This window comes from Sceloporus occidentalis, unplaced genomic scaffold, assembly GCF_023333645.1.
Source record: "Sceloporus occidentalis isolate IW3139 unplaced genomic scaffold, rSceOcc1.0.p SCAF_19, whole genome shotgun sequence".
Lineage (NCBI taxonomy): Eukaryota > Metazoa > Chordata > Lepidosauria > Squamata > Phrynosomatidae > Sceloporus > Sceloporus occidentalis.
The window spans coordinates 13,298,417-13,370,505 of NW_028316999.1; the positions used below are offsets into that span (position 1 = coordinate 13,298,417).

Genomic DNA, 72,089 nt, shown 5'->3' on the forward strand with positions numbered 1-72,089 from the left:
TCTGTCTCACCTCAGTGGAATCTTTCTGAGAAGGAAATTCTATACTGCATTCAATTATAGTCAGGACTGTAAAACAATATTGTTTAAGCTGTTGACACAAAGATCTGATGAGAGTAAACATATGAAAGGGCAGGGAAATGACAATGACTAGACGTACAAAAATGATACAGCAGGAACCTCTAATGAAGGGAACAGGAGGCAAGCTGCAATTATCTGGTTAGAGCTTGCCTGCCATAGAGCTGACAGCTATAAATAGATAGGAAGCGTCCATCCAGATCAATTTCTTTTGCTCAGACTTTAGTAGTTGGATTTTTTCTTAAATTTCTGTGATTCAGACCAAAAGGACCTCATGACTGGAAATGTCATATATACTGTGACTCAGATGTATCCGTCTGACTGGAACAAGCAAATACTGTGTAAAAATAAACCTAGCCAAATGTCATTTTATGGCAACTAATCAAAAATATTTGGAAGACGGTGAGATCAAGGAAGCAGTAGGAGCTACAGTTCATGGGGCGTACGAACCCCTAAAAATCTGGGGGGGACAGCATTTTCCCCCATCAGATCCCCACTTTCTCCCCATCTCTCACACTATCTACCCCCTCTCCCCCTTCTCACACTATCTACCCCCTCCCTACCCTCCCTTCTCACACTATCTACCCTCTCCCTACCCCCTTCTCACTAGCTACCCTCTCCCTACCCTCCCTTCTTACTAGCTACCCTCTCCCTACCGCCCCTTCACACTAGCTACACCCTCCCTACCCCCCTTCTCACTAGCTACCCCAGGGGTGTCCAAGTTTTTTCAGCAGTGGGCCACTTCATCAGAATTGTATACGTGCGCGGGCCGCACTCATTTTTCACTGTGAGAAAATATGGCCTTTAATAAAATATGCAGATTAAAATAAATGACACAAAACGTTTACTTTTCCTCTCACTGATTTCTGGGCCTAGAAAGTGTTGTGACTACAAATTCAGGATAATTAAAAATGACATAGTTCTATTTATTCTAGGGAATGCACCAAAATGAAAATTCTGGACCAAAACATTCACGGTTCAAAACCGAAAATGACCCCCCACCTTTAAAAATAATAATTATTATTAATCACATTTTTAATAAAAGTAGGTAACACACCACAATTGGACAAAAAAAATTAGCAATATGACTTGGCATGATAGGAGTGTGATTGCTAACAGCGATGTGCAGACCCCATACTGCTGGCAGCATCAATACACAAGGGGGGCAGCTAGCAAGGTTTCAGCATGTACTGGCTGACTTGGCATGATAGGAGTGTGATTGCTAACAGCAATCACAGTCCCATCATGCCTAGGTTCAAGCACTTACACATCCATGCTATCACACACACTCATTCATTCATATACTCATTCATTAACAGATTCATTCCCTCAATCACACATACTGATTCAAACACCCTCCCCACCCCCTTACCTGCACTGCAGCTCCTCGATGCTGCTCACAGACTTCAGCAGGGGGCGCGGCCTCCCTCTGTGTTCTCTGGTACTGCACAGAGGAAGCAGGATGTGATGTCATGTGAACTCTGCTGGGTTCCGCTTCCTCTGTGCAGTACAGAAGACCCTCCCACAGGTAAGTAGCAGGGCTCGAGGTGCGGACCGCATAAGATCAGTTGCCCTGGCTGTTTCTATTGGGGGGGGTCTTCATTATCTGTCCCCCCCGGTTCCTATGCCCATTCTACAGTCTATTATATTAAACATATGTGTAGCTGTCAGTTTTCAGGGTAACAAAAGGAAATTAAATAGAGATCTTTGCATGCTAGGAGCAGATTATACCTAACAGTTGTTAGACCAGTTTGACAGCATGCATGAACAGTTGTCTAATCCCTGGTTATATGCTGGTTGCAGACATTGTAAAATGATACACACATTTGTTTAAAATATCTTTACTTTTATTTGTTTAGGGGGGAGCTATAACTATCGTCCTCAACCAGGACCATTGTGTTATTACCCAAAAAAAAAAAATGGGAAATCTACATGTACTGTATGTACAACTACTTATTTGATAACCCACTAGTTAGGTCTGAAGTGGCAGAATAAAAGACTTCATCCCGGTGAGTGTTACTAGTTAGATTTCCTGTAACATATTTAATGTAACCCAACTGCTGTCATTATCACCTCACCTGGAGGTTCCACCTAGATACAAGAGAGATCCTTTGGTCTCTGCAACGACTCCAAGGTGATTTCTAATAGCATTGTTTGGCTTTTTAGTAAAGAAAAGAAAAGTGAAAATATAACATAAAAATAATGTTGTATTACATTAAAAATCAGAAGGTAAAAAATTTAAATTACTTACTCAAGCTTGTTGGAGTATATTCCAACAGATGTAAAAAAAATAATATCTGTGCATGTGGGGTACTGTTTCCAGGGAATGCTGCTGAATATACACTATCTGGCCAAAAGTATGTGGACACCCCTCCTAATTATTGAGTTTAGGTGTTTCAGTCACAGCGATTGCTAACAGGTGTATACATTATACAATGCCAGGATGCAAGGAGAACACTGCACACCAGAATGCAGAGTGACCAGTGGTGGGATTCAGCCGGTTCTTGCCAGTTTGCGTGAACCGTTTCTTTACAAATGTAAAGTTTGACGAAACCGTTTCTTAATTACCAAATTATAGGCTGCACCCCCCCCCCCCACACACACACACTTTAAGTCTTTATAGTATCGCCTTTCGGAAATAGCTTAGGTTGCCTGCTTTTTATGCGGGCCAGTTTTGGACGGTGTAAGCACTAATCAGCCTAGAGTCTCCACATAACAAAGTACCGCTTACATTACTTTGTACATGCTAATATTTGCATGTAAGTGCATAAAAAGATATGACAAGACAAGTCATCATTTAAATCATTTGAATCATTTAAAAATAAAGCCTTATTTGTCCTTAAAAAAACAACATATAATATAGGTGAGAATACAGAGTGAAAATCCTTAAAATACTTTTGTCATCACATGCAAAAAAAAAAATAAAAAAATGTTCTTAAGAGATTAATTGCCAAATTCCATTTAGTATCGTTGATATCCATTTATATCAAAAGACATTTAAATACCAGCCTTGACTATTTAATTCAGTGAATTAAAGTGATACTTTATAAATTGTGAATGATATCTGCTTATTTAACCTGATATATTGAATTAAGTAAACAACTAATTTGGTTCCCTAGTATTCAAATCTATAATGAATAATGTTCTTAGTTGACCCTGTCAGATCATATTTCCCTTAGCTGTCATGTTAACTTTAGTGCTCATCTCTAGTTTACACAGTAAGATTTAGCATACAGTCTTATGGGGCTGACATTTCAATGTAATAATAACATTTGTTTTCTTTATGTAAGTTTTAATTAATTCCCACTTATATACTTTAATGGAAAAAGGCACTTCATATCGTTTTAATTTGCAGTGTCAATTCCTGAACCCAGCAACAAGGGGAGATCAACTGTGACAGAATACTCCCACGGCCTAGCCACAAAGGAGCTCATGAAGGTGCATTGACCCAGCATTTATGGGATCCAAGCTACCAGAAGCCTACCACCATGTGAATAATGTGCAGCATGTATTGAATAAAGACACAAACTTAGATTGCTTCTCTGATCCCTAAAAATATGGACATGACTGTTCTTTAACCCACATATTTTTTCTTACCATACAAGCTGCCTTGTCTAAATATTCCATAAAATGGCCATGACTGAAAAGCAGTCCATGGGAGTCATACTTACTCTTGAAAGGGCTCATACTGCCTTTGTGTTGGGCTCACTCAGGTGAACCTATTTAGTTTAATCAAACTTCCTTCCCAAAGATGAAAAGGTTTAAGTTGTGAACATAATAATAATAATGTTCTATGTATACTGCGAGACTTCTCTATTGCCTTCTAATTTGCTATCCCTGGACCTCTCCCTATATATATTTTGTATAATGGTAGCATTACAGACACATATAGGTTAAGGCTCTTTCCTAACTTCCTTGTTTATAGAATTAGTCACTGCTCCAATTATCCTCTTCACTGGGTTATTAAGGGTTTGTCTGTTTTGATTTTATCTTTCTTCCTTGTGAGAAATTTAACACGGCTCACAGCTTATCCGGTACTGAACTCAGGCTCTTATGTAAACTCCTACTGTTTAGAAGCATACATTTTTTTGTTACCCTGTAAAGTTAGCAGGAAGCTCACCTTTAAACTGCATGTCATAAAGAAAATAAAGACATTATTTCATCCCTAACGTGACTGAAGCTTTCCATCTTGATGGTCCTGGATCCAGCCACTTCTCTAACCACACTCCACTTTGGGTAACTGAAATCTTTGGGGTATGAATCAAGCTAAGAGAAGTACTGTCACGTTCTACCCAGGCTGCGGAGCGGCATATCTATCTTGCTTCAGTTTTTCTGTTTTGCTTTAATCCATTCCTGGATTTCCGTATGCTCAGTTCTTGTATGTAGGTAGTGTGTATCGTGCATTGTAAACCCAAAACCAGTTTAACCCACCAAATAACGACACGGAGACCGAAATTGGATAAAGCAGGCCACAGCACAATTTTATTATAAAACCATAAAACACTGTGTTGGCCCAAAACACCATAAACCAATAAGAATAATATACAATAACCGATAAATAATAAATACAAATATACAAATATACATAACACATTACCGTAACATATTCAAAACATAACCAACACAGGAACCGAATTAACCCCGTCCTTGCCGGCCTCTCACACTGCACAATCCAGACCACAGGTACTCACCTCCCCCCTCGTCCAAACAAAATTGACAGCTACCTTTCGCTGCCCCACCACCAATGCTAACCACCAGCCGTCCAACAAGCTCGGTGGGCACGTCCAATAAAACACCAGAGGTTAGGGGAGGATTGAGCCTTCCATTACACCAGCATCCAAACTCCATCACTTACCAAAACCAGACCGGCAAGGACACACAAACCGCCAGCTGTGACAAAAGAAAGAAAGGTAGTACACAAGAAATAGGGAGGGAGGGTGGGAAGCAGGTAAGACTGTTGGCCGTGCCTGTAAAAAAGGACAGTGACCGGGGTCACCCAGAGGGCACCTTATATCACCTAGGGTCTCCCACCCCTCAATTAACATACCCCAATCAAAACACGGACATGCCCTGAGCATGCACTAACCCACACACATACATGCTCCCTGTCCATTTAGCTACGCTGATTCCCAGGGGCCTTGTATGTAGGTAGTGTGTATCGTGCATTGTAAACCCAAAACCAGTTTAACCCACCAAATAACGACACGGAGACCGAAATTGGATAAAGCAGGCCACAGCACAATTTTATTATAAAACCATAAAACACTGTGTTGGCCCAAAACACCATAAACCAATAAGAATAATATACAATAACCGATAAATAATAAATACAAATATACAAATATACATAACACATTACCGTAACATATTCAAAACATAACCAACACAGGAACCGAATTAACCCCGTCCTTGCCGGCCTCTCACACTGCACAATCCAGACCACAGGTACTCACCTCCCCCCTCGTCCAAACAAAATTGACAGCTACCTTTCGCTGCCCCACCACCAATGCTAACCACCAGCCGTCCAACAAGCTCGGTGGGCACGTCCAATAAAACACCAGAGGTTAGGGGAGGATTGAGCCTTCCATTACACCAGCATCCAAACTCCATCACTTACCAAAACCAGACCGGCAAGGACACACAAACCGCCACTAACCCCGCTGTTTAACCCCTTAAATCAGCGGGGGCCCCCACCAACACACGCCATGGCCTGACTGATAGCCTCCTGCAGAGCCAAATTGAAAAGATCCAAACCGATGTCATTCAAATGAACGCCATCACTCCGAAACAAATTAGCCGCGTCCCTCTCAAACACCCTATGCCGAACCGTCACGCCATTAACGCTAGCCACAAACTTGGAAATCCAACGATTAAACTTAACCCGCGACCGCTCCAGGGCCCGCTGGTTAGTCGCCACCCGCCAAAAATTCCGAGACACCACCTCGGACCATACCAAGCGGACATCAGGAAACAAAACAAGAACCCTAGCAAGGTCCCGAAGAACCGTGTCACCCAGAGACCTGACCGGGACTACCCCAAGATCATTCCCCCCGAGGTGAATCACCAGGACAGAGGGAGGACCCAATAACCGAGACAACCGGACCAGCTCAGGGAGGAGATGAACCCACCGCATCCCCCGCTTCCCGAACCACCGCACCTCAACCGCAAGAGGAGAGAACCCCAACTGCTCCCCGTTCGGGCGGACTGCCGCCCGCCTCCTGGCCCAGAAGATGAAGGAATGTCCAACGAGCCAGACTTGAGGGAGAACCACACCTACAAAAAACAGAGAACATTAAACAGGCATATCCAAACGAACATACGACCTAAAACGACCCGATCGCCAGCGCCCAATACGTTGCACAGAGGAATCAGGCAAACCAACCCGGGTAGCCTCCGTGGCTGCACCAATCCGAAAGGAATGACCCCCAAAAGACCCGGCAGGAACACCCAAGACCGACAGCGACTTCCGAAAAACGCTGACAAACTGGAAATGGGATAAAAACGACCCGTCCTGATGCACCAACAGCGGACCCCCCACCGCCGGGCGAACCAAGAGAAACTCGTGAACTGACGACACCGGGCAAATAGGTGAGCCCGCAATGGCACCCAAACGAACACAAGACCCCCGACCCAGGACATCCGTTTTGGAGCGCCGAATGCGAAAGCACAGACCACCATCCCCCAAATCCACATCCTCCGCCAAAACACCGCCAGGCACACGCTTACTAGGGCTAACCAACTCCCCTATCCGCATAGCCCCGAAAAAGGCTAAGCTAAAAGCCGCCCTAAACAACCGAACCTCGAAGTCTGAAACACAAACAGAACCCAACACCCCACACAACCGAACCAGCAACGCAGCCGAAACCGGCCGCCGAGTATCCCTCGCAACAACCCCCTTGCGCCATCCCCTCAAGGCCTGGCGAACAAGGAAATCCTTGGTAAAATCGACGATGCCCATCAACTTACACAAAAAACTAAGACCCGACAGGCGAGCAGAAGCCGCGGACGGGGACACCCCGGTCGAGTCCCACTGACACAGGAGGGAAAGCAAGCCACGAACCCGAGCAGCGTGAGTCGGGAAACCCCCACAGCCATCCTCAAAGGCCGCCCACTCGTCCCACACTTTACCATACCTCCCCCAGGTGGACCTGGAAACCGAATTGCGAATCCACTCCGTCACTCGTCCAACCCAAGGGACCACAGGTCCACTGGACACGGGACCCCGTCTTCGTCCGCGAACGGTGCCGTAGCTCGAAACTCCGCCCACTGAAAGCGAGAAAGAGCATCAGCCGTCACGTTGTTGACACTGGGTATATGCACTGCCCTACAGGTCACATTCAGACCCAAACACCGCAACACCAGCCGACGCAAAAGGCGAACCACCGGAGGAGAGGAAGCCGTCAAAGTATTGATAGCCTGAACAACCCCCAAGTTGTCGCAATGAAACAGAACCCGCCGATCACGGAGAACATCACCCCATACCTCTACCGCCACCAAAATGGGAAAAAGCTCCAGGAACGCCAAGTTCCGGGTGAGCCCCGACTCCCTCCAGGAGACCGGCCATCTCTCAGCACACCAGTGCACCCCCAGGATAGCCCCGAAACCCACCGACCCAGCCGCATCCGTGTAAAGATGCAACTGGGAATTAGAAACCTGGGGTGTCTGCCAATACGACCGACCATTGTAGGTATCCAAAAAGGAACCCCAGACAGCCAAGTCGTCCCGCAGCGGACGAGTGAGCCGAATAAAATGGCGGGGCCGGACAACACCCGCCGTCGCCGCAGCCAGCCGCCGGCTAAAAACCCGACCCATCGGCAAAATGCGACAAGCGAAGTTCAACTTCCCCAACAGCGATTGCAACTGACAAAGCTGAATCTTCCTCATCCCCCGCACCCTGGCAACAAACCCCTTCAGGTCAACCAGCTTATCAACAGGCAAGCGGCACTCCAGCGCCACAGAATCGATCTCGATTCCAAGGAAACTCAGACAGGTCGAGGGACCCTCCGTCTTGTCGGCCGCAAGAGGAACTCCAAAACGACACATCACGGCCTGCACGGTGTGAAGGAGACGAAGACAATCCCCCGAATCCCCCGCCCCGATACACAAAAAATCGTCCAGATAATGCAGGATAGAAGCCAAACCCGCCTCCTCCCGAACAACCCACTCCAAAAACGTGCTAAAACATTCAAAATAGGAGCAAGATATAGAACAACCCATCGGGAGGCACATATCAACGTAAAAACAACCCTCAAACTGACAACCCAACAAATGATGGCAGGCCGGGTGAACCGGGAGAAGGCGAAACGCCGCCTCAATATCTGTCTTTGCCAACAGGGCCCCACGACCCGCCGACCGCACCATGTCAACCGCCTTATCAAATGACGCGTAAACAACCCGAACCATGTCAGCCGAAATGCCGTCATTAACCGAACTACCACGGGGGTACGATAAGTGATGAATCAAACGAAACTTACCAGGATCCTTCTTAGGAACCACCCCGAGCGGGGACACCCGCAAATTTGCCAAAGGCTGCACGGCGAAAGGGCCCGCCATGCGCCCTAACTCAACCTCCTTACGCAACTTGTCCCTAACAACATCAGGAAATTCCGCAACAGAGCGCAAATTCCGAAAATTAACCGAACCAGGGGCATCCACAAAGGGAATCCAAAACCCCTCCGAAAACCCCCGCAACAAAATGTCAGCAGCCCGCCGGTCCCTATATTGGCTTAGCCACGGGCGCATCGCGGCGACGTCCACTGGTGTCGTCGCCCTTCGATCCCACATCTGTGCGCTCACCCCCCTTTGCCCGCTTGAAGCAGCGGGAATGGGGATGGGCTCCGCCACAGCCGGAGCACTCATGCTTGAACCGACAGGACGCACCAAACTTGCACTGCCCGTCGTTGAACTGGTAACAGCACCCCGGCCGCCGCTGACCGGCCGGAGAGGGCGTGGCACCAGATACCCCCCCGGCCCCCCCAAGAAACGACGAGAAACCACCCTGGTGCGTGGCCGGCCGAGTCATAATGGCCAGCCACAGACCAATGTCCATCTGATCCCAACCGATAGACGGCCGGACCGCCAAGCGTTGGCGGAACTGCTCATCGTACCGCCACCAGCCCAGACCCCCATAAGTCCGACACGCACTCCAGATGAGATCTTGATACGCAAAAAGTGCCGAACATTTCTCAGGGCACTTTTCGCCTATCACACTAGCCAAAATAGAAAAAGCGCGAATCCAATTCCCAAAGGTCTTTGGAATCCGCCGATACCGATACTTCTCTTTTTCCTTCTCCTTTTCCTTATCCTTCTCCTCCGCCGCAGGGGGAGGTGCCTCCTCCAGCGGCAGAAGGGAGAAAATCTCCAAAAACTCCCCTTTCCAGATCTTGTCTTTAACCTCCAGTTTCAAATGCAGGCCAAGCGGGCCAGACCAACACATGTAGGCCGCCCCGCGAGCCACGTCCGCCACCCCTAAAGCTGCATCCACAACTGGCACCGAGCCAATCACCGCAGCAGCCCCGCCAGCCGGCGGGGCCACCGCCACCCCGGGTGCCACCGGGCCAGACGTCCCGGCATCAGCAGACCCCGCCACAGCAGGCACAGAAAAGGAAACCGAACCTAAAGACCCCGCGCCACCACCAGGTTGCTCCCACACGGACCTAACCTGACTATCCAGCCCCGACCCCGATGGACCAGCACCCCTGTCGCGCTCCCACGCATCCAAAAAACCCCGCAGACCTGACAGAAAAGCACCCATAGAAGAGCCCGAGCGACCCTCCACCCCGGCTCCCAAGAGGCCCACAGAATGAGAAGGCAACTCACCACCAAGCGACCGGCAGACCTCCTGCGGCGCCGTAGCCGAAGCCGTATTGCTAGAAGGTCCCTGAAGTCCCGGTCCCAGCAGCGGCGAAGCATCCTGCAGCAGCCCACCAGACACAGCCTGTGAAGAGGAAGGGGGTGAGAGCATAGGTCCTGGAACAGTACCTGCAGTACCAGAAACCGCCACCAGGGGGCCGAAACTTGGCAAGCCACCAGCAGGCGCCGTAATGAAAGGGGGGAGGGGGGTAGCGAAAGCCTCCTCATCAGAGGAGCCGTACTGCAGCCTGGAAGACCCCACCATCCCCCCACCCTGAGGAGGTAAGCGGGCCGAGGGCCCTGGAGAGAGGGCCGGGTCGTCCCCGGAGGACCCCCCTGCCTCCTCCGAGACATCCCCCCCAGCAGGTCCCCCAGCCGCCCCCCGTGCAGCCCCGCCGGGCCTACTCACCCCCCCCGCGGCTTGCCTGACCCCTGATGGGGCTGCCGCAACCGCCCGCGACGTCCTCTTCGGGCGGGCAGCGGAAACGCCGCCCGCCGCTTCCCGCGCTCCCGCGCGGCCTCCAGCCGGCTCCACCGATCGGCCGCGGCCACCGGAGCGGCCGCGGCGAAGTGCCGCATCCGGCGGCACCTGTGCAGGCGCCGGGGCCTCCGTTGCCGGCCCCGGCAAGGGAGCAGCAGGCCTCGCGAGCCGTGAGGCAGCCTCGCGAGACCGCCGCGAGGACGCACGCCGCCGCCATCGCGGGGACGACGGCGGCGAAGACGGCCGCCCGCCCCGAGGAGACGCCTCCCGGGGCGCGCGCGGCCCGGGATCCGGACTCCTGCTCCGGTACCGAGCCCCCCCACCCGACACGGGGCTCAGCCGAGCAGGAGGGCGGGCGCGCCGGCGACCCGAAACGCGCCCGCGAGACGGTGCCTCCGCGGCCCCACCAGACCCGGCAGGCACCACAGGCACCGCAGCCTGGGGAAGCAGGTGAGCAAACTGCTCACGCAGCGCCCTACCACCGTCCTGGTCCGCACCAGCCCTGAGAGCAGCGAGGATCGCCTCCACGTCCATACTCCAGGCCGTCACACCGAAGCTCAAGCAGGTAAGACTGTTGGCCGTGCCTGTAAAAAAGGACAGTGACCGGGGTCACCCAGAGGGCACCTTATATCACCTAGGGTCTCCCACCCCTCAATTAACATACCCCAATCAAAACACGGACATGCCCTGAGCATGCACTAACCCACACACATACATGCTCCCTGTCCATTTAGCTACGCTGATTCCCAGGGGCCTGATCTTTCATTCCTGGCTTCTAGTTCTGCTCTTTGCTTCAGCTCTTTTTCCCTTATAAGTTGTGCCCCACCTGTGTGTTCTGTTTGTCTCAGTCTGCAGTCAAAGGTATGTCTCAGTGCTATGTGTTTGGATTTCATGTTTGGTTTGTTTCGTACCTTTGTCAGCAGGGATTAGCGTTAGGACCCACCGTCATTGGAGTACTTTGGCGTAGTGGTGGGCTAAGCATACTATGGCTATAAGATGTGACGGAATCTCCAATAGTTATCAAGTAGTCCTAGGCTAGTTTCTGTATTTATGTGTGTGTTAGCCTGTCTTGCATCCCCGGCAGCGGGGTGTCCTGTCTTGCATCCCCGGCAGCGGGGTGTCCTGTCTTGCATCCCCGGCAGCGGGGTGTCCTGTCTTGCATCCCCGGCAGCGGGGTGTCCTGTCTTGTATCCCCAGCAGCGGGGTGTTCCTTGCCTTGTTCCCTGTTCTTTGTTTTGTGCCCTGTATATGTCTTGTCTGGTTCTGTTTCTTGCTTGGTCTCTCTGTTCCTTGCTATGTCCCCCTTGTGCTCCCTGTCCCCCTTGCTTGTTATGTTTCTGCTATATCCTTTGCTTAGCTTCCATACTCCCAGCCTGCAGCATCCTGCATGTGATTCTAGTGATATGTTTCATTCCTGCTCCAGGGTGCCTGCAGGATATCACTTTGTTTCCTTTTGGATTACATCTGCTGCTATGTCGGGGCTCTGGTATGTGGCTGCACAACCCTAGGTCCTCATCACCTGGGTGAGTGTGGTCGCCCTGCAACCAGGCCCTGTCCAACTCCGCTACTGCACCGTAACGCCTGCACACAGTCTTTGGGCGTGCTGGGTCCTTTCAGTTATCCGTATGGACCCGGTTTCGTGACAAGTAGCCCCTGGTCACTTCTAGGGGCGACCTCCCTAATCCTCCTAAACTCTTAAGGAACTGGTTAGAGAGATCAGCTATCTTCTGTGGAGCCATCTCAATTATACTCACTGTCAGACTTCCATAGTGTTTTTTGCCATTATTTTTTTTGCCACATTACCTACACAACGGGACATGACATCATATCCCAGGGTTCAACATGAACATGGTCCCTGTAGCATTGTAGGTGTGGATAGTGGCTAGGGGCATTCCACCAGATGAGGCCTAGGTCAGCGACCCCCATAAATAACTCAACAGAAATAGTATTTCACACAAATTAAAATGATGAATTGCGTTAAATTCATTTTATGAAAACTAGCTACACCACAATTTTAGAATGTAATAAGACACAATCTAATGTTGCTGGGTAGCAAAGATTATTAGTTAACATGCTCAATCATAACTTCCAAGACTAGGGAAAGTACACCATGTACTGAAGAAAAAAACCTGTTTGGGACATTGAGGTGACACTGAAAAATGTGTTCATAGAGCAGAATAACAACATAAACCTCTTTACAATGTGTGTGCTTTCCATTGTGGTTTCTAACTATCATGTTGAGTAGACTTTCCATTTCTGTGAGCATAGTATATCCAGATATACCCACATGAACTGAAATAGCCTCCTATTAATAATAAATAAGCCAGAGAATACAAAGGACAAAAGGAACGCAAGTATGACAACGGTAGAGAATTTCTCCAAGGGTCATACATTACGATTATGCATTGGTATTTATAAAAGAGGCATTGTGTTTGCTAAAGGTAGGGTGTATTATTTTGTCTTCTTTTAAATCCCAGGCTTCACTTTAGCCTGAACATAAAACAAATGAACACCTTCTAGAATGAGAAATGTATCTTATTGCGGACTACTTCCCAGTCTGACTTTGATTTGTGAATATAACAAAATATATGAAATCGCTTATACAAGTATTGTTGCATTTGTTTGTTTTTAACATACATTCCTCCAAAACAATCAGAAAATATTGAATGGCTCTCTTTCAGACATAGATTGTTTCCAGTAATGTGATAAACACATTTTTTTTTAACAAATATTCAAAATGATTCATTCTGGCAAAGTAACAAACACACCGGTATGGAGACACAGATGGTGGCCGAGCAAAAATATTGCAGTTAGCATATTGGGGAAATAAATTAGGATATATGCAACTCGCTTGGAATTATTTAAATGTATCAGTGCCATGTCCAACCTCTTCCAACCACAATGTCTCATTGTCATATTGTCTTTGTTTATTTTTGGATTCAAATATTATGAATATTTCTGTGAGCTATTATGGCTGTTTTGGTGACCATTTTACAAGGAGTGAGATCACACTATGGAATTATAATAACCCCTAGATTTCCCAGTTTCACTTTACTGAAAACTGCCGCTGTCACTATTTTAGCTATGCTAACATTTAAGGGATACTCCAATCATCATATGCGCTTTAAAGCATATGCTAGATGCATGGCCCTTTTTATTTTTTCCCCCCTTATCTCTCTCCTCGGCTATTTGCAGCGCAGGACATGTGTTCAGCATGTGATTTACTTACCTCCAGTCACACCCAACGCAGGCAAATACGCGGAAAGGGCTCACATTGGTTTCAATGGAAGTGCTTCATCAGACCATAGAGGAGGAGGGCAGTGCCAAACAATCAGTAGGAAGGATAAATCCATTAATAGATGTCAAGGATTCAGAGCTTGAAGAAATTGTGATAAAGCTAAACATAATACAAAGTAAACTAAACCGGTAAAGAAAATGGTATTTTATAGCCATTGAATAGCTTGTGATTGAGCCAAGATAGCCAAAATAATTTTCTTATGAAAGAAGTCAATAAAACCCGTTAATATTCTTCGTACTGTACATGGGATGACATGCATTGATTGAAACAGTGCATAATTGCAGAAAATATACTCCCTTTTACATCATACTAAGGAATTAAATTATTTTTATAAAGTCTCAAGATGACTTGGGAAATATGTATTTATTATACATATTTCCCAAATCATCTTGATATTTATTTTAAATTAAATTAGTTATTTTTTTATACCAGGCTTTTTAAGAAATATGATATTTCCTTATGGGTATGTGATTTCCTTGTGTATGGCTTTTTATGTTGACCACTTATGCTTTCTTCTATAACATTTGTTCTATAGTTTGGAGTCCTGATTATACACAACATCAATACTGACCATAAGTACTAAGAAACCAAATCAAAAATAGCTGTGGGAAACCAGCAACGTTAAGCCTATGGTGAAACTAAACATATCTCAATGCATGTTACTTAAATGATGGTTATTGTGGCTTCCAAAACGTTATTTTGTTTTAGGTTGAACTGCAGGGTATCAGAAAACTCTGTCATTTTCCTTTGTATGGTTTGAGTTATATGCAAAATACTGAAGTCACTTGAATTTCAATTGCTTGCCTTCTAGTAAACGGCAAGCACAAACAGCCAGTGACCTTGATAAACTGTCAGGCGGCAGCTGCTAGGTCAATAACTAAGCAAAAAAACATTTTCAGAAACATTGCTTGGCTATCACTGGCACAAGCTCAATAAAACAGTTTTTGTCTCAGGTCCCTAATAAAATGTCTACCATTTAAGATATTTTAATAATCCTTTGATTATTATAAGAGAAGATATCTCCAAATAAGTACCTGATCTCATCCTCGTGATTGCCAATTTTATTTGTAACATGTTCTACAAGTTGTGCTATTTTTTTGTTTTCTTGTGCATGTCTTGGGAGCAAGATTAGCTACTCCTACCTTTTACACATGGAATAACAAAAAAAATCAGATGTAGAAATTCCCCAAATCCTCTTGGTGTAATAACAAAGAATCAAAAGAACAGAGGCAAATGAACAATATATTTTAACAAGATAGGGTAAGCAAAATTGCTGAGAAATATAAAAGGAAACAAAGCACTGTTGGGCAGTTCAGTCTCTACAGTATTGCGGAAGTGTGTTTACTAGACACTAAACATGCTTTAAAATAATTTGGGCATAAAGGAGATTATTTACCAACGGTAATCTAGCAGTCATGCTTATTTTGAAAAATCCAGCAATTGATGGAGTTTATAGAAACTTTCAGATGTTTCCTAAATCATGAAATATGCCTGCATCTGCCCAATGCGTTAAATATTTCTTCCTCTTATCAATAACAGGAACAAGACAAAAACGGAGGTAGTACAATTTGCTGATCAACAGGAAATGTTGACTCAAGAACAAATTGAAGTTAAATATTTGTGGGTAACATTAGAATCGGTTAGTCCTCCTTCAGACAAGGTCCCCTTACAATTCATAATATAGCAACAAGGGAAACTATGTTTAAGGTGATATAATGGAGGGCAGATTTCCTCAGATGCTTATGGGTCATTTGAACCAAAATTAATATGGGCATCATCCAGGCTTCAGCCAGAAGACAGCATCAATTCTAGGGGTTGTCAACGGAAAGCCTTTCTAATGGCTGAATACCCTACCAACAACATGTTTTCTGGGTTTTTTTACTTACATGATCTCTACCATTAAAGATAATAAATCATTCAACTTCTATATGCTTAATTTCAGGCGGTAAGTGCTATGGCTTTGATTTGACCATTGACAGTACTTTGACCAGGCAAAGACTAGTGATCGTATTTTTGCTCAGTGGGGAAGCTTCTGTAAGTAAGAGTGTATAGGACCGAAACCTTGTTGGTCAATCTGTAGCAATGATATTAATAACAAGCACTGTGTCTTGTATTCATTATACTGCTACAGCAGAAGAATGGCAGTAAAATGAGAGGTTGGGTTGAAAACCCGATCCAAGCTGCAAAAGTTAGAAAAGGCCAGAAAATGTCACTAAACATGACCTATTTATAAGGAAGATGGGGTTGGTATGGTTAATGGAGGACCCTCCACATACCTTCCCATATGTATACATTTATTATTTATTATATAAGTTAAACTATAGTGGAAAAACATCAGATCCTATCAAGGTCTTTTTCAGACATGTAGCTCCTCTAAAAAAACATTTTTCTCAAGAGCCATGATGTTACCTGTCCATATCCTAGAGTATCTCCAGCCTTACTAAACTCATACTCCTTATGTACTGTTCAGATACAGGTACTCAGTTCCGAGTACAATTCAGTAAAAATGTCTGCCGTTAACTCTGATACATATTTTAATATTAATCATAATGTATTTTTAGTTTCTAATACTATTATCAAATGTACAGTGAAAACAGAAGCATTGATCAGATAAGTTCCTTACCAAAAACTGTCACTTTTAACGGTTTAGATATGGAAATAGATTAAATGATAAAGGTAATGCAATTATTACAAGGGTTTCAACTACTGGAAGAAGAGCTTTAAACTTTTTTTTTAATAAATAATTGTTAAAAGTGTTTTTCCATCTGCTGAATTTAAATATGGTGACTGAACACGGCATGCGAAAGACCATTCCAAGTACTGTTAAATACCAAAAAATCCAGTAGGTAAAATGTTGCCTTATTGCTAATTTCTTCTGGGAACACTTTGTAATATAAAAGCAGGTATTCATAGTTTTTTTTGCTAAAGAAGCTAAAACAGCGTTCTAAAAAAAATTCTGTAATACTAATCTACACTGCTACTGACATGTATAATTAAAAAAATAATACATGTGTCAGATTTGTGCTTCCACAATTTGGTTTTAGGTTTCAGGAACGTGCAGGGATAGACAGCAACATTCCTTGTGAAGGCCATTTGACTAGCATGCTGTCCTGCGTATGTTTTCAGTAAGTGCTCTCACTAGATGTCAAAGCATATACAGTGGTAAAAAGTTCAGCAAACAGACCCTTCTGTAACAATGTGATAGAAAAAATTACTTTTTATGTACTTTTGATCTGTTTTAATCCTTTGCAATGTGTCATGCAATTGTAAAAAGGACAGTTTTAACCGCTTTGTGACAATGGCTGGTTTTAATAATATTTCAGCCGTGCTCGTGTATAGCTGTAATTTTCTTCTCATTTAGTGTATTCACACAAGTTATATATTGTTCTTTTCAAGAAGGGCTTTCTTTAGATACCATTACTTTGATCATATCATCTAAATTACCTTATAAAATGTATAAAATATGGTGGTTTTCTTACTTTTATGTAAAAATATTTTACTCATCTACAAAAGCTAATGAAAAAATGTGCTAAATAGATTCTACTATTTGTCCTGAGTTTAGAAATAACCAATGTTTTTTTTGGGGTTTTTTTTTGCAACTTCTAGGGCAAGATGTGTTATGTTTGGGACCTTTGAAGCCAGTCAGTTCAATTTATCCTCATCAAACCATACATTAAAAAAAATAAAAAAAAACTAGACACCCCAGGGTATTTCAAATGCTAGTATTTTCCTTATTTCCATGTATTAATTCTACTACCAGCCTTCATCAAACTTTGTGGTAGTATTTGTTTTGCACCCCCCCCCCCCCACACACACACACACATTGTACATTTGGTATAAATTTACAGCTCCTGGTATATGTTACTGCCAAACACCCCAACCTGCGTTCATCAACATCTTAGCTGAATACGGTTATCAGGGTTGGTAGCCCTGTACTCTACACATAGGAGAGTCCATGCAAATAATATAGCTTTATTCCCAATAGGTTAATTCTGGCTTATCTATATAACTATTATTCCTTTTAGTGGTGTTTTTTTAGTGTAGCAGTAGCCATTGCTATAGAAGTGAGCATACAGAGTTCTATTGACTTTGTGATGTAACTATTCAAAACTTAACTGTCCACAGGACAGTGAATTGTCTCAGTCTTACAGGACATTTCATTACGCTAGTTTTGTTGGTGAACGTGGAGATTTTAAGGATCTCTAACTAATGGATAACCTTTTAAAATTGCTCTGTACAACAAACATTGGCCCTGATGGAGACACTCTTAAACGTTTTAAACCTTTAACAGCGCTCGTAGAAGGTGGTGGTGCATTCAAACAACCAGGCACAGAAGCCACTAGATTTATTATTGCCGCCAGAAGGTCCAAGATGCTCAGAGACTGTGACAGGGCATTCGTCAGACCAGGCATTGAAGCCACTACATTTATAATCGCTGCAAAACAATCAAAACAACTTGGAGCTCTTCACCTAAAGGACACTAAACCTGGCTTGAAGGCAACTATATTCAAAGAAGTTCCAAGGAAACACCGCAGCGTTGTCAAACCAGTTGTACATGGTGCTTTCAAGAGGAAGCGTGACATGGAAGACCAAGACAACTCAAAGAAACCTTTTTAAGGTGCATGGAGGAAGCTTCCTCAGAACATCCACCCTGATATGACTCTTACAGGGTTTATATTTTTTGGCTTGCATGTAGCTTAGTTTTATAGAATAAAGCTTTCAAAAAAAAACTTACTCACATTGTCTGTCTTATATTAAAATTAGTTGGATGGAACATTTAAAATTGGGAAGGGGCAAATATTTATTCACAGCACTCTACGTAAAACATATACAAAGGTGCGAGTCACTTGCTAGCTGACATGCTTATAAGGCGAGTAATGAACTCGGATAAAAAAGAAATTCTTACAATTCTCTAAACTCCGTTTAAACAAATGCTCCGTTTGAACTTCAGTAAGTTGTCTTGACATCTACATGCCTAAATGCATTGAGTTCCGGTCATGTGATTGGCTGATAAGCTATTTGTGCTAACAAGCAATTTAACAGGTATACCTATTAAAGTGGCCAGTGAGTGTATGTATACCGGAAGGTGAATTCATGATTTTTGAATAATCTACATACCTCTACATGCTCATGCATTCTAAGTAGCAATCCTACATGTTATAGGAGTGGAGCGTGTACTGGTACATAGCATCATGTGGCCAGAGGATTAGAGGTTTTCTGCTCCTGCAAAGAAACTACACTTGATCTAAGCCAAAAAGCTGACATGATGCCACTCCCACTAAGCTGCCGTCAAGGTTGGCTCTCTGGCCAGCTCGTCATGTAGGAGCTGACATCATCTGGTGCAGACTTTACTACAGCCATGTCTCAGATACTCATAATTACCTGAGGAACCTAAGTAGCTGTAGCTATGCCCCCTTTGGCTCTTTCTTATCTCGTCTTTGGAATCTATTATTTGTGACTCAACACCAGCGTCCTACACCCTGCTCCTGACCAACCATGGATGAATCCACATTACATTGCCTGAGATCTTATCCTAAATGGCAGTAGACAAAGGAAAGATACACAGAGCTGCTACTTCTTATTCAGTCACTATTCTGATATTCCTAACACTGACTGAATGTATGGATTGACCATGACACATAATTACCGTGAAGTATAGTTGATAAACTTGAATCAATAACGCCTACACCCACACAGAATACTCCAGGATTCCCACAAGACGGCCACAAATCATAGCAAATAAAGAAGCTAGTAAAGTTTTACTATTTGAAGACAAAATTAGATGAACATAACAGAGGAGATTCTCTTAAGTGAATTTCTTTGGGAGCTAGAGACTTAGAAATGCAATGTTTTGCTTGAACATAATAATAATAGGTATTCAATGTATAAAGGATCAGGAAAGTGTAAAAAAATTGTCACTGAACAATCGTGAGCGTAATACAAGCAACCAAAAAAAAAAAGTTTGTGCTAGACTTCAAATGGATCATTTCACACCTCAGCCGCTATCAAACCCATACCCAGAAGAATTCATTACATTTTCTCTCCATTGCCCATGATCCCAGCTCACTACCAAACATTATAAATTGCTTAGAACCTTGTGGCTCATCTGTAAAATTGAACAGCAGTTTAAAATGTTATGTGGCATCAAGATATTGATATTGATAGTACTGGTGTTTTAATTCAGGGTTTCAAGAATACGCCATATAGAGGCAATTAATTAAACATGGAAAAGAACAATGTAATGTAGGGAAGCTTTACACCACTGAGAGGGGGGTAGATAAGTAATGCAGCAAGGGACTTTAAACATGTATGGGCATATGGTGATCTGGAAATTATAACAAGGAATGATTAACGTTTGAGTTTTTACAGAGGGAAAAACGGGCAGGCTAAATGAGCCGTATGGTTCTTATCTACTCACAAATTCATGTTTTTGTGTTTCGAAGTTACTACTACAAGAATGTATTATAAGCAATGCACCCACGTCTTCCTGTAAACCTGAAACATCTTACAGTATTGTGGATCTCTGAACTCTTGTACAAATACTTATTCCTATAGCCACTTTGCAAATTTTTGTCTTGGCATAAAACCACACCATGAAAAAGGTACTTGATTCTTACATACATACAGATAGGCGTTACTGCAAATAACTAGGTGTTACTCATTATCTCTCTGAACTATAAATTGCAAATGAGAGGCTCTAAAAGTCTTGCTTCACTTGGTGATTTAGGAGACACCCTTCAAACCATGCAAATGACTGCTTGGTTTTCTTGACGTGACATTTTTACCATAGCAAATTATAGCTTTTTCTTATTCTGCCTGTATTTAGTTAGGTGAAAGTAGTTTAGAAATCTAGAAAGAGAATGTTATTTTACAGTTAAATCACAAGGATGTTATATAGACATCCCCTTACTCTTTGCAAATTTTACCTTTAATGCAGAGTACTCCAAACTATACATCTTATTATTGGACTCTAAAAGCCCAGTGAACGTTAGGCCTATTCATGAACACATACTCCACACAAAATAAAAAAAAAATAAAAAACTTTGAAAGAGGTGCTTCTGCTTCCATCCCACCAGGGAACATCTCCACCTGGAATCCTTTCTAACTCCCTCCTCAGCAAGGCAAAAGACAGGACAGGAGCTCACCCAGGTCCATGGTTCTAGGAATTCCATGCCATCAGTGACGCAGGTGTATTTCATTGTGCTCTTGTACGTAGTTTCTCTTCAGACTAATTACTGGCGGGATTTATACACGAGATTATGTGCCTCTACATATAGGACATCGCTGTAGAAGACTCATGAGATGGCATTGAATGCCTTGTGCTTGGGTACCAAAGGAATATCAATAGGTTTAAATACACAAGAAAATGAGTGAAGCTTTATTTGAGAATATTTACAAGGCATGCCAATGTGATTGGTATATGTCCTGATTGCAGAGCTTGGTCAAACATCAGCGTTACAGACTCAAATCCTGGCAGGGTCAACTCAGCCATTTATCCTTCCGAGGTCGATAAAGGAGTACAATTGGTTGGGTAATAACATCTATAACTCACCAGCGGATTCGGTTCATTCCAAGAGCATGCACTGAGCAAGTACTTTGAGTCCCACTATGAGAAAGGCGCTATATATAAATTCTAGTTGTTGTATCAAAGTTAACATGTAACGGAAATTCAACTTTTACATCAAGAGCAAAATTCCGAGCTAGGGATGACTTTTTGTTGCATGCATGTATGAATATAATAAAGGTTTGTCACAAAAAATCTTTAGGTGCCAATTATGTTCATATCATAGAGTGTATGGAGACTGAACTAAAGTTAATTTTAAGATAAATAGTTCAACATTCAAATTGGTAGGGCAACACTGACACCACCAGTGGAGATAAATTACCATTCAATAATGTATTAATCCCAGGTGCAAATAATAGAGATGTCTCCATCACCTCATCAACACACAAAAAAAAAGACGTCTGTCTCAAAATTTCTCACCCTCACCAAAATTACTAACAATCTCCTTGCCGCTAAAACAAAAGGTCACTTCTCCCTGCTTATACTCATGGCATCTGACATGTCTTTTTCTGGTTCAAATCATACCTCTGTGAATGTACCTTTAGTGTCTCTTACTCTGGAACTTGTCACTCTCTCCTACTGGTAACTGTTGGTGTTCATCAGGGCTCTTTTCTGGGTCCTTCTAATCTTATCCATCTACACCTCCCCCTTCCTTTGGACAACTAACTTCTTCCTTTGGTTTCCAGAACCACCTATGCATAGACGACACCCTACATTTCCTCTCATGACTTTTAGCCATCTCTTCTAACAAATCTCACCAACTGTCTTTCAGGAATTGCATCGCAAATGGCTTCCCATTAACTGAAGCTCAACATCTCCAAGACTGAGCTTCTGGTTATTCTGCCATTCCTTCTGTTGGGTGGCGCAGAGGGTTAGGAGTGCATTAAATACAATGGGCTATTTACGTTGTTAAAAACATATTTTGTGTATTTATTAGGAATTTGTGATTGCTATTGTTTTCCATTAGATGGATATTTTAGTAAGGTGTTTTAGTTAGAGATTCCCTTAGACACCTGTCTACAAAAATTTTCTTGGACAATATGATCAGTTTTTACAGGCAGTTCGTTTGGTCTCATGTAAAGTTTAGAAGACACAAAAAAGTTATCAGTACAAACTTTTTTTTTTTACATGAGACCAAAGGTAATATAACAAACTGCTCACTAATCCAGACATAGGACTTCACATTGCTGGTGTTTTTGGTTTTATGCCCCTGGGGCAAGTTTTTAAAGGGGAACTATCGGACCAGCCATAAAACCATAATTAAATCCAGCACAGAATACTACCTATTGCTTTTATTTAAGAAAGAAAAAAAAAAAGTCTTGTTGTTCGGCTTTTTAAATTTATAGGTTCTCGAAATGCATTAAATTGTTTAACGCTTTTACTAGATATCCCTTTGCCCACCTATGCAACGAATATATATATTTTTAATAAAATGCACTTAAAACAATAATAGAACAGAGTCTAACATGATTAACTCACACTTTTATTTGCAAATATTTCTTTGCATTTCAGAATATGCTTCAAAAATTGTCCAATTATATAATTACTTAGCTGACAAGGATGCAGACCTTACCCAATCAACATAAAAATAGAAGATGGAAAAAAACAAAAAAAACACAAATCAGAAAAGACTTGTGCTCAAAGGGAAATTAAGCCATTTCCTATTACCACCTTTATAGTCTAGCAGACTACAGATGTAAGCTTGCGAATAACCATGCATTTATCTTATTAAGATAGCATTACTCACAAACTGACATTTAATATCTGGAATCTTTTAGTTTACAGCTGTATCCCTTTGCTTGACAGCTGTTTGTTGCAATGGCAAAGTATCTCCTGCTGGCTAGCAACACTGCATCACAGGGACCACCGAAAAAGTTCAATGCTAATTCCTGCTTATTTCGAGGGCATTATTCCCATTTAAGTAATTTGGACTATGATCTGTTTTTAATGTGACTATGATTTGAAAAACAAAACAACTTACTTCAGAAGAAAATACCTTTTACAAAAAAAAAACCCCAAAAAAACCCCACCCCCCAAAAGATTCCCACGAAGACCATGAGTTCCGATCAGTGTTTGTTCCACATTGGTGTTGCAATAGGACCTTGAGCTGCTCTCTCAACAGTTATATACTCATCAGGATTGCCCAATGCTTGATAAAAAATTAACAAATCTTGAATGGCTCTTTCTTCAATCTAGGGAGACAAATATATAAAGATTACATCATGATTAATTTAAAAAGTAAGCCCTTGCATAAAAGAATGGCAGACAATTTATTCACAATTCATATTACAGCTTGCATCTGCTGTTCAAAGTGTGAATCTTGCCTGGCAACCGCTTCCAGAACTTGAGACTGAGGAGAACACCGCATTTTTCTCATGAATTAAATCATCTTTATGTTTCCAATTACTTTCATGTTTTATAATTAGGTATTTTATATTCACAGGAATGTGGCATATTAACAAGTCCTCTGAAAAATATCCCTCGTCTTCTAATCAGACCTCAAATAGATGTCTAATTACAAAACAAAGATCCAGATCCCCTGCAGCGCTGCAGGGGACTGGGATCCTCCTCTCCGGCAGCCTGCTGCACATCCTCTGGGGGCTTCTATGACAGAAAGCCGGCATCACATAACCTTCCGGTGCTCCACCACAGACACTCCAGCGGAAGTGCCGGCAGCAGCGGAGGTTGTCTGTGCCCATCCCGCAGTACTCTGTATTTCATTTATTAAGTAATATTAAAGTACTCTGTATTTAATTCTTAAAAAAACTCAGAATCCCAGATTTCTTGCCACTGATTGGTTGCTTAAGATGTCAATCAGTCCCATTACAGTACTTCCAATAAAATTGTATTGAGTATAACTGTCACTGATTGACGATTAACTCACATGGTACTCTAAAATGCATTACTCTAGAGTAGGGGTGTCAAGGACATTAAACCATGCCTTTAACCCAAAGTTGCATTTTAGCTCCGGCTCGGACTGGAGGCGAGTTCATCAAGGGTATTCGCGCAAATGCATCTGCTGCAGGGAATTTAGCTTGTGGGTGGGGAAAAGAGCAAATGCAGAATCCCCACATATTTTCAAAACGGACCATGCACCTATCATATGCATAAAAGTGCCTAAGATAGCTGTAGCGACTCCTAAGTAACAAGGTGTAAATAGGGTGAAACTAGTATCATCGCAAGGATGTTGCGGATAATATTGTTTGTTTTTTCCACATGCAGGCTAATTCATCCTTTAAAGTGTTATTATAATTACACCAAACAAACTATTATTCTGTCTGATGTGTTTTTGTATATTGTGATGCACTGAAAAGTTGTTCTGTTTAAACATTACTCTAATTACAGATATGGTGACCCAATCAATCTCTGTCCAAGCCAAGAAGCCATATGTGTAAAATATATGTGGCCTATGGACACTCAAGTAAAGTTGTTGCGATCATATCTACCTGGATCAATGCCAGAGGCTTCTCCCTGCTTCTGATCAGAGCAGCCTCTTGCTTTTTTGTTTCTTCTACAATTGTCGTAAACGTCACTGGAGCCGCGGATGCAGTATTTTTACTGAATGTTGAAAGCCAAGGGCTGCAATACAGTAAAAACATAATTTCATTTTCATTTTATCCTAACTAATATGGTTTTTGTATCTGTACATTTCCACATAATCCACTTTAAATAAAAGTTGAGGCCTGTGGACGCTGGCAAATGTTATAGTCGGGGGATCACTTGAAAGCAAACAGACTCCGTCTAAATTTAGAACCTGAGCCTGGCTGAAAATACTTGTGAAAGCAGAAACTTGCCCTGCTATAACTACTGATGGATAATTAATATCGGGGCTTTCATTTGTCCAACACTTGCCAGTTTCCATGGGTGTTCTCATAAGTACTGCTGTAGGAATTTTAGCAACATCTCATAAAAATGCATTACTTGGAGCCGTCATGTTGTGGTGCTTCACTTCTCGATTTAGCTTCATGAGTCAAAGTTCCAGCAGGTTTTCTGTGAGGAAACAAGACAATGATAAATGAAAAGGGAAGTAGTTCTGTAGAAGAAATGACCTCTGATGTAGAAATGTTATCATGGAACAATGCAATTTCATTTAGAGTTTGATAAAAAGCCACAGCCAACAGAAAGACTGCACATGTAAACAAGATAATGAAGTGACATTTTACAATATAAGCTTAATGCTTGTATTTTTTTTTTTTACAGCTCAAGTCCGAGGGCTGAATCACATATGCGTTTAAAATAAATTCCAAGCTTTTCACAAAGTATATGTTGAATGACTAATGGCTGCTGGCAAATGCCCAACTGGAAAAAGAAAATAAAAAATCCTCTGAATGCAAAAAAAGGGCTCCATTAAGCAATGACAAACGCAAAAGGAGGTAAATGATCCAAATTAACCTATATTAAATAATTACTAATGGCTAGACACACCTAATGCCAACTACTGCAATTTTATTAAGTAAACTTGATCCAATCAATCAACAATGGTACATTGTACTAAAAAAGGTGAGACAGTGTGCCAGTGATTACATTCACATACATCTGTGAACTTTGTAAGTTCCATCCACAAAATAAAAAAGGTATAAACTTCAGCTAATGACTACATACAAAAAAGCCAACTCACACAACCCATAATAGCAGCACAACACCTGTCTACTGATGTAGTGCAACATTTACAAGTCTTTGGCTTATGTATACAGACCAACAGGGGGAAAACAAATACATTCTTCTAGTCCAAGCAGTGACTGAAATGACAAATGATATTTTGAATACTATTCCTGAACACCCTTCTTTCACTTTAGTTCACTCTAGTGAGTAACCCATTTCTGTTCAATAAATAGATTACATAGCTATGTGTTTAAATGTATCTGATTTAAGATTAGTTTAGATATGCGTTTTGCGGGGTCAGCTGAAACTACTGTAAACTCCCAGGTTAGTGAATGTGCCATCTTCGTCATCGGTAGTGAGATCACCTGCACTAGATCCCAAGAAGCTAACCTCGTACATACTAAAGATAGATGATCCCCAATTCCCTTTCAGAACTAAACGGTATGTGAAGCCTGTACTCAAAACAACTTTAGTTTTTTATTTTTTATTTTCAAATTCCCCCCTCCCAGTTTGAACTGAAAATTGTACTTTATACTCAAGACAAATGCCAGGTATTTACATTATAACCTTGTGTATTTTTTCTTTTTAAATTTTTTTTTTTTTTTTTTAAACCTAAGCATGCTTTACTTAAACACTTATTTTATTTTTACAAGATTACTGAAAATGGAGAACTTTAACAAAATACATTTTTAATTTACCAAGTAATCAAGCCAAATGTATTCGCCATGTATACCTAAGAACAACATAACTACACTTCCATGCGGCTGGTATAAACAAACAAAAAAACATTGATTATAAAATCTCACCTTTAGGGTTCACAAATTAATTGGAAAGATGAAGTATACTAAGTATATAAAATATACTTCAAACGCAAAGATTTATTTTCTTTCCAATACATGTATTTGTAGCGTGTTCTCGTGTATCAAAAAATTCCTAAATACTAGTAAATGATTTCATGCAGAGTTACCTTCCAAATGTCTGCGGGTCAAGTTCCTCGATTTGTGTGTTCTTTTTGCCATTAGTGCTCAGCGGATGAAATGAGATGACAGAATTTTGTTCTTCCTGTAAGAGGTCACGGAAACACTTCTGATCCCCTGATGATAAAGAAGCGGCCCTATTAAAGAAATGAAACACAAATAATATTCACTGAGTTACAGTGATGAACTGTGATTATGGTAGCTATATAGAGCTAGTGATTTTGTAGCATTGCCACCCAGAATGACTTATTAGTAAGTCCTTAGAACAAATAGCATCTAACCTGGGTTCACCGTTACAGCAATGCGCCCGTTTTAGAATTTGCAGTATCACTAAACACGGAAACATTTTTAACACAAATCACCAGTTTATAGCTGAAACTCGGAAATAAAATCGGGCTAAAAAGGGACGGCCTTACTAAGTAAATAAAGCGACTTTTCTCAGTTTCCAAAATACATAATTTACAGTTCATAACACAGCAAGTGACAATTTTACATGCCTCATTTTATTAACGATTGGTGGTGTATTTATGGTTGGACACACAAACTGTTGCGAAGAATTGGTTTATTCATTAAAAATGAAAGCTTTAAGAAGGGCCAACCATCATGAACGTAGCTTGTTATAAGAGTTAGGTTGTCCCTGCATCATGGATAATTACCGTATTTGCTCGATTATAAGACGACCCCCCAAAATCTGAATATTAATTTAGGAAAAAAAGAAAAAGCCTGAATATAAGATGACCCTATAGGAAAGACTATTTTTTCATATTTAATAAAAGCTATGATTGAGAAATTTTTTTTTCCCTTTTATTTGCCAACCTGCCCCCCAGTTATGCACATCTGCCCCCAGAAATGCCTTATACCCCCCTATATGCCACTCTGCCTCCAGAAATGCCTTATACCCTCCTATATGCCACTGTGCTCCATGATATGCCTTTTAACCCCCCTATATGTCACTCTGCCCCATGATATGCCTTATACCCCTATATGCCACTCTGGAATATAAGGGGTTAAATGAATATCATGGGGAAGAGTGGCATATAGGGGGTTAAAGGCATTTCTGGAGGCATATATACATATGATTGCTAACAGCAATCACACTCCTATCATGCCCAGGCAGCCAGTACATGCTGGAACCTGGGCATGATAGGAGTGTGATTAAAGCCTCCCTATGCCATGCTACCCCCCCTTACACATCCATGCTATCACACACACACACTCATTCACAAATATTTAAATACTCATCCATTCCCTCAATCACACATACTTGCTCATAAACCCTCCCCCACCCCTTACCTGAACTTCAGATCTCTCACTCGCAGACTTCTGCAGGGGCCCGGCTTCTTCCCTCTGCTACTTCTCTTGTCCCGCCCCCAGAGGAAGGAGGAGGGGAGCAGAGGCACGTGACGTGCATTGACTCTGCTGGGTTCCTGTTCTCCTGGCCGGTACAAGAGACGCTGCTTGCACACTGTGCAACCAAAGCACCGCTAAGATTAGAAGATGAACTTGATTTTAAGACGAGGGGTATTTTTCCAGAGCATTTGCTCTGAAAAAAACCTTGTCTTATAATAGAGCAAATATGGTATATCAAGGAGATCATGTATGTCTCAACCCAAATACTGAACTATACATATTATGTAGGGTCAGCTCATCCTTCCTTTGAATGTACTTATTTGACCCTTTATAGTGAGTACTGTCAGTGAGTTGAAACTGCTAATGTCGTGTAATGAGAACACCCATCTTAGTGAATAAGCAGTACCAATTCAATGTCTTTCATCCTAATTTTCCAGCCAGATCATGCTCCACTCCTATTGCAGCTGTATTAAAAGCTAGGCAGTAGTCTCCCGCTTTTATTGAAGGTGGAACTTTAGTAAATACCGTATTTGCTCGATTATAAGACGAGGTTTTTTCCAGAGCAAATGCTCTGAAAAATACCCCTCGTCTTATAATCAGGGTCGTCTTATAATCAGACCTCAAATAGGTCTGATTATGAGACTAAGATCCAGATCCCCCGCAGCGATGCAGAGGACCTGGATCCTCCTGTGTTAATCCCCCCCCCCCAATTTACCGGTGCTTCTGAGTCCCCGGTGCTTAGTCCGGGCTGCGTGTAGAGCTCTACGCGATACAATCGCGTAGAGCTCTACACGCTTCCCGGACTAAGCACTGGGGACCCAGATGCAGGGGACCTGGATCCTCCTGTGTTAACCCCCGACCCAACTTACCGGTGCATCTGAGTCCCCGGTGCTTAGTCCGGGCTGCGTGTAGAGCTCTACGCGATTGTATCGTGTAGAGCTCTACGCTCTACACGATACAATCGCGTAGAGCTCTAAACGCTGCCCGGACTAAGCACCGGGGACTCAGAAGCACCGGTAAGTTGGAGGGGGGGCATAACACAGGAGGATGCAGGGGACCTGCATCCTCCTGTGTTATGCCCCCTCCAACGTACCGGTGCTTCTGAGTCCCCGGTGCTTAGAGCTCTACGCGATTCGCGTGGAGCTCTACATGCTGCCCGGACTAAGCACCTGGGGCTCAGATGCAGGGGACCTGGACCCTCCTGTGTTATGCGCCCCCCCCCAACTCAGAAGCACCGGTAAGTTTGGAGGAGGGAGGGGGAGTGTTAAATGTGGGTTTGAGGCATTTCTGGAGGCAGAGTGCTCTGTGAAATGCCTTTTAACCCCTTTAATGCCACTCTGCCTCCTGAAATGCCTTAAACCTCCCTATATGCCACTCTTCCCCATAATATGCCTTTTAACCCTCTAAGTGCCAGAGTGGCATATAGGGTTAAAAGGCATATCATGGGGCACAGTGGCATATAGGGTTAAAAGGCATATTATGGGGCACTGTGGCATTTAGAGGGTTAAAAGGCATATCATGGGGCACAGTGGCATATAGGGGGTATAAGGTACTTCTGGGGCAGATGTGCATAACTGGGGGACAGGTTGGAAAATAGAAGGAAATAAAACCAAAATATTTTTCTCAAGCATAGCTTTTATTAAAAAAAGTGTTTAAATGAATTAACATTTACTGGTAAAACTTTTTTCCTATAGGGTCGTCTTATATTCAGGCTTTTTCTTTTTTTCCTAAATTAATATTAAGATTTGGGGGGTCGTCTTATAATCAGGGTCGTCTTATAATCGAGCAAATACGGTAAAACTTGTTACTATGGTAACATCTATGAAAGGATCACTTCCAATATAACCCCATGGTCTCTTTACAAATAGTATGACTATAAAATATTTTGAAATGGGCAGCAATAATGGCTCATTTGCAGATCCTAGTACTTCACCTTCTGAAGAATACTTTAGTAATATTTAGAGGAGAGGAAACACATTCAGATTACCGAAGATTTTTTTTTTTGTGGATAAGTCATTTTAGGTGAATTGCAACCGGTTTTAGTTTCATAGAAGGAAAGAAAACAGGTTTTCTTCAGGAATGGGAAGTCTGAGGTAGTCTTTGTCCAAAACAGTTCCCACCCTTCTGGCACAAGACAATGCCAGTAACGCTGCCGCATTTCCATAGCAAGAATCTCATTTCAATGGATTTCACGAGTTGTGCGGCTTTCAAAGTTATGAATGGAAAGCAAGGCTCATTGCCAAAACGATTCATTGATTGCTAATAAACGGCCCTCAAACACGCTGATTCAACAAAAAAAGGACCCTATACACTTTGTTCTATATCCCTGTTAACCAGTGACAGCAATGCAAAAATGCCATCTAAAATCAAACTGAACAGTTGTTTTTACACAAAAGCGCGTTTTCTTGGATTTTACAAGCTGTGCTTCACACTCTATATTTAGTAATTGAAGTCTGCACAGGGCCAAGATTTTATCCAAAACAGGTGCACATTTTCTCAGGCACTGTGACTTTGCCAAGTACTCGAAGTCTTCTGCAGGAGGAAGGTTTGCGAGCCTCAGAATCATTCTTTGTCTGCACTGAACCCGAACAAATATAAGATAACAGATATAACTGCAAATGGATCAATATTTCACAATTAAAAAATATGTTCTGTACACGTTTTAAAACTCAGAAAATTATCCTGAAGATTAAACAGGTACGACAGTCATCACATTCTATGGCTTGGTTAAATTACCATGTTTTTGGGGTGCTTTTTGCATTGGCGGATGAGGGAGCTGCCGTTTTAGTTGGCGTGTTCTCACTACTGGTGCTCGAGTCCTTAGAAGACATTGCCATCATTTTCCTCTGCTTCTGGGAAAGTTTTGCCCCTTGTACGCCAGCTTTGGATCCCCTGCGGAAAAACAAAGGAAGTCTGTAAGGAAAATGTCTGTTAATACCCACATACAAACCGATAAAGGTATTTAAAAGATACCGCACTATTTGCCATCAACAATCTTTTGGAGACCATCCAAGAGATCCATTGATCTAAAAGATACATGCCAACATGCACACAAGCCACTGTGGCAGCAAAACACAGTCTTTACTTTCTTTCCACTTTAACTATAAAACTAAAATAGTCAACTTAAAATAGTCAACTTAATAAGTGTGAACTTATTAAAAATAAAGTATACATGAGCATATCAACAAACTTATCGTAATATTATGAAACGTTCTGAAAGTTTATTTTCTCTAAGAGAACTTTCATGTCTTTTTAAAGCAACCCCTCATTGCCTTTCAGGGACTGATTTATCACACATGCATTTATGGATAGGGCAATGTTAGGATATAAATTAAATAGCTGGGTTGAAACAATATTTGGCGGCAGCTAGAATTCAAAGACAAAAGATATATTGGCCTTTAGGTCACTTTTTATTACTGATCAACTTACCCAGTCGTCAGCTTTGGTGTAGCTCCACACTTTTGCATGTTTTCTTCAATTTCCATTATTTTTCTGAGGTCCACAGCTGGTGGACTAGGTGGGCTAAAAATAGCAAAGAATTTAACCGAAATTGTTTTTTGTTAACTATATTACACTATATTGTGTTTTTTTCCCCTGTTTTGTACATACACATTAATATGGAGTTGCACATTTGGAATTTGTGAGGTGCCATTTATTTTAATTTTTTTTTAACACTTGGGTGTAAGAAGCGCTCTATCCTAAATTGATTTTATTTGTCTATAAGTTCTGGTTGAGACAACTAGAGGGAGGGTGCAGCTGGTGTGGAGAGAGGCACAGTGCACACAACAAGTTTTTCCCCCAAAATAACATAACCTGTGTAAAACAGCACAACCAGAATGTATGTGTCTAAACAATATTAGTATGTGGCTTGCATTGCTCATATATGTGTGTATTATATATATATATATATATATCTAAAAAATTATAACTGTGTTTTGAATTGCTAAAAACAATTAAGGGTACCTGAAGGCCACTGAAACCCAATTTGGAGAGCTGGCAGACGAGACCCTCGTAGATGGAATAGCTTCTGGAATAGAAGCTTTGTTTTTTGGCATCTTTATGCTTGTAGGGCTACTTTCTACAGGTGAGGGGGCGCTGGTACTCACAGTGAAAAATTTACTTTTTGCCTATTATAGAAGAAAAAAAAAAGCAATTTTTAATTTTAAGTACAACCACATGATAAAAGTACAATAATCAAAAATGTATTTAATGTTAATTGATTAAACTGCTATATGCGTATGACAAGTGTCTATTGTGCGTGTGACAAACAAACCCAAGACAAATGAATAAGGAGAGAAGCACGACAGCCGCAGGAAGTTAAAGGATAGCGTAGCAAGCCTCCGACAATAAGTGCATGCTGGCCTATGCTGCTAAGAAGACAGAAAGGGGACAACAGCTTCATCAGTTTATACAAAAATACAGAAAAGATGCCTCAAAAGTACAGAATCTGCCATTACCAAAATGAATATTTATATTCATATTATATTATGGTAATTTCCAACTAGAATTATACATGGATATTTTGTGCACATTTAAAGTGTGACTGTCACCATACAGGGCAGAATGTCACTTTGAGCTACCGTGCTAGCAAAAGCTTAAGTGGACGTTTTAATTTAATTTTAATTTTGCTTCCTGCTTTTATCTGTATGCCTGTACAGTAAGCACACACAGAACTGCAAACATCTCTGCCACGTGGACTGTTACCTCCACAATGTGAGTTCACACAAAAAAATACTGCGAGCACATTCACACACACAAGCTTCCTGGCAGCAAACCCTGCACTCCACAGCCTCAGAGTTCAGGCCGTCATGTATATCTTTATTTTGCTAGCATGCGGTATATACAAAGTGCCAAAATGATCTGCACATTGGTATGCAGTAGACTCTGTCACCCACGTTAGCGGATGGCAAGTTAACGTTAAGCAACTTTTCCACAGACGCTCTAATATAAAAGTGGCCTTGAACATTGGACCCTCGGCAAGCGACCATCCTCAACAATTATTATTTTTTTTTTTAACGTGTCTCTTCCCCCTTCTCTCATTATGTTTCTCCTTTCTCTTTATCTCTCTCCTTTCTCATTATCATTCCTCCTTTTCTCCATCTTTCATCTTTATCATCTCCCCCTTTCATCTCATCTTTTGTTTCTCATTATCTGTTTCTCTCTATCCCTCCCAGTTTGTCTCCTCCTAATTATATCTCCCCTATATCTCTTTATTTCTCCATTTTCTTAATATCTCTACTCTCTCACTCATCAATCTCTCTTTTTTAACCCCATCATTTACCTTTCTTAAGACCTGTGGCAAGGGGTTGTTCCTACAGACCTCTGTTTCAGTGCTCCATCAGTGTGCGTGCGGCTTTAGTGCTGGGCATCAATGTCACCGCTTTGTGTGGGAGGAGCAAAACAGAGGACCCCAAAACTTACCTTGTGTCCCCTTAATTTTGGGCTGGTTAGAGAGATCCATGATCTTCACAAACAGACCTGCACCTCCCATGGGGGGCAGTCTGGTCCACCTCTGGAGAAATGTGACATGGTGGCAAACACCACCAATGACTGGACCCAGGGCAGCTGCCCCTTTTGCCTATTTTTTTAAATAGTACACTTTTTGACTATTTCAAAGAGTTATAACCTGAATCAGCAGTTAAAAAAAAAATGCGTAACTAACCTCATTTTTATCAGGAGTGAAGACTACAGAGAGGTCCGGTGACTGCAAATCTCTAGGGCTACTTGCTCCAGCAAAACTCCCTTCAGAATCAGACGTCAACAACTCTTGAAGGGACTCTACAGAATTGGCCCTTTCACACTTCATAAGACCTGAGTAATAACAATGATGTAACAAAGTTATAATTAAATAGTGGCAGAGGACAAACAAATTCTATTGAATTCAACTTAAAATTCTATTAAAAAGATAATTTATAGCTGTTGGATACTATAGCAACATATTAAGGTGAGCATTTTTTTTTTCTTACACAGGCATTTTTTCCATGTTTTAATTCCCAATTATATGTTGTCGTTGCTTCTATACTATTTGATGAGATTTAGTGCTCCTAGTAAATATTACTACTAACACATTGAGCTGGATGGGGCCGCATGCCAACATTTTGGCAGTTATCAACAAATACACCTGACTGAGTGGAAGGCTCATTAGTACTGTTCAAACCCACAGAAGAAAGGAAGAAAAAAGTATTTAAAAAGAAATGTTTCTGCTCACAGAAATAGAAGACATTAATGAATATTTCTCCTGATAAGGTAAGAAAAAAAGAAAAAAAAAAAAAAAGGCTCACAGCGACCTGTTGAAGGTGGGCTCTGAATAATGTCAGAAAGGTTATAACCCCCAGAGCTGTCTGAACGTTTTCTTGGCTTTTTTTTCGCTTTTGCTTTAGCTTTCTTGAACACCGATTCCCTGCAAAGACAGATGCTTGTTGGGTTATTCATACATACAGTACAAATAGGATGTATTAACATCCATTTTCAAATGGTATTGATAAACATGGCTAAAATTAGTTTTATTTTACCCGACATAGATATATACCTCTCAATTAATTCAGTCCATTACAGACAAAAACAATGACCCCTTACCATGCCTCCTCTCTCTATTTAAGGATGCCAAAACAGGTCCACACTATCAAAGTTACTGCATTATTCCTGTTAAGGGGGGGCACTTTTGGACATATTTTTTCCCAGAAGGGGGAATACATTTCTTTATCGGTACAAAAGCAGAAGAACCTCTAGATCAACACCTTCTAACATTTAGATGTACACTAATGAACTCAAAATAATTCTGTTTATTCTTCAACAGTATATATATATATATATATATATATATATATATATATAGTCACCACCTCAAAGGTTATATATAAAAAGATATCATTTTGTAGAGTGCATTTTTCTTTCCCGTCTTACAAATGGGGAGAGGACACACTTTCAAGACATACTTCCTTACAGCCCGGTCGTGTTATTTTCTACAGCTGTGTTCCTCAATCAGATGCTCATTTATTAAATATGCATGTTTGTAATTGTACATGTAATCAATACCACATGCTGTGACTATTACTTCCATACCAGTTTCTCGCACAGCCACCTGAATTTTACACATCTGGTCAGCTGGAGACCTGGATAGCAACTGAGTTAAAGTCAATGTGCCTGTCTACTGGCTTAACATAGATCCAACTGTGATGAGACCATAGGGAAAGGTTAACCCTGACAAAGCAATCAAATGACCCCATAAGAACACAAATTTCCAGCAGGGTTGAAAGTGGTCCCATATAACAAGATTAGTCACTTTCCCAACCCTTAAATATTGCTTTGCATATCAATTAAAATAAGCATTGTGTGTCTATGAGTAGGAGCTGTAATGTTACGTTTTCATTCTTACAATGTGCATGATTATCCACTCTCCATTGCTTTGCTTTGGTGGAAAGTCTTTAGAGGCAGCCTTTTTTTTTTTTTTTTTTATAAAAATGTTGAATTTATTAAGTGTGATATGTGATTATCATCTATTGCACAGTTACCACACAAGTCGGCACTATTACCAAATGTTGCTTCAAGACTGTTAGAAAATGTCTTTTTCTTCTGACAGCATTTAGCTGTATAGTTCTAAACTTGCTCACATTATGAGTTACCCAGCAAAACAGACGTTATAGAAAAGTTATAGAAAAACTTTGTCTGTTTTTTTCTTGGGGGGGGGGGCAGCGTTCATTGTTTTACTTCCCTGTGGATGTCAGAGGATGGATTCAGTGGAAAGTCAAATTGACAAAAAGACGACGACTAAGGTAAGAATACATTATAGAAAGTATAGAGAGCCATGCCAACTGGGTAAATAAAGGCCACAGCCCATCTAGCGTGAATGGAATGCATACAACGGAAAAAAAAAAAAACTAAAGAAAGCCATATGCTGCTTGGATGTCTGCGTATGTATGTATGTATTTATCGTATATATTACACACACACACACACACACACAATTGTGCTAAAAAAATTGCATATCCTTGGAGAATTGGTAATATACGTACCATTTTTAAAGAAAACATGAGTGAGCAGGCAAAACAAATTCTTGCAGGTCATATAGCTGCCCATTCGTCATGGCAAAATGCCTCCCGGTCATGCAAAGTCTTTGGTCGTCTTGCATGAACCACACGTTTGAGATCTCCCTAGAGTGGCTTGATGATATTAGGGTCAGGAGACTGCGATGGCCATTCCAGAACCTTCACCTTTTTACACGGTAACCACTGGAGGGTCAACTTGGCCTTGTGCTTAGGGTCATCGTCGTGCTGAAAAGTCCAAGAGCGTCCCAGGCGCAGCTATTGTGCGGAAGAATGCATATTGTCTGCCTGTATGTTCTGATAACATACTGCATTCATCTTGCCATCAATTTTCACAAGATTCCCTGTGCCTTTAGATCTCATACACCCCCAAAATATCAGTGAGCCACCACCATGCTTCACTGTGGGGATGGTATACTTTTCACTATAGGCCTTGTTGACCTCTCTCCAGACATAACGCTTATGGTTGTCACCATAAAGCTCTATCTTGGTCTCATCACTCCAAAATACAGTGTGCCTGAAGCTGTAACCTGGCATATTGTAACCGGGCTTTTTTGTGGCATTGGCGCAGCAAAGGCTCATTTTTGTTCCAAATGTTGTCGTATTGTGCTCCTTAAAACAGCCACATCATCTTTTTCTAGAGCAGCCTGTATTTCTCCTGGGGTTACCTGTAGCATTTTTCTTTGTATCACGAACAAATCTTCTGGCAGTCATGGCTGAAATCTTTTTTGGTCTACCTAACCTTGGGTTGATAACAAGAGATCCCCGAATTTTCCACTTCTTAATAGGTGTTTGAGTAGTACGACTGGCTTTTTCAAGGCTTTGGATTTTCTTATAGCCTTGTAAAGTTCCATTACGTTGTTACACAGGTCTTTTGACAGTTCTTTTCTGCTCCGCATGTTCTGTGCATCCACATGAGAGCTAACAGATTCATTGACTATTTATACACAGATACTAATGGCAATTTTAAAAGCCACAGGTGCAGGAAATGAAATTGTAATTGTCTGTAACAAGGCCAAACATTCAGGCCATTGGGGTGATATCGGTAATCAGTATGATTTAAAAAGCCAAGCAACTACGTGATAATAAATTCATATGATCTCCAGCCTTAAATAAAAGACTGTTTTTTGCATGATCAGTCATATTTTTGAAACCAATGGCAACATTTCACAATTTATGCCAGGGAATACAAACTTTTGAGCACAACTGTGTATATATATGCATATCAAAAAGAACCTATTTGAAAAAGAAACTGATGCAGAATGTTTTTGGAACACTGGACAGTTATTTTTACTTTTAACAGAAATGACCAACAACTGATATGCAAAACATAATACTTACTGAGTAGCTTGGTCAGCAAACACATCATCTTTAACTGATATAAAGCTTTCACCATCTTCTGATTCTAAAGTGCTGATGTCTGGCCCATCCAGGTATGGGGTGATCATTCTCCTATCCATTGCTGGAATCTGTATTTTAATTGATAAAAGCCTTCAAAACTCTCCAATTGAAGAGCGCTTTAGGAAACACTTGTACCCAGTTTGGGCACATACAAATGTAAACCCCTTGTACACGTAGAGTAAATTTTTAAATGTTTAATCCAACTTTTACAAATAAAGAGCTGATAGGACAGTTGTAGTTTCAACTCCTTCACTTTATTATACATTATAAAGATCAATTCCCAGTGAGCTTTTGTTGCAGCAAGAGCACCGTTGGCCCTCTATGCTGCGAAACGTCCTCCCCGACCACTGAATTATGCATCATACAGAGCCAGCACAGCCCTTTACACTGGAGAAACTTGCAAGTGTTGACCCTTCATAATGAATAGTGAAGTGAAAGTGTTAAAACCCCAACTCTCCTGCCAACTCACCCTTAAGTGAATATATGCCTTTGTGTTTCGGACCAAATAAGGGGGGGGGGGTAGCCAAAAGCAGGAAAACATTTCAAGAAAGTGTTCTGTAAATAGTTACCATTTTTCTATAAGCATCTGCCAGGTCCTTCAGAACATCATCACTCAGCACATCCAAAGACCTATATATGACAGTAATAAAGAAATAATGGTGGGACTGTTCCAGCTGAATGAGAATTACATTGTAGTTTTGATCTTTGATGTAATCATAAATGCAATTCTCCTGCCGATCACTAAAGGGAACTGGGAGGTTTTTCAAAAGAGTATGAGTTCCAAGGCAAAGTGCTAATATGTCAATATTTTACTTATGGTCCATATAGTCATAGTGCAGATTTTTTTAAAAATCAATATCTGCAACAGTTTAATTTACCCAGATCCAACATAGATGACATATGGCTCTTTTGCTTAATAAACTCAAAATGCAAGTGAAAGTCCTTTTTTTGTCCAATATTGCAAATTTGAAGAGGTCGGTAAAATGTATGCTTAAAATGGATGGAGATCGATGAGCCTAATGAAAAGTATTTAATAAAACTGATTGCTGCGCCCATTAAAACACTGCTCATACCTTGCTTCTAGTAAAGCTGCCATGTTGAGTCCGATGTATTGGAAGCAAGAAAGCTTCAGCTGTTCGGCATTGTACAAAGAGGCAAATTCCAAGAGCTCAGCCGCATTCTTTAGAGTAACTATAAGTAAACAAAAGCATAGATAAACAGGGTGTGCAGAGAACCGTGCCATAAACAGCACTGTCAATTTTAACGTTTGGGAGCAGCACTGCTAAACGGTGGTTAGAAAGAATTTATGTCACCATCAGAACTGGCAAAGAACTGTAGGGTGACTTGTAAATCGCAGGAGCTTGAAAATGTATATTTTAAATGTACAGCAGAAAATCTGCGGGCTAGAACATATTTTGTGTCCATTCGTTAGAACCAAAGACCGCTTCTCAAATTACCGTATTGGCTCGAATATAGGCCGCACCGGATTAAAGGCCACATCCTTATGCTATTTTATATATATATATATATATATATATATATATATATATATATATATATATATATATATATATATATATATATATATATATATATATATATATATATATATATTTTATTTTATTTTTTATTTATTTTTATTATTATTTATTAATTTTCTTTACATTTAATGTATGGTAGGAGGCTCCCACCCTCCTTACCTAAACTTTAGTTTTGCAGCGTTGATGTAGATGCGTGACCTCCACTTCCTGCATCAGTCTGCCTCATCTACATCAACGTTGAGAATCAAGAATCAGGGCGGAACTAAAGTTTTTGCCGGGGGACTGCATTTTCACCGGACCACACTACAGAAAATGCTCTGCAGTCTTCTGATCCTGTCTTCCAGACATCCTGGAGAAGGCAAGTATGCTAAACCCCGATTATAGGCCACACCCCCACTTTAAAGATTTACATTATGGGGAAAAAGTGTGGCCTATAAATCGGGCCAATACGGTACTTTAAATAATGAAGATTTTGGTGAAAAACTATTGGTCAGTGTGAGCGGAGTCTGACTTTTTTAATGCAATCCTAGGAAATGTAGTGGTCTATATAGAATTAATGTAATTACAATAATGAGAAAACACAAAAAAAGGCATTAAACTGACTATATATCCAAGTTAAAATGGTAAACCATGAATTTTGTAAGAAATAGTATGAATAATAAGATACAAAGTAAAGAATACCTCAGCAATTCACACAAATAAATTATTTGTATACCAAGACCCCAGGGGCTCCATCTGCCTCTGTAAATACCTGGGCTAAACTATAAAGTGTGGAGAAAGGTTGTCTAATGAATTCCTGCAACTTTATCTTGTTGCTGTAATTTGCCAAAAAAGACAAAAGAACGCTGGGTTGTACAAAACATTCTATTAATCCTTAAAAGCAGTCCTCGACAGGGAACAAGGATTTCCTATTAGCTTAACGTTTAATAAGTACAATGCTGGAAAATATCCAGCCACAGGCCCTGCGAGTACCATCATATATGTACTGTACATATCATTTGACATTTAAGGCTACAAATATTTTCCTAAATGGTAAAAACCACAGACTTTACAAACAGAATTAAGTTTACACAAGCATTATTCCATTGTGGCTCGTGAAGCATTGAAGTAATATTTGCAGAGCAAACAAATCTCCTTGGAAAAGCTAATATTAATGACGTCCGGCCCCAGGAGGGCATTGCTTTGTTCTGTGCGAACGAGGCAAGGCACACTTTACTGATGGGTCCTCCTTCTACCTACAAACTGCGTAATTATTGTGACTAATGGAAGTATTGAAATGCAAACAGCTGGCACAAAATCCTTTTCGGGTTATCTAAAATGATAGAACAGAATTACTTACTTCTTTCGGTCAGTATGACTTCACACACTTCCTTCAGTCGAACAACCAGGAGCTGATCAGCCATCGCAAGGACGTTACAAATAAACTCAACATTTGCCGATTCTGAAATGAAACGGGGGAATATATTCTCAAATCTCCGCGTATGCCGTTAACTCAAGTATTGCCAACAATTGCAATTCTCTTCATAACATTCAGTCACCAATACCAAAGGGCCCCCAGGAACACACATTGCTAGCCCCCGTCTACATCAATCACCAATTGTTAAAGGGACACGCCAGTGATCATATGCACTTTAATTACATGACAGCTATGTGATCCTTTTACATTTTCATGGCGTCTCCCTTGCAAATGCATGGGGGAATTTCCCCATATACGTGTGTCCCTTTGCCCTCTCCCTAGCTGTTTTCTACATAGGAGGTATGTTTAGGCCCCCCATGTGTGAAAAGCGCTCCCACCGAAAGGGCTGTTGTACCACTGACTGGCGGCTTCAAGAATTGTGAAACCACAGAGACAGAGGGCAGCATCCGCCCTGGGTAAGTGCTTCATTGTTTTCTCATTTTGAAGAATGCCTATTAAAATATCCAGAATCCCTTAATATGCAGTCAAACTGCCCCTTTAACAAGCAGCGAGTTGCAGAATATAAGGACAGGGTTAATAAAATGAGAAACCGTGGAGAAACCTGAATTTCTGTTTAAACATACATAAGCAATTTCCACTCGCACCCATCTTGCACCCATTTGCTGTAGCCGGCAGATATTTAAATCATATTTATCATATCACAGTAATCATATGCACCTTAGTACATGTGTGTTTGCGGTGTTCACCACGCAAATGCATGAGGTACTTCAAAGAATCCCCCCCATATGCATTTGCCCCTTGCCTGCCCTCCAGAGCTTCAGCACCGACTCAGGAAACACCACAGGGGGGCTCTGTTCAGACTCTGGGCACATGCGCGGAAATGGTTTCAATGCAGTCTAAACAGCCCAATCTTCACATCAGAAGGGCTGGATTAATGGAGGGGCACACAGAGCAATAGTTCAAGGGCCTGAGAGTGTCGTAACGCCCATCTGTCCCATGAAGTGGTGATCTGATCGGGTCCTGCAATGTGATCTTGGTTGTCTCTCCGGGAATTATTCTCCATCACTGGAGATGTGCATCGAGAAGTGATGTCATTTCTGGCCGCACAGCACAGTGAGGGAGACACAGGACGGAAGAAGTGGTAAGTAGTGTGTGTGTGTATGTATTTGTACATAAATATATGGGTGAGTGCTCCACAGTCCAAGGCGTAATTTTTCATTTCACATTTCCAGGTACCTTAACAATTAAAAAAAAAAAAAAAAAAATTCCAGAAATTCACTACAAAAATGCCAAAAAAGAGACTTAATTTCACATTAACAAGTATTATTTAATACCTTTAACTGCAACTGCTTCATCTGTATAGATATAGTCGATGATAACTTGCAGGACATCTGTGCGAACAGGCATTTCCAGAGCTGAACAAGAAGTTGCCTAGTAAAAAGAATAACTGTTTTAATAAGAGCCCTTTGATATTCAACAAATATACAGTGCTGCGTGATATAAATATAATATAATATTAAATCAACTGTATGCTTGGAAGTTTTGGCATTATTGCCTTGGGATTTTTGAACATGTCATAATATCCAAGGCCAACGTAAATTAAGAGCATCTTATTAAAATGTAATCAGCAAAAGGCAATGTACTTGTTCTACAGCTAAACTTACATCTATAATCATACGTTCCGCTTACCTCAATCCAAGAGCTGCTAAGCATACTGTGGAAATAGTCTGCAAAGATCAAAAGAGTCTGTTTAGATTAAAGTTAGAAAGAAAAAAAAAATGTAAACTTGGCAAGGCATGAAAGACATACCTAATCTTGCACAGAGCACACATTTATGGCAGTTGAATTCTTTTCCGTCTTCTGACCTCATAGTGACATCACACAGAGAGGAGCTGTAAAAATCAGAGATTCTTTAGCAGCACCCTTAATTAAAGTGAATAAAATACCATGGCAGTTATAACATGTTGCACAATGACGTCAAACACACATCTGGATAATAAAAGCCTCTAATTTTAATGCACACCAATTGGTTTGCAACCAATTTAAGTAACACATTTGTCGTATCCATACAGTCTGCAATTTAATGCATTTGACCGCTGAGCGGTCCCTATAAAATGCTCATAGCGCCCCCCTGGCAAATGTAGAATTCCCCCATAAGCATGTCTCACATGGGTTAATAATCAGAGATTTGTATCATCAACCTGTACTTCATTGGTTGATGGCAGACGAGCCCCCTGCTGGCGACCAATAGTCGCTCGTACAGACTTTTAAAATCCTGGTGCAGCAACTTGGCCAGGAGAGACCACTGGTTACAATGCTCCAACAGTTAAAGGTCTGTACAAGCGACTTTATTGGTCGTTCATACAGACTTTTAACTGTTGGAGCAGGGAGACCAGTGGTCTCTGCCGGCCAAGTTGCACCGTCAGGAGTTAAAGGGCCATGCGAGTGAGCCTATTGGTCGCCAACAGAGTCATTCGCACTGCCCTTTAACCCCTGACGGTGAACCTACGGATTTCTGCTTCCGTTAACCCCTGCAATGCTGCGTAGATAAGGTAGGTTTGATGGGGAAGGGACAAGGGAGATTAGTAGACGAAGATTCTTCGTGTTGTGCATCTTCGTCTATATTTTGCCGCCGCCATGTTCGCTTGTTCGGTATTCGGGCTGAAAAACTAAAAACGCACCCTTCGTGTTCGTTTTTATGTTCGCCCAAATACAAATGCACAAGTCTACTAACCACCCAACTCACATCTGGTTTTCAGCTGATCATGCCACCACCATTTGTATCGCCCAGTTCCATCTAGCTACAGCACCAGTATTGATATACCTTTCCCATCAGACATACAGGAACATAAAACATCTACTGCACAAAGCACATTCACTGCAAGACAGCAGGAATAATGCTAATTTCTTAGTAGAAGTATATTGCTTAACTAAAGCCAAAAGATACTGCGGATACTAAACAAGCAATACAGATAAAGAGGCGGCACAATCACATAAGAACAAAATACCATTTCTTTTGGTTAAATCTTGGTCTGTTTCCACTTTTCCTTTGAACAACGTGAACTGTTCCATGTTCATATTTTACTCCATCCAACCTGCAAGACAAAAGAAGATTTTACATTGATTAAAACCACCTAGTTTATGTGCTTAGCTTTTTCAAATCAATATAACTGTTTTGCATTTGGTATGAAATAAAGAGACTTCCAAGAAGCTGAGATTCTGGTAAATGGCGACAAAAGTAGAACAATGCCTTAGCCTGATGTTATATCTCATCTGCTTACCCAGCCATACAAATGCTGCCAAAATCAAATCAACAGCAGCAGGCAATATTTGCAGGTCCTGACCCATTTCTTAGAAGCATGAGAATTTCAAAACTGCACCTTACCCCTATCCAAGTCAATTTTCTCATAACCCGTTGTGCTTTGTTTGACCTTCTCCCTACCTAATCTATCATATCTTATTAATTGCCAATCTCCATCAGTCTCACGATCTGACTTTCTTCTCACTTCTTCCGCTCACACTCCCAGCTTTACTGAAATCTCCACTTCAGAGGCTAGAACTACAGTGTATTACCGATCTAGAACTACAGTGCCACACTTTCAAGTTGAACACATTTTATTACAATTAAGATCATTTTTGCATTGTTCTACTGCACTCAGATGATAGCAATGAAGACAACATTACGTTTTTTCTTTTTACTTTACACACCTTGAGCTCAGACTGTTGAGTCCAAACTTCTTGGCAACATTCTGCAGCATTTTAACAGGGCTAGAACTGGTTTCTTCACTGTATTTGCCTTTCTTGGAGGGCTTTGCCTTGCCTTTCTGTTTTTCATTGTCTCCACCACTCTGGTTGTTTTTGTAAACCTCATATGCAGACTTTCCTCTTACTTCCTCGTGAAAGCTCATCTTCTGTAACTCAGAGATTATCGAGTCTTTCTTGTGTTCTGTCTTCTCCTTGTAACATAACCTCGGTTTATGGCCTTGCACCAGCATATCACACTTGTCTGTATAGATGAACTGCATAATATAGGCAAACAGCTCAGGATGCATTTTATCAATTACATACAGATCACACCCTGCTGCATCTTCACCTTTCTGGTAAACATCAGGAAAGTCAAGCGGGTTGTCTTTGCCAGAAAAGAAGAGGTTTCTGAAGAAGTCAGATCTCATGGAAAGTATGTATTTGTGAGCCGGGAAAATCTGTGAATGCAACTGGAAGGACACATCGTGGATGTTGTCTGTTTCATCCACCTCACTGAGCAGCTTCTCAAAATCTTCAGCAAAGACTGAGGCAGAGACAACAGGGACTTCGAAAAGGCTAAGCACAAACAAGTAAAACGTGTTAATAACTCTGCAAACAAACATACTGGTAGTATATTCTGTTGGGTAACAATACTTCTAAATTAAATACATTTATTGTAACATATTGGAATGTACGATCTACAATGCTGTGTAGTATGCGACACTAAGTACATAGCAACTAAAATATTTGACAAATATGACCAGTAAGAAAACAACAAAACATGAATATATAAATACCTGGATTTCGGATCAGATTGCAACACAGCAAAATTGCATCCATTGGGATCTGTAGTTACACTAACAGCCCTGTGGACAAAGGAAAGCTTCTGAAGGCAAATTCTTTCATACACACTGCGCGCATCACAGAGAAAGGATGAATCGGACATAGAACTCGCTATGAGAAAAAAAGGGGGTGTTATTGATCAGTGCCATGAAACCGAACATAAAAGTTTACAGTGGAAGGGCACACTGCTTAAACATAAGTTACCATTCTTCATTACACTGTACAAGGTACACGCATGTAGAAATACATATACATAACGATGGTATAACACAATGTTGGTCCATTTAATATGATATAGTTTAACCACTTTATTTCCTGCTACTGATAATTCTTGCTCAGACATCCTACTGGCTTTTCCCACTTCACAACCCCATCTGAAAAACTTTAAACATTACAGCCGAAACAAAGTAGTTTTGGGGATATATTACTTTCTTTTTGAGCACCACAAACGCTCGCATAAGAGTAATTCATTCAACCAACTATCTGCTCTTATAATAACAAAAAAAATCTTCTCTTACATTTCTTCGTTATTCTATTCACTGACACTAGTTGGCACTATAGGACTCACGATTTTGTGAATTTGTGTAGGGAGAACGTCCTATTATGGCTATTTTAGACAATTAAAACCATCTCATTACAAATGGATGCTGCATATGGACAGTCAACAGTTTACCATTAGCCCTTTGACTAACAGGCACTTCACAAAGTAATCTGGATCAGTTTAATCATAATGGGCAACTGAACAGAAACATTTTAAAAGTTACTTATTAAAAAATCTGTTTACAGGCAAGATCTGAAAGGTTCACCAGGATTTCAAAACAAATAACACAATGGAAATTTTTAAATGTACCTTTTCTCTCAATATTTTTCTTCTTTTCAGGCATCCACTTTCCAACAAATCCTTCACCTTCCTGCGTGACAAACATCATTTCATTCTTATTTAGGGCAATGTCGGACATAAAGACTTGCCTGCCATATACCCATCTGCACTGCTTAATGGAGCTATTTGGCGACTTCCAGCAAAAGACCTGAAACCAAAATTAGGACACATTAAAAGCATTTAAAGAACATAACAAAACTGGCTATTTTCCCAACATTCACAAGAATGTAGACATGCTTGACAGCCCCACTAGAGGTTTTTTTTACATGACATTGTCATGTAAAAGGTATGTATGTATGTGTATATATATATATATATATATATAATTGTTCTTTACAGGAAGTCTACATCATAAGCCATATGTATCAAGGCAACTCAAGAGCAACTGAAGGGGGTTGTAAGGAATACATTTTGTAAAAGTACTGCATTGGAACAAAACAATGTTTCTATCCAGATGATATACAATACAATACGTCTTTTAATGGTATTTTGAGCCTCTTTATGGATTTCATAAATAGCACAATAAGTTCTGTACTGTCGAAATGGAATACTTACTCTGCCAGCCTGATCCAGTGCAAGGATACAAACAGGCTGACCGCCATTTTCTTTCAGATACTGAGTATCGGCCTTGTACTCCAGAAACCCACCAGATACAAGGACCTTCTTTAAGTTGAGTTGCCTGCACAAGAAATAGAAACATATAGACACCTCTTTACATCCTATATTTTCTGTAAAAAAAAAAATAAATAAATCCAAGAATGAAACCTTACTTTGATGCTAGTTTCTTGCATTGATACTCGGATAAAAGATAAATATCTCCTCTCTCACTGACACAGACTGTAGCCCCATCGCTCGAAGATACAAGTGATATACTGATGTCTTTGTGATGCAAGGCTGACACCTGGCGAGGGGTGCTTACATACTTCTCTCCATTAGGATCCAGCAGATATCCTGAGGAAAAGAAAAAAAATCATACATGTACAAGTTTCTTTTAGGTTTGCTTTAGAAAATTAAGAACATTACATAAAGTGGGTACCTAGTTGCCCTCCGTTCAGTCCCATTGTATACACAGCATCTTTGGTCCACAGCACAGTGTGAAACCTTCCAGCAGCCACCCCTATAACAGTTTTTCCTTTTAATGTTTTCACTTGAATCTGCAAAGAACAATTAGATCCATTAATCTCACTCAAGTTATTATTTCTTTTATAACAATCAAGAGTTCAAAACAGAAGAGAAATCAGAAGGAGCCAACGAGGAAAAGTAGGTCAGAGAAAATGTCTACGTTTTTCCCCTGTAAAAGCAGGTTTAACAACGTCCTGGCAAATGCATGGATCAAATATATTTTGTATTATGGTATTTTAGATCCCTAGGTCATTGACAATGTAATGAGCATTTGCAAAGAGTGCTTAGTATGTAACTGGGGCAGTGGACAACATATTGATAAAAAGCTCTAATTTTAGTACTTGATACTAAGAAATGGAATGTACTATGTATGCACCACAGTTGGTATCAATATTTCCCCTTAAAGCAAAAAATGTTTACATCGTATTAATTAGCTTTAAATCAAACAATTTAATAAAATGTATGAATCAAAACATACCTACCTGTCTAGGAACACTGCAGTTGGAAGGAGGAGGCAGGATACCTAACTGATGAAAAGAATTTAAGCCAAAGGTGTAAACAAGTCCATCTTCCGTCAATACGACTGTATGATCTTTGGCGGCAGCAACTTGAGCACATGGGTGACTGCTTAGACCTTCTACCAATCTCGGAACCTAAAGGCAGTAGAGGAAACATTCTATGTCAACTATACTTTGTAACTTCACATAGTATAAATGCTTCCCCTTCATTCGTACCATAAAACTGCAAATATGTGATTTGGTTAGACTGACCGGATCAAGCACAATACAGTAAGGTATTTAATAACCAGCTACCCTTCCTTTCGTTTATTCGCACTTTAAACCCAAAAGTGTATTCTTTAAGAGATCACGATTTCCCGTTTTCAAATTACACATGTTTTGGTGTGATTCGATTTGTCTTTGCAGGCATTATTGGGAAGATAAGACCCAATCAACTGTTGCAGATGCACAAAACGTTGCCATGCAAAAAGAGTTGAAATAATCCGGTATTTACTTCTCGGATTGAGAAGACTAAATAACTTAATGCCCATATAGTTGCACAACCAACAACATTTTGTGTCAGCGCGCAAAAGGAAAAAGAAACCAACCCAAATATAGCGCATACAACGCTTTCTACATACCAGGTAGGTGAGTTCATCTCCATGACCAAGACGTCCCCCTTGGCCATGGCCGCAAGTATAAACCTGACCCTTCTGTGACAGGAACACAGAGTGGAATTTACAAAGTACCATCTAAAGAGAAAAGAAAGAAAGACTTTTATTGAACACGACTACATCTTAAAAATATCATGCAAAGATAAATATCACAAAAAATGGTTCAAACAATTAAATTGGGTTCCGCGCTTATGTATAAACTTTATTTCACGTAAGGTTGTCTAAAATGAGGTTTTGCAAGAAGTATCTGGGTATATTCACAGGTCTGCCATATTAGGCTAGGTAACTTGTAGACATGTATTGTTTTCAATGGGTTTAGGAACCGCCCATTGTCCTTAAGGGGTTAATGTAAAATTAAGCCAGTAGATGAAACTGCAACTCTCCTGCAAACCGAATGCTACGGGCGTTTCTTCTAGCAGTTGCGTTGACCTCAATTGTTTATAAAGTTAAAAAGGACAACATTAGCACTAAATTCAAGTAAACATCATATTGTAAATATAACAAAATCCATTTGCTGTACCTGCTTTATATAGATTCCAGAACGAGGAAACATGTCAACTAACTCAGGATGATGCTTGCTCTGTTGACTTCCATGTCCCAGGGTGAAATTAATATTATTCCCCCACGTGTAGAGCTCTGTAAGATCTTAAGGTAGAAAACACATATCAATAAAGAGTGTTTATAATGTAAAATACCAGCACTGATTCAGTAGTTCAAATATTTTACACAGAAACAATGGCCGTCAAGCCAATTTAACTTTACAGCATTTAATATTTTACATGTGTCTTTTTCCCTTTATTTTTTCAGTTGCCTATGTTTATTTAGACATTGTTCACTAAGGTGGGAGGTGGTAGAAGAGTGAAAATGGAGGTGGAGTGTTGTGCTGCAGCTTCTCTCTAAGGTAAATACAGGTTCAATGAAGTTTTAAGTACTTTATTATGCAATCATTGGTGTGGATGCACTGGGCACTTTAGTAATAATAATAATAATAATAAAATGTCCGATCTCTTACTGCTACTTGCTTTCTTTCATAGCACGAGTGCTGTCAGTGTCATTATGCACCATTGGATCCTAACTTCAGACAGCACGTTATATAGAGAGAAAGCAGACAGCAAGAAGTGAATGGCAGCATGGTACGTAATACAGTTTTTACTATTGATATGAGAAAGGTTGTGTAAGGCTCTGGTCACTACCTTTGTAGCAGATAAGCCTATGTACCAAGGGGCATACCAGTGGCTCAGGTGGCAGCCAACAGAGTTTATTTCTTCACTTCAAGAAATGTAGCGAAGCTAACAGTGTACTTTACCAATGTCAGATAAAACAGCCATGATGGTATAATAGGCTAAGTGGGATTTGTGCAGGTACATGCTTAAAGATCATGCATTACTGAGCAGCGGAAACTGGCTTCGTGAACAACTACTTTGTTTATGTTATCCAAGCAGAATAAATGCATGGGGCAAAAAAACATTTTAATGCCTTTGAAAAAGGAAATAAGGTTAATACGCAAATTTACCCTTATACTTAGTGACATAATGTTATGCTCCAGCATCAAATACATGCAGGCTATAGAACTGGAAACAGGTCTTACCACTGGCTTTGAAAACAACATGAGAAGGTCTGTCTTTCATCAACAAATCCAGTGCAGAGTATCCATCTTTGTCTTGAATGTGAAGATTACCACCACGCTGCAAAGAAAAAAAAATGAGAGAGGTCTGCCAATGTGGCAAAACGTGTAACTTTTGGAAAGCAGTGGATGCAGATGCTGACAAGCACTAACACATGGGTATTGAACTCTGGGATACTTACTTTCATCAGGGACAGAGCACAATCAATATGCCCATAAAAGATGCTTCTGTGCAAAGCAGTCCATCCTGACTCTTTGTCTTTGACCGACAAATCTACTCCTTTGGCCACCGCCAGCCAATCCACTACTTCCCGTTTCCCGCAGGATGCTGCAATGTGTACAGCATTACGTCCAAACCCATCCTTCAGCGTAGCGCCATTGCAGCAGTACGAAGAGAGAAAAGCTTTTATCTGTTGCTCATTTGCTCTGGTTATAACAGAAATAATGTCCGATGCATGCTGGAGAGAGCGGCACCGCGCAGTGCACTCGGGAAACACACACTCCATTCTTAATCACTCTGTCTACATTAACAGAGCTCAGAAATGACAGCACATTAATGCCACAATTTCCTCGTGCGGTTTTTTTGCTCTAAAATTGCTTTGGCACTAAACGCTCTAAATATTTATATAAATATATATATCAATTCACACGCTCATTTGAAGTCTTTAAAAAAATATTTTTGCATTATGTTCATATATATAAGTTCCTGGCACAAGCGGAGCACCAACAAAGGGAGGGATGAAGAGGGAGGGACACCCCTCCTCTCAGAAAACGCTCTCTCCTCAAATCTCCATAATTGTATCGTGTACCTGCAGAAAATAAAAAAAATATATATTAATATAACATACAGCATAAGCCATTCCATTTAAAGTTGCACAATGCAGTTTGTAACACAAGAGCAAAATTACACACATAAAAATCACGGCTGCCTGAGACAATAAAGACATCAATAAAGTTTACTTTAATTTCATAAACAATTCTTATTTTAACATTAATAGGGAATTTTTTTTTCTTATTAGTATCGTCAGAAGGTTACCTAGCAACTTGCTTTAAGTAGATCTTTGTTATTTGAAGCAGAAAAAAACATATACTGCATATACTATATGCTTAGGTTTTATGTGATTAAAAAATGCACATCGTCTACATCGTTTGAGCAGGGCCCTCGTTGACTTTTGTTTCTGTTAGTCCAAATTCTTGTGTTATACACTACTTGTTATGTCCTGTTTTGAAATTGCACTGCAGAATATGATGCTGCTAAATAAATCTAATAACAATAATAATAAATAATAATGCACTAAAGGTCAGAAATCACATCATCAGCTACCAACTACCCGACAATCTGATTCTACGCTCAATATACAGCCATTTATTACAACACCTTCCGCTCTGGCTGCCTTTGGGCATCCAATGTCACAGGTGTATATGCGCTTTTCTATTGCCCCTTAACGAAATTCAATGCGGGCACCAGGAAACCAACTAAATAAAATGCTGTTCATTACACAGACATGTTTCAATTGCTTGCCCTACGTCTCTTTTCCCTATGTATTATAATAACTGTTGGAAAAGGATAACTGCTAATAATAATCTAACAGGAATATTCCCGCATGCACACACTCTGGGATCTATTTCAGGACTCCGCACAAGTGGGTGGCACCCAACCATTCCTATGTAATTCCATGTGCAACTCTTTCGATGATGGTCCTTTACACGCTTACTAACATGTCAAGGAGCATATAGCCGTCATCAGCTGTCACATTATGGCATTATAAAGCCTTGGCAGTGTTCCACGGATGTTATAGGATGGCATAACTCCACTCATTGGCAGATGGCATAACTCCACTCATTGGCAGATGGCACAACTCCACTCCCAAGCTTACAAACTCTTCCTTTAGCCCCCTTCCATAGAACGTCTCCCACCCCGTTATCACCTCCCCAAATGTTTAAGCCCGCCCACTTTTAACTCTACAAATACCGGTACTAAAACAAGCAACACAATAAATATTGCACCGAACTGTCACGGGGCTCTAACGTTGCAGGAAATCACTCTTTAGGCGCGCCATACTTTTCACGACACCCCTTTTAAACCGGGTCACTGATTTTGAAAGCGGCCAGCAGAAAAGGGCTGTTCTGGGTATACATGGCAGTAGGAGGGAATAATATTGCAGGGATAGCGGCTCTCACCAGTCGCTAATTGAAGACAGCACAGCTTGGAACCGAGAGGGAAACTACTGAAAAACTCATCTTCATCAATAAACGGTACCGACACATCATTGCACTGCCCACAAACTAATCACGTTTACTGAACGTAATTGGAGTTATAATTGGCCGAGTGTAAGCGCAATGTCCGAGTCTAATGGTGGAAGCCACAGTCAAGCTCCTATAACATCAGTGAGAGGCGACACGTCACACCTGTTTCAATTGGTGGAAGGACGATAAGAACAATTTAATTGGTGGAAAAGGTAACCAATAATGAATCCGTTCTTACACGAACACGAGAGTGCGGCCAATCAGAAGATGCGGCAGTGAGCCTGTCGTTGGTGAACGCAATCCCGTGCGCTCTTGACGTAAGGCGCAGAGTTCCAAAGACAAAAGCTCATCGCTGAGCAAAGGCATATTGTACAACATGACTCCTTTGGTACAGAACATTCTCTAGTATTTAGATATCTACTATGTGTATAAATAGATCTCTCCTTATCTGGCTCTTTATATGTTTCTCGGTTGGGCTTTTCGATATTAAACGGAAAACGCGATAACAAAGATATAGTAATACAATTATGACTGGATTAGGCAGAGTTCTCACATATATATATATATATATATATATATATAACTACAAAATTATATAATTTTATTAAAGTTAGGTTTTAGGCAAATGACATCTTCAAACACTTCTGCATAGAGGATATTTTTCAGAAGCCTATATGGGTTTTAAAAAATTCCTCCATGGGAACTATATATTTACACTGCATATACCTCATACACAACCTCCTTTATAACATTTTATAACATGGAAAGATTGCACAGTGTAAAATTTAAGATGGCATTTTTAAATATTCTGTATGGGGTAAAAAAATAATAATCCCCCATCGGATCAATACATTTTTACGCTTCACGTACCTCACACACATCCATCTCTATGATATTTTACAATATGGCATGATTCTGCTGTGAAAATATAAAAATATAGCGCCCAAATATCAGCCCGGTGGTTAGAAACGAAAATTTGCCAATATTCTATATGGGGTAAAAAAAATCCCGTTGGACCAAGATATTTATACTTAATATTCCTCACACACATCCCCCTCTATAATATCTTAACAATATGGAAATGTGGAAATTTAAAGATATAGAACCCCAAATACCAGCCCATTGGTTAGTCCTAGGGCACACCTTGAGTATTTGGCACCTGGGACGGATCCTGTATGTGGCACCCCCCCCCCCCCCCCAAACACACACACAAAAAAAAGAATGAAAAAAATATTTTTCACAAATTTGTAAAGTATGTACTTACAAATTATTTTATTTAACTTATTAACTTACTTATTTTTTTAAACTTATTTAATTTATTTATAACATTTACAGAACAGATATGGTACAGTCACTTCTGCCCCTTTAGCTGCCTGCCTGTGCCACCTCTGCTTCTGAAACAGCCTGCTATTATGGATTTTACTTTAAAGATTTAAAGATATACAGCCCCAAATACTAGAAAATTAATTACCGCATTTGCTCGATTATAAGACGACCCCCCAAAATCTGAATATAAGATGACCCTATAGGAAAAAGGTTTTTTTTGTATAATAAAAGCTATGATTGAGAAAAATATTTTGTTTTTATTTCCATTTATTTTCCAACCTGCCCCAGAAATGCCTTATACCCCCTATATGCCACTGTGCCCCATGATATGCCTTTTAACCCTCTAAATGCCACTGTGCCCCATGATATGCCTTTTGACCCCCTATGTGCCACTCTGCTTCCAGAAATGCCTTATATCCCTATATGCCACTCTGGCATTTAGGGAGTTAAAGGTTTAAGGCATTTCAGGAGGCAGGGTGGCGAATAGAGGGTTAAAAGGTATTTCTTTAAGGCATTTTCTATACCCTCTTCTATAATATCTTACAATATGGTATGATGTCACCATGATCTATGATCACTTTCTTCACCCAAACAGTGTTGCTATAATGCCTCAATGCCACCAAGATCAGCAGATGTCAACATCTGCCATATATTGTTTGGTGATGGCAGCCTGATTTAAAAGAGCTTAGGAGGCGATCAACAATCATTTCTAAGCTTAAACGATGCATTGCCTCGCGCTTCAAACCCTTCTGAGAGCTCTGGGTACTGCATTCAACCATGCAAGTCAATGGAGCCCAGCTTTCTAATCACAATGCGATTAGTAAAATAAATATAAATATATATATATATATATATATATACTACAGTATATATAGATATATACATATAAATATTTATAAAAGTTTATTTTTATAAGCAAGTCTTAAAATTAGTGTTGTAGCTTCACAAAAATTCTGGTAAGAGTTAAAATACTGGCATGTTAAATGCCCATGGGGTATCCAGTTTAAAAAAGTGTATGATTTGATGGGGTAAATCGAATTGACCGGATTGAACAATGTCCCAAAAATAGGACATGGGCACAGACTGACCAGATGTCCAAAAAAAATTAACACCTTGCAAAGGTGACCATTTACCTCCCAAATAACCCGACAAACTCATGCATAAGAGGTATCACTGTACTCAGGAGATGTTGCTGAATACATATTGTGTATGTTTGGCTGTGGCATATACCAGGACCTGTAAATTCATACCTAATTTAGAATGTGTGTGGGGAAAAAAACATAAAAAATACTACTGCAAACTTTGATAAAGGTTAGTAGTAAAATATGTGCATGGAAAGAGTTAACATACCAGCATTTGAAAAACCCTGTGGTGTCTTCATTTTCAAAAATATATGACTTAATGGGGTAAATTGAACTGACTGACTTCAAAGTTATCCCAAATAGGATATGTGGGCAGACTTTTCAACACTTCCCAAATGTGGCCTTTTGTTCCTAAACAAATCGACAAACCCATGCATTGGCAATTTCATTGTATTCAGGAGTGATTTTCCTGAACACATATTGGGGTGTTGATTGACAGTGGCATATACCAGGAGTGGTTAATTTATACCAATGTGTGTGAAAAAAATTACTACCACACATTTTGGCTGGTAGTAGAATAAGTGCCTGGAAAGGGTACCAGTATTTGAAATACCCTGGAGTGTCTAGTTCTCAAACATATTTGATTTGATGGGGTAAATTGATCAGCTTCAAAGATGTCCCAAATAGAACATGGGGCTGAATTTTCAACATGTGAAAACTCCAAGTTGAAAAACTGAATTGTGCATGCCTCAGATGTGGCTTATTACTATACCTGGGAACTTCTGGGCTCCGGCTATCCGGAGCCTTCCCTTGCGGGACACAGCCAGGACTGCCCACTGATGTCGGGGGTCTTGACCCGGAGAAGCGGGTATGCTTATTACCCCCCAAACAACCTGACAAACCTATGCATGGTATCACTGTACTCAGGTTGCTGAATACATATTGGGGTGTTGTTTGGCGGTAACACATACCAAGAGCTGTAAATTGTAGACTTGGGCGCCGGCCAACTCTTTGTGTTCGTCTTTGCGTGTTTGATGCCAGAGGAGGCCTCTGCAGGCGACCAATAGAGTCGCTCGCACGGCCCTTTAACTAGTGGCGGCGAACCTACGGATTTCCGCTCTCATTAACCCCTGCGATGCTGCAAAGATAAGGCAGGCTAGATGGGGAATGGACCAGGGAGATTAGTAAACGAAGACGAACACAAAGATTCTTCTCGTTGTGTGTCTTCGTATAAGTTTTGCCGCCGCTATGTTCGTTTGTTCGGTATTCGGGCTGAACAATGAAAACGCACCCTTCGTGTTCGTTTTCATGTTCGCCAAATACGAATGCACAAGTCTAGTAAATTGATACCTGAAGTAAAATGTGTGTGTGTGGGGGGGAAACACAAAAATTACTACTACAAACTTAGGAAAGGATTAAAATAACAGCATTTGAAATACCTTGGGGTGTCTAGTTTTCAAAAATATATGGTTTGATTGCAGTTTTTTTTATAGGAAAATAGATGATACGATCAAAAATAGTATCTGAGGAAAAGCCCTTCTTGTTCTGAAAAAAACAAAATATCAAATTTGTGTAGATTCACTAAATCAGAGAGAAGAAAATTGCAGCTAAACACGAGCACTACAAAAATGTTACAACAGCCTAGTTCACGAAGGGTACAAAAAATAAAAAAACAGCCTGGTCCTCAAGGGGTTAATGATTTACTAGATTTTTCATATATTTTGTATATCCTCTTCTCCTTTTTGGTTCCATTATACTTGGGAAGTTGCTCTATTACGTTTCAGTTCTTAAGAATGCTCTAAGGTACTCATGATAATCGTGAGCCTTGAAAGTTTTTTTATGATTATCTACTTATAAACCACATTACACTTTTTTACTCATTACTATGCAGTTTTGACTTCTTCTCAAACGTATTATTTTAGTTTTGAGATCTATTAGACTTGTGCATTTGGATTCGTACGAATTGCAAATTTACAAAAATTTGTACGAAGCTCCAAAAATAAGGCCAGCCCCCACAAATCAAACAAAAACAAAGCAAAAAAATTGTGGGGTCCACATACACTCACACTCTCCCACTCATTCTCTCACATTCTCATTCACTCTCTCTCTCACACGCTCTAAATGTTTCCCTACCTTCTCTGCCGACCACTTCCGCTTCTCCCCTGATTGAATGATTGGGGAGGACATTACTGTAGAGCCACCATTTTGGTGGAAGTTGCTGGGTTATGTCCATGGGGATGCGGATGAAGAAAAAAGGTTAAACCAGGATTGAAGAGGGAAGAGAGAAAATAGAAGATGAAGAAGATGCAGAAAAAGATGCAAAAGATTGTGTGGAAGTGGTCAGCAGAAGTGGAAGTAGTTGGCAGAGAAGGTAGGGAAACATTTAGAATGCGTGAGAGAAAGAGTAAACAAGAATGAGAGTGTCAGAGAGTGAGTGTCAGAGAGTGAGTGACAGTGTGAGAGTAAATAAGAGTAAATGTGGGCAATGGGCAACACATTTTGTTCCTGAATTAAAATGCCCCTGAATTTTGGGCCAAACCAAATGGGCAGGGAACAAAATTTGTTGCTTGAAAAAGAATAGGCCGCTGTTTGGCCAATTTGCACATGTCTAACAACTATATATATACGTTTGCACCAGGTTTGCACCCTCATGTACCAACCTCTACATTATATATTAGGTGGAAATCTTCACACCTAATCTGTCATGTTTTGGATGCTATATTGATGATCTCATTTTTATGTCACATTGGTCTCTAGTTTTGTTATTTATGCAAATACTAATGATTTAAATCTTAGGTTTACACATGAGATAAATTCAGTGTCTCTTTCTTATTTAGATTTGACCCTGATTATTGACGATGAAGAAGTTTTTACCAGTACTTACATAATTACATAGTACATAAGGTTGAAAAAAGACCATCAAGTTCAACCCTTCTACCTAACCTTCTTACTTTTGATCCAAAAGAAGGCAAAAAACCCTAATTAAGCTTCTTCGAATTCTGCCAACAGGGGGAAAAATTCCTTCTTGACTCCAAAAGGCAATTGGATTTCTCCTTGGATCAAAAAGCTCTAAACTATTAATTCTATTTATAGCCCTGTATGCCTTTCTAAAAAAAAAATATCCAGACCCCTTTTGAAGGCATCTAATGTATTTGATAACACCACCTCCCTTGGCAGTGAATTCCATACCTTTATTGTCCTCACTGTAAAGAATCCCTTCCTTTGTCGTCTATGAAATCTGTACTCTTCCAGTCTCAGAGGGTGACCTCTTGTTCTTTGTACATTTCTGTTAATGAACATGTCACTGAAGAGCTCTTTATATTGGCCCTGCATATATTTATATAATGTTATCATGTCCCCTCTAAGACGCCATTTTTCCAGTGTAATTTTAACTTTTTTACTCTTTCTTCATAACTAGTATCTTCCAATCCCTTTATTAATGTTGTAGCCCTCCTTTGCACTTTTTCTAGTTTCATAATTAAAAAAAAACATACAAACATACAAATTTACAATGACTAACACACAATGCAGGAATAAGACACGTAGAAATCCCTGTGAGACCCAAAAGTGAATTTGAACATACGATACTCATTGACTGTTCAGTATCACAGTACCCATGTCATGTCATATGATCTGCTCAATTACTTTGTTATTCAAGGTTCAAGCTTACAAAGGGTTTCTTCCATTGTGTGTTCTGAACTAAGTTATATGATATTTCCTCTGCGCTGTTGACCTAGCATTACAGAGACTGTTTGACCAGCAATGTGTACATGTACAAAAAGATGGCTGACAGGTGATTATTGTTTACAGTTGTAAATAGATGATCATTGGTATGAATACTATTCAAATATTATCGCACATATCACTTTATGTCTACTAATTGCTAGGATGTACGTTTCATGACAGTGTGCATTTCGTAAAGACATCAGGTACGGTTTTGGCAGGGGTAGAGGGTAACTTGGTTGAATAAATGAAGAGGTGGTATTTAGAAATGTAATACAACAACCATTCTTATTAGCTTAATGTATATTGTTTTGAGTCTCTATTCTACAGTAATCTCTCTTTTGCCCTGGCTAGGATGATAGGCTGTAGTCGGTAAGCAAACTTTGGGGGAGTTATCTATAAATAGTGATTCTGTTGCAAAGCTTGAAAAGTGGTCTTGCCAACATAGCAGCCAAGTTAAGGTAAAATGGTCATGTTGATTCTGAAACAATGAAGATTAAATACCTTTTCTTGTCAACATAAAAGGTAGAGTTTTATTTCCAAAAAGGTCTTTTTTTATCTGTAAACACAGTTACATCTGTGAATTTAATGTACAGAACACAAACTTTTTCCAACCTCCTCCCCCTTGTTATTTAAACAAAAGCAGCATTTTATATTTGTGTAGGTGCTGTAATTTCCATATTTGACACTCTCCTAAATATTTTTAGAAAATTAATATATGTTAAAAATTTATATTTCATTTATGTTTATGTTATGGCACATAGGTCATCCGAAGATATCATAAATGATACAGAACATACCAATACCAAAAGGCATGCTATTTTTCAATGGCACTGTCACTGTGCACAATACAAAGTCCCAGATTAAGTCTCCAAGAACCCCACTATGGCCAGAAGCCAGCTATGATTTGAAAGAATGGGAAAACAGAATCTATACCTGTGGTATCCTGGCCAGTACTAAAGAGAACAATGCACCATAGCCCTAACTAAAATCTGTCTCACTAAGAATTACATCCCAAAAAAGTACATGACTTTGACAACTGTTGTACAATACACAAGATAAGCAATAGGATAAATAACAAATATTTTTCTTGTATGTCTAACTATAGGTTATGTACAATATTCAACCTGCTTTTCTGCTACGTTCATCTCTCCTGAATATCTGCTGCTGTTACCGACCCCTAGACTGTTATTTTATTATAGTGAAACATCTGCTTGTTCCTTCTATTTTACTGAAGACTTTTGACTCTAATGCTTTGCTCCTGCTTGAGGACCCTTATACCCCACAGTAACATCATCATTGAGTTTTCAAAATGCAAAATCATAGACACAAATAATGAACAATAATATGATTTCTATTACATTCATAATTTAAAATACATAGTTAATATAATATAAATTGATGTTTGTAATTTAAAACAATATACATAACTCAATTTCCAACTTATAGAAGCTTGTAAAAACATATATATATATATGACTTTAAGCCAAATAGTTTTAATTGAAGAACTATGTATTGGACCATTGAAATAATTATTTCACAAGTCACTCTTAAGTCAGCCTTAAATCAGTAGTTGGGAAATGAATAGAAACAATGTTAAAGGAAGTCATTATTAAATATCTGGATGAAAATGGTAACAGCATGGGTTATATTGATAAGGCAACAGTTGAGTGACAGGAGGTAGAAGGCTGTAGTTACTAGAGTATATTTAGAGGAAGGCCTTGTTAATAGTGGGGTACAGTAGTAGGTTCTATACCTTTCAAGGACCCATACTTTGTAATATTTTTATTGGGATATTACAAAGCTTCGCAAAGGTAAATATGTCTTAGTTATGCAGATGAGACAAAGGTCTGCAACATGGTAGACCAAAAGCCAAATGACTAATGGTTTAAGTGTTGCAGCTGCAGTTTAATATTGAAAAATGTAACATAATGCACTTGGTACATAAAAATCCAAAGGTAAAATATCACCTGTTCTTTCAGTGACAACAGAAGAGTAGGGCTTGGGAGTAATTATTTCTGAGGACTTAAAGATCAGCTGGCAATGGAATTAGGCATTGGAAACAGGGTGCTGTGTTATATAGGTAGAGGCATTAATAGCAGGAAGAGGGAGGTGGTTCTGACACTTTACAGATCTCTAATCAGATCTCACGTAGAATATGATGTACAGTCCTGGAGACTAGACATGTGCAAAAGGGCCAAAAACGATTCTGACAAATTTTTCAGTTTATTTTTTGGCCCATTTTTTCCCTTCCCATTTGGTTCGGCTGAGACTTTGGAGGCAACGAAATTTGTTGCCCAGTGCCCACATTCACTCTCACTCACTCTCTCTCTCACTGTCTCACTTTCTCTTATACTCTCTAAATGTTTCCTTTCCAGGTGAACTGAGGACAGTATGGCGGTGCTTGTGGTGACCTTATCTCCCAAATCCTCCAATCGGAGAAGAGGACATCACTACAAGCGCTATATGAGCTCAACAGCAGTAAGCAGCGGGCCCGTGTTAGGGGGCCGTTGGGCCGCATAGACATCAGTAGGCCAGTCCAGCCCTGCTAAAAACTTAGACTGTCAGAGGCATAGATGTAATGCAAGGACAAATTTACTTAACTGAGAGGGTGGTAGAACAATATATATATATATATATACTATATGTTGAACCAGATACTTTTATAGGATGCACCAGCGACAGCACGAAAGACCTCGCTCCCAGGTCTTAAATTGCTCATATGGAAGTGATCATTGAGGTTCACTGGCAATCGTCTCCCAGCTGACAAAGCCCCTGGTTTCTTTGTGTGGGGACCACCACTGTACCACTCCTGCTATCCAATGGCTCCATGATCATGCAAAGTTAACTCAATGCATTTTAGGGGTTAATCCTTGTATCGTTAGTACGCACAAGCTTGGGGGAGCAAATTAGTCAATGCTGTGTCCCTATGGAAAAAAATCTTAAAAAAAAACATATTTAGCAGCAATGGCCTGGAAGCCAAAGGTAATTCCAGGTCAATTCCAATTTAAGCTGCTGCAGAGCCATTTAGGCTTGGGCTAATGATGATCAGATCACTCCTGACCAATAGGAGTGATCTGATCATTATGATAACCCCTTGATATTCCCCTACCTGTCACATAGAGAGAGGTCATTGCAAATAAAAGAATAAAAAGGCCACAAACATGCAAGGAACCTCCACCATGCTTCACTGTTGTCAGCCCTTCAGAGAACAAACTGCCTTCTGCCACAGCCAAGTATTTAGAACTTGACCTCAGAACATGAAATCAGTTTAGAGACCTGCTGCCATTTTCTGCTCCCTGGTTCCTGTGGCTTAGTGAATTGTTGAGTTACCTGGCCTTGTTTCCATGTTGAAGGTGTAGATCTTTGGCAACAAATCTTCCATGAAGACCACTTTTGACCAGGCTTCTCCCGACAGTATATGGATGTACCAGGGTCTCACTGTTTTTCGGAACTGCGGGACATCTCCCACATGCGATGCATGATGTTTCTTTCATCTGCTTCACTAAGTTTGCTTTGCTGACCACTGGTGTCCATGGTCCTCCACATTGCCCGTACCTTTGTGCTTCTTCAAAAGCGCTTGAACAGAACAAATGGAAACCCGTCTGCCTTGAAATTTCTACCTAAAAGAGACATTGCTGATGCAATATAACTTCCTTGAAAGGCCGCCATCAAAGGAGTACGCCCGGTACTGGCCACCTGCTTTGCCGCAGGGTTGCACTGAGTGTACCCACGTAGTAGGTACACAATAACTCCTACTACTGATGGGAGTTATTGTGTACCACCATGAGTGCCTGGCTCAGCATAAAGTGATGGGAGTTGAGGTGTAAGGAGCACCTTAACTCCTATAACTATATCCTGAGCCAGACACTGATTGTGGTACCACAGTCGGTGTCTGGCTCAGTGTATACCGATGGCAGCTATGCTGTATCACCCTCAATGTCTGGCTCAGTATCTAGTGATGGTAGCTATACTGTACCACCCTCAATGTCTGGGTCAGTCTAAAGTAATGGCAGTTATGTCATAGTAAATATACATACTTTCATATTTTTCAGGTTGAGCTTTTGTATTTATATATTTATGATTCGAAACACTTGTATTTTTCAAATGCTGCTGGTATTATTTAATATAGATTTAATAATTACATTTATGTGATGTGTGAAAACCACAAAGATATCTTTTTATTACTACAAGTACTTATAATAGATATGTGGGGGTGTAACCACAAGGGAGGGGCTTAATCAGGAAGAGGTGTGATCATGACCCTGAATATGTTTGTAAGTATGTTATTGTGTGTATGGATGTGTGATTAGTGTGATTACAAATATATTACTATATGTGTATGTAGGTCTGTTACCGTATGTGTGTGTAAGTATGTTATAATGTGTGTTAGTATTTTAGTGTGTGTGTGAAAATATGTTACTGTATGTGTGTGTAAGTATGTTACTGTGTGTGTGCAAATACTTTTTTGCCCCACTGTATATTACATAGTTACATAGTTAATATTAAACTACCTCTGCAGACAGAGAATTCCACATCCTTATTGTCCTAACTGTAAAATACCCTTTGCCTTAGACTAAATCTCCTTTCTTCCAGTCTAAACGCATGTATAATGCTATCATATCCCCTCTGAGGCGCTGTTTTTCTGGACTAAACAGAATACAATTTATTAACCTTTCTTCATAATTAAAGTGCTCCATTCCTTTTATTAATTTTGTAGCCCGCCTCTGCACCCTTTCTAGTGCTATGACTGACATTGCACATTGTTGCCTAGTTTGTTGTCTATAACAATTCCCAAATCTTTCTCATTTGTTGTTACCCCTAATTCACTTTAGGTCAATGATTATTGATCAGTCTCACAATCAGTAGCCAGTGACCTAATCTGATTGGTATACCTATAACCAACACTAAACAGTAATTGTAACCAAACCGTGATTTCTATCTGTACCTTACACTATCCACTAACAGGACTCTGTCCTTATATCCTAGCGTGTATCATTTATCTCAATATGTGCCTGTCATGTGAAAAAAACAAATTCCGTGCACCTCTACTGAATCTCAAATGGGCCTAGGGATGTTTATAAACTGAAATGTGCAACTCATATTCCCACTGATAAACATGACTTATGGAGTATTGCTCTAAGGATGTTGCTACAATGTAAAAATTATTTTTTTCCTGTCCTGCCCTAAATGAGTTAGCATGAAATCAAAGTTGAATAAAGACAATCCAAAAACACAAAATTGCCCTGATCCTGTAGCGCAAACATCATAAAAATAATATTGAAGGGGTTAATTCCTGCCCATTGTTATAGAGAGACACCTTATCCTTTGTGGACCGAGGGTTTTTAGGATGGAATAGCACTACAACTTGTCTTTTCATACATCTCGTGGAAATATCACTTCTTTATCAGATGAAAGATATTTTTTGTAGTACTAATACTACATAACTTCTAAATGTATTTGTATTTAGGTTCACATATCATAACACTAATATTTACACTACATAATTCTTTTTTTCTTTTTCACCACCTTATCATTCAAGCCTTAACAATCACACATGATTTCATTGTACATATTTATAAATATTTGAAATTAATTTTAAATCTACATTTATTACACATCCCATTACTCATTTACACTAGCAGATTTATAACTTTTACTCAATAAACATAGGAATTATATACACTTTATTTGGTTCTCTTTTTTTGTACTGAATTAAGATATGGAATTTTCCTAATAACCAGCTACTTTTTAACATTATTTTGGCAAAATAGCGCCACTGACATTTTTAACTTAAAATGTGTTATTATTTTCTCATCTCCAGAGTCATAATAATTTCTGTGATTGAACTGGTTACCTATACCAGACTGGCAATGACGAGGCAGCCATGGCACTTTAATTTTGGAAGCCTGATGACATAGGTGTGTCTGATGTACTGATTATTTGAACATTTTTGAGGAGTGTTGACTGGGAGCTGCAGAACGTGTAGGGTATTTTTAATTAATTTATTTATTTTTCACGTGACTGGTGTTTTCTTATCTTTTATAGGTGTGGCTATATGTGCTATTTGTGCATTTAGTTTGTTGCCAGGCATATACAGCTGCTGGCCATACACTGCCATTTCAGGTCTGCCTATACTTACTATATCGGCTTATAACATTCGATTTCCCAAGTATTTATATTGTGCAATGTATTATTACGACTTACCATGTTCTGTATTGCTGCACTCTTGAAATGTCAACAACACCTGCCAACCATCTAAAGTTTTTCTGTATGCTCTCCTGTCTTTACTCAATATTAAACATGATCTACAACCTAAAATTGACAGTTTCCATATGTGTCATAAAACTAAACCTAAACTTTGAAAACTAACAAAAATATTTTCTGCAGCATAGGCAGGGGAAGGCTGGCAAGAGGGGTAGTTGCCCTCTGGGCTGTTCTAATTTAAGGATTTTGGGTGTCTGCCTACATGCAGTTCCATGTGTATTCAGCAGGTTGCCTAAAGTAGAAATTAACTAAGGCATAATTTACATGCTGACTGGATCCATTCCGCGTTCCTGTATTGGTTAATTTATGTGATATGGGTAAAATTAATATGATTAAATATTTAAACATATTTTTTTTAATACATCGTACAACATACTTACTGTAAGTTAAAATAGGAACTTTAGGGGTAATTAAAGTACTAATTCATTAGAGATAAATTAATACTCAAACTTAAGATAAGTTAAAAAGCCAGTAAGCAAGCTATAGGACTCAATCTGCCGCAAGAGCAGAAATTAGGGTAAGTATGTGCTGGTGGCCCACCAGGAACAGATGTGGGCTCAGGAGCATTGCTGTTGGGCAGCTCAAGCATTACCTTGCAGCACCAGGAAGTATGCAATTGGGTGAGGCACATAAAACCAACCACCCAATCCACAAGAGGAGCTTTATTGTGTATGGTCCTTCAATGTTAGCTTCTTGACCTGAAATCATGATTTAAATTGCTCTAAAACTACAGACAAAAACCTGTAGAATAAGTAGGTTCTGATTCAATACATGAAACATGTTCAGAATACCTTTTTAACTATGCTAATTAAAACAGAATAAAAACGTTTTTTTTTTCATTTTTTACATTTGCTTAAAATGGGTTAAGGACAGATGCTGAGTTCTGAAGTGCACTCAAGTAATTTTTGGATGACTAGTGTACTTCAGTGGCAGTGTGGAGGAACACAATGGCAAAAGGCATGAATCTGTATAAAGAAGACTTAGAGATATTATAGTAACCTTAGATAAACAATTAAAATTACCCATATCGAATTCAGGACCTGAACTAATGAGCCCTGATCGCGGATGTCTTGAATAGACAGTGTTATGGAAAGCAAAGTCATATAATACATGGCATGAAACCGAAGATCTCAAGTACCTTTTAGATAGTGTTGCAGGTTAAACCATGTCTCAGGACTTTGTGATACCTACTATTTTTAATGCTGTATTTAAAAAGGAATTAGAAAAAAAAGTCAAAGAAAATGTATTTACTTAATGTCTTTTATCACAGCTGTTATATCAAGATTGGGGACATTAATGTACTTTTTTTCCATAGACAGTACACAGAATTTAAAAAGCATTGACTTTGTAATGTTAAGACATTCAGTTGTTGAAACTGCCCCAAAAATGTTATAAAACCTGTTTATTAAAACTTACAAATAGCTTTCCACTAGAGGGGGACGAAAGACAAGAAACAGACTTGTAAGAAGCCTAAAGTACAGGAACGGATACCAGTGCTTGTTTAACAAACTAGAGATATGTATGATTTTTTCGTTTCATAAACGAGTAGATTTTTAATCCCAATCCAGCATTAGACACATAGCAGATTTCATGTTCTGTTTGAAGAAGATCAAAAACTTGGATGAAGTAACTGGAAACTTGATTTACCACAATAAAGAAGGAACTGAAGTGAAAGAAAGAGGGCAGACAAATATTATCCTGAACCCACACATGGGATTGGTGATGAAAAGAGTGGAGGAAAGATAATAGTAAAATTATTATAGCATAGCTCATTATAGCATTCACTGCGTAAGTGGCAGGAGGGTGAACGCGTACCTATACATGACTGACCTTTACAGCTCATAATTATTGCAGCCCTTACAGATATATATATATATATAGTATATACCGTATTTGCGTGAATATAAGACAAGGTCTTTCCAGAGCAAATGCTCTGAGCAATACCCGTCTTATATTTGAGGTTATTTTGTAATCGGATCTCAAATAGAGGTCTGACTATAAGACTAACATTCAGATCCCCCGCAGCGCTGCAGGGGACCTGGATCACCTTCTCTGCTGGCTGGCACTTCCGCCAGGGCTTCTATGACGGAGCGCCTGCATGACATGACCTTCCGGTGATACATCATAGAAGTCCAGGCGGAAGTGCTGGGCCGCAGCAGAGGTTGTCTACACCACTAGACACCAGGGAGTCTGTAGCATGGGTGGTAAGTCTGGGGCAGAGTGGCATATAGGGGTATAAGGCATATCCTGGGGGCAGAATGGCAAGCCTGGGGTGAGATGTGCATAACTTGGTGACAGGTTGACAAATTAAAGGAAATAAGAACAAGAAATGCATTTTTCTCAATCATAGTTTTTAATTACATATGTTAACATTGTTTATATGTGTATTAATATTTACTAGTAAAACTTTTTTCCTATAGGGCAGTCAGGCCTTTTCTTTTTTCTTAAATTAATATTCATATTTTGGGTGGTCATCTTATAATCACTAGCATGACTATCCAAAGCTACATAACTATATACGCTGATCAGCCATAACTTTAGGACCACTGACAGTTGAAGTGAATAATACTGATAATCTTGTTATCATGGCACTTGTCAGTGAGTGGGATATATTAGGCAGCAAGTGAACATTTCACCCTCAACATTGAGGTGTTAGAAGCAGGAAAAATTGGCCAGCGTAAGGATATGAGTGACTTTGACAAGGGCTATATTGTGATGAATAGACGACTGGGTCCCAGAATCTCCAATACTGCAGCTCTTGTCGGGTGTTCTGGGTCTGCAGTGGTCAGTACCTATCAAAAGTGGTGCAAGAAAGGAAAAGTGGTGAACCGGCAACAGGGTCATGGGTGGCCAAGGCTCATTGATTCACATGGGGGCGAAAGCTGGCACGTATAGTCAAATCTCACAGACGAGCTACTGTAGCTCAGAAAGCTGAAAAAGTTAATGATGGTTCTAATAGAAAGGTGTCAGAACACACACAGTGCATCACAGTTTGTTGCGTGTGGGGCTGCATAGGCAAAAGGTGCCAATGCTGACCCCTGTCCACTGCTGAAAGTATTAAATGACTTAATCAGTGATTGTGTCCAATTTGCACCCAGGGTCTGACTGCTTATGCAATGCCAGGACCAGCTCACCCACCTCTAGTAAATGTTTAGTGAATATACCCTTAGACAGCTAAAATACTATCCATTCTTTACTGCAAAGTTCTGGTTGGTTTTCTTACTTATTATTATTGATTGATTTATGTTGAACCATCAGCACTGTACAATGGGTAAACAGGACAAAACAAGTAGTGCATAACATAATTTAGACTTAAACAAAGGGTAAGGAGGACCATACTCAAACAGTCTAGAACACTGCTGTCCAGTTGGTACAACCAGCAGGATAATCTTTAGTTTTGTTATTTTATTCCAGTTATAAACCCCCTCCAAAAAAAACCTGGAGAAATCGTAGCCATGCAATCAGGCTTGGACTGGCCATCTGGCATGGTCACAGGCAAGTCCAAAATTGTTCAAACAGGTGACCATACACACACACGCACACGTAACACGGATAGGCTCCAGACAAGGTAAGGCTGAGCTGTGTGATCGGTGGGAATGTTGTGTGTATGCTAGTGTGAATATGTATGCATTAAGTGTGCATTAGCGTGTGTGTGCTAGTGTGAGTGTGCATCTGTGTTTGTATTTCTAGGTCTGCCTTCCCATCTTGTTGGCCCAACAAAATCTAGCACTCCACACTGATTAAATTGGGCAGGACTAATCTAGAAGATTATTTTGTGATAGATTATATGCTACTATAGCTTCAAGCCCGGTCTCCATGCTTTAACTGAATACAAGTACAAATGTGAAAAAATCAATTGTGGATAGCAGAAATGTGTGGCAGGGCATATCTAGCCCAGCTGGAGCAGCAGATCAGTCGATGGGGCATTGTCGGCCAGCAGCCCACCAGGCATTTGCCCGCCATATCTGATGGCCAGTTGCCCATAACTAAAATACAAATGACTATTTACCGTTTCAGTGCCTGTTAGAATTCACCATTACAGACAAGCGTCATACTATAATTTAGGACATAGTCTACTGCAGGCACCTTCTCTCCTGACAGCATGGTCTCTGCTTCTGCACAGAGAGATCAGAAGAGACCAGAAAATGTCTGAAGTGAGCGGGGGGGGGGGTCGGTAGATACAAGGCAGAGGGAGAGTGCAGGAGGCACAGACAGGGCTGAGGGACAGAGAGAGACATTTATTTGGGCAACAAAGTTCATTTATGAATAAAAAAAAGCTCTAAATACTCTAAGTAATGAAAGGGGCCTGCTTGCAAGCTAGATGAGGATTTCTACCATGCTGACACTGTCCACTTTTTAAAGGCTTACCAAAACCAGGTTATCACCAGGCTAACTGAGGAAGACTTTCAGTAGGATTCTTGAATTCCAGCTCCTTCTGCAATGGTTTACATTCAGTACACATATGGACCCCATGGAGAACTAGATGAGCAGGACCTGAGCTGTTTTGACTGTTCCAGCCAAAAGTTGGCAACTATACACATATTATGCGCTCATATCATACCTGCTACCTCCATAATCTATTGATTCACACACTGTAAGTGCAGTGGAAGTGGCCTCTTCCGTTCTATACACAGTGCCTGTTGGTAAGCGTGAGAACGATGGGCTAACCCTAAAATGAAAGCAGAGAGAATGTGGATTATGATAAACACAAAAGCATTGGACACGTATGTTAGGGTGATAAATGAAGGAGACCATATTTAACATAGAGAATATAAGAAAATCTAAGAATCAGAAAAGAGAATGTATCATGAAAAATTATACCATTACATTTACACACAGGCAACATTTACCTTTCCTTCACCTCTGGTATGAAAAATAACAAATAGAATAAAACATTAAGCGTGACATCTGCTTGCAAAGCACTTTCCAGATGTTTTGAGTAATGGGACAGAAATAACATTTCATGACAGTAGCCTTGTGTGCAGCGGGAAATACCAGTTTTCACAAACTTTAGCGATAATTACCTGACACGCCATGTTGTTTCAGATCACAAGCAGTGTATGTGTGCATTTCTTAAACGTTATGTGATATAATAGTTTACTGTCCTTGAAACCCCCATTGAAGAACATATATTCCGTGAGTACTCTATGCTTTAAATTTAAAAGGGACCACACTCAGTTATCATATGCATTAAAGTGTCCCTTTAAAGATCCTCTTTCCTCTAATCACTTATAGAAGCCTGCTTCCTGAACAATATATATATATATATATATATTTACACAATGTTATGTATAGACACCGGAGATGTCATCATTAGTACCCTATAACTACAAAAGAAAGCCATGGGGCAGTTTATTTTGTTTAAAATGCACCATTCCCAACGATGCTCTTTCTTTCAACGCGAGTGTAACTTTCGGCATTGAAACGTCCTAATGTGTTCTTTGAGGAGAAAGCCCTCACGTCGCCCACGCCACCGCGGGCCAGGTAAATGCACTTCTGGCGCTCGGAGCTACGAATGAAACAAAGCAAACTTTTCTATTGCTGGGACGCTCGCTGTTCGTACGACACGTGCATCAAACGCACCGCCTCGGCTCCCAGCATTTAACTTCGTCCACACCGCCTAACAAACATCTACAACGAGGAGGGGAACGGCGTGAGAGCGCGCACAGAGAAAGGGGTGTACACACCCTGCGCGCTAAACTCAAACATTGTATAAGGACCCCAGGACCTTAGAAAACAGATTTTAACTGCATTTCGTTTGTTCGTCGGTGTCAGTACCGCTTTTACAAAAAATCGGGTGTCTGTAAGCCCGCTGCCTTTGATAGTGTGTCTTAGAGCCTCCCCTCTCATCGTGAAATGGTATCCTCCTGGAGAGGCTGGACCAGCTAGAGCAGCAGGAGAGCTGTTGCTTATTGCGTTGTAGTGGCGGCGGCTGGTGCTGTAGTGAGGATATCGGGAAGCATCCGGAGTGCGCACTCGGCTTAACAACTGGCAGGTAACTCTGGGGACTGGTGATATATATTAAAGGGGGAGGCAGACTGTAGTGCCCCCCCCACATAGTGCTTCTGTATTATTTTAAAGCATAAAGTGTGGTACAAGTTGTGTTTTTGTGTCTGCATCCCCATGCTTCTAGTATAAAAGGCGCGATCTTGTTTTGTTTGCATTATACTTTGTCCAGCAGTTCCTTCCAATGGAGGAGCGGTTATTGCATTTTGCTTTAGGAAAGTAAACGTGTAGCACATTCCATGTGTTCCGTGGGACCCACTATAACATGTGTACTGGAGGGGGAAGGGGATACTCCTTGGGAGATGATCGAAGGCGTGGATAATGTAACAGGAAGCCTGAATTAACCTGATGACTAAGGTGCTGAAGGAAGAAGCAGATGAATGACAAATGGTTCGTGGGGGGGCAGAGGGTCCTGGATGAATATTTGGAATACCAATTTATTTTCAAATGTTTACTTTTGTTTTGTTCTTTCTCCCTTTCTAGACACAGCTGAGAAGGAGACTCCGCGACAGTGTATTCTCTGAATGCAATCACAAGAACAGCCTTCTGCGGTTCAAGCTCTGAGACACAGACTGTTGTAGCTACTTTTGTCTTTGGAAGTTAAACACAAATTGGCTGGTTTTAGAAACACATCCAGGGGAGATGATTTCCTCTCATCTTTTCTGTTTTCTGGGACTCCGGAATAGGATTCCTAGATTAAGGGGAGATGGACAAAGTAGGAAAGGTGCCCTGTTGTTGTTGGTTATAATGCATGTTTTGGGATCTGTTTGGTCTCAATCTGAGCAGCAGACAACCTGTCCTGCTTCATGTGAGTGTTCCGAAGTGGCCAGAACTGTAAAATGTGTGAACAAGGATCTAGCAGGGTTGCCCCCAAATCTTCCCCCTTACGTGAGGACACTCTTCATTACTGGCAACCACATAAACAGACTGCAAAAAGGGGCGTTTGTGCAGCCACAACCCCTTGTAGACCTCACCAACCTCAGTCTAAGTGGAAATGATATCCAAGAACTAGGCGATAATGTGTTCAGTTACCTACCCAGTTTGCGGCATCTTGATCTCAGCAACAATGTGTTTGAGAGGATAAATAACTTTTCTTTTCAAGGGTCTGAGAATCGTAGTAGTCCTCTCCAGGAACTGAACCTCAGCAATTCTTTTGGCAACGAATCATTAATCTTGCAGTTTGGAACAGCCATGCAGAATGGAGCTCTCGGCAACCTCCGCAAGCTGGATCTGAGTGGGAATAATATAATATATCTGCCAGTGGGAACGTTCGATACCCTGCCCAACCTGAAACATCTAGACTTGAGTAACAATTCTCTGGTGGGTTTGCAAGCGGGCATCTTCACAAATCTCAATCACCTCGAGATTCTGGATCTTAGCAACAACGCTCTGAAGTGCCTGAGAAACACCACACTTTTTGATCTGCCTCACCATCCAGGCCTGTTAATCAACCT

At 40.4% G+C, this 72,089-nt stretch overlaps 2 protein-coding genes across 2 annotated transcripts in view; one reads left to right on the forward strand and one right to left on the reverse strand.

Moving 5' to 3' along the window:
- Positions 1-23,336: 23,336 nt before the first annotated feature.
- On the reverse strand, positions 23,337-50,490 carry LOC149302466 (inhibitor of Bruton tyrosine kinase-like). The gene is made up of 28 exons (XM_089482552.1): positions 50,167-50,490; positions 49,949-50,045; positions 48,881-49,005; positions 48,328-48,438; positions 47,672-47,842; positions 47,104-47,221; positions 46,838-47,018; positions 46,623-46,746; positions 46,011-46,215; positions 45,142-45,268; positions 44,309-44,920; positions 43,609-43,695; positions 42,410-42,492; positions 42,290-42,327; positions 41,935-42,031; positions 40,523-40,624; positions 38,716-38,833; positions 38,212-38,272; positions 37,583-37,710; positions 34,487-34,599; positions 33,862-34,010; positions 32,163-32,326; positions 31,629-31,721; positions 30,936-31,091; positions 26,840-26,986; positions 25,192-25,260; positions 24,717-24,849; positions 23,337-23,462 (listed from the first exon to the last, which is right to left on the reverse strand). The coding sequence occupies exons 1-28, from the start codon at positions 50,488-50,490 to the stop codon at positions 23,337-23,339; spliced, it is 4,059 nt and encodes a 1,352-aa protein (XP_089338678.1).
- A 20,787-nt stretch (positions 50,491-71,277) lies between these two features.
- The window catches only part of LOC149302467 (trophoblast glycoprotein-like), a 1,206-nt gene continuing 394 nt past the window's right edge, over positions 71,278-72,089 (forward strand). The window contains exon 1 of the mRNA XM_089482553.1: positions 71,278-72,089. This exon is cut by the window's right edge and continues 394 nt beyond it. Within this exon, the coding sequence (XP_089338679.1) occupies positions 71,278-72,089 (812 nt within the window).

Coding starts and splice junctions, on each gene's coding strand:
- LOC149302466 (XM_089482552.1), bottom strand. CDS start 50,490: ATGGAGTGTGTGTTTCCCGAGTGCACTGCGCGGTGCCGCTCTCTCCAG. Junction 49,006..49,948: donor TGTTGTTTTCAAAGCCAGTG/GTAAGACCTGTT, acceptor TTCTACCTTAAG/ATCTTACAGAGCTCTACACG. Junction 44,921..45,141: donor CAATCTGATCCGAAATCCAG/GTATTTATATAT, acceptor GTTTGTGCTTAG/CCTTTTCGAAGTCCCTGTTG.